The sequence below is a fragment of the Hetaerina americana genome, unplaced genomic scaffold, assembly GCF_022747635.1.
Source record: "Hetaerina americana unplaced genomic scaffold, ioHetAmer1.1.p SCAF_2, whole genome shotgun sequence".
NCBI lineage: Eukaryota > Metazoa > Arthropoda > Insecta > Odonata > Calopterygidae > Hetaerina > Hetaerina americana.
In genome coordinates, this window is record NW_027286763.1 from 29,634,526 (window position 1) to 29,706,614 (window position 72,089).

Sequence of the window (72,089 nt, forward strand, 5' to 3'; positions counted from 1 at the left end):
AAATTTTACTTGCTTCAATTCCCATCACTTGCTCGGCAACCAAGTCTCTATGGTTATCATGGCGAAAAATTTATCGTGCACACACATACGTACTATCCTATACATACGAGAAAGTAGCACCCTAAATTAGTGACTTTTTCTGGTTATCTATCATCGAGGGCTCATGGACCTCAGCTTACCACACTTTCCATACCCTGAGGAACGCAACTTTTTTAATTCAAGCAGTATCTCCTGCCTGCTGGGTGAACCCTCTCGCAAATACAAAGGCAGGAGACTGCGCCGCTTCAAAGTAATGTAAATTGCTCAAAGGAGTGGCTTAAGTGGCGGGTGCGATCCGAAGCATGGCAACGAGCAGTATATTATCCGAGATTCTGCTCGCAATCGCCAGAGAAACACTGTAGGTATGACAGTGGAGGAGGCTCCTTTGAGTTGCTACGCGCCAATATCCCAGTGGCAGTTGCCATTTAAGTATCGCCAAAACTGCAGCAATTTAGTGACCTTCCTCCACGTTGGGTTTTGTGTAGTGAATATGTATATATATATTTACTTGAAGAAGGCTTCTGAGAAGGCCGAAAGCTCGAAAAATTTACCATGTGGGTGTCCTTTTAAATGTTGCTATTCCATTTTTGTTCTATTGTGCCGTTATTTGCTGCTCTTGTGAGTGTTTCCGTATAATCGTGTATATATATATATATTCATGTATAACACTTTTTGAAAGTCTCACGGACGTGAATAATAATGTATAAAACTTAGCAAAAGTGGACACAGACAAAAACACAGAAACACACAAAAAAGAGACTCACTAATTTTCAAATTTTCGGTGGGATAGAAGAGTTCTATCCCTCTCTTCCATGATGAAGGTGGCTATTTTTTTTGTCTGAGTCCACTTGTGCCCTGTTTTATACATTATGTATATATATATATATATATATATATATATATATATATATATATATGTATATATATATATATAAAATAAATAAATATATATATATGTATAAGTGTGTGTGTGTGTGTGTATATATATATATATATATACACACACACACACACTTATACATATACACTTCACAACCACAACCACGTGGGCGGGGCAGGAAATGCACTGATGCTATTTCGGGATAAATTAATGCCCGAGTGATAGGGAGACTGATATTTAGTCATAGTACACACTTGGATAGAGACAGGTCCCCTCGGTGACAGTTTACTTGGGGAGGGGATTCTAATCAAAGCCGAATCCCTCGTAACACTTTAGTCCGTAAATCGGTGATAAGTGATAAATTGAATGAAATGAGAAAATTAATGGATAATAACCTTTAAAATACTAATTCACAATTAGTCTAAGATTTTCTTTTGTTTGACTCATTTGAACGTTTTGTTTCTTGTATCTAGTTGGTAGTACCTGAAAATGCCATCAATTTCATATTTCTCTTTGCACAGGCTGGCAAGTTGAAATAATAATGCCATCCAAATGTTACAAAATGGAAATATAAAAATTTGAATATCTCAAGGATAGAATGCGCTTTTCCAATCACTGATTCGTTCCCACTGTTAGAAATAATATGCGGTAGATGGATGGGAGTAACAAATATTTTCATTGCGTTCCATTTTAATTTCTGTGATTCTTTACCAGTAGATTCAATCCATCGGAGTAATACAACATAAATCTACTCAGTAAAAAAATCGGGAAAATAGTTTTAATCCAATACTAAAGCTTTTCATCAAATGGCCGGACAGAACTATGGCTTATGCGAGATGCCTATCTTCGAATAAAAACGGGGAACGTTCGTAGTAACATTATAAAAATGCCGGAAATCCACGGAGAAAAAATCCATTCTTTGGACCGGAAAGAAAATGATTTTTCAACTCTCCCGTTACGGTACAATTCTGTAGAGGTCACCGCTAATGCATCCTCATTGGCATTTCCCACAGTTCTTTGATTTCCTTATACGTTTTAAAATTTATATTTCCATTTTCTTGAGATCAATATGAAATACTTCGGCACGGTCGACTTTTTTATCTAAACATCTATACTTATTGAATTCAAATATTTTACATGAGGGTAAACGTCTCTTTCCATGTAATTTATCATCTGTTGAAGAAATTTCCAAACGAATAAGTTATCATTCATTATATTTGGTATTATTATCCTTTAAAAAGACACAAATTTTATCTTGCTCGGGGATTTCGTAATGAGGCAAGATATACAGAGAAAGTAAATATTTGACAAAGGATTCACTGATACCTCAAATGGGGCTGCATATTTTCCTTGCAAAGATTACAATAATTAGAATTACAATTAGTCTGCGTCCTGTGGCTAAATTAACACCGACAAAGTGAAAGCCAAATTGATTCACGTGCCTCCCTCTCTCTCTCTCCAAGGAAAATACAATTGAATTAACCGACTAAGTGTGTTAGATCTCAGAAAAGCATCACTGACAACAGCTACTCCAAATGTAGTGTATCCAGAAAAGTGTCACCCCCTTATTTTTCTGATCTCCGATGGGGAAGAGAACTAGCAGACCGAAGGGAAAGAGAAGGGTCTAACACGTGCGCCCGCCGGTAATTAATTCGCAGCTTTCTCCTCCCTTTAGAAATGCGCTTCCACTGTTCTGGCATCTAAAAAATCTCCGCCTCTCATTTACCTCCTACCTCGCTCAACCTTCTATTACCCTATCATTTGAAAGTGTTTTTGCACCAGTTTCAAAGCGTCTAATAAATACCTAAATGCCAGGTTTACGTATTTTCTCAGCATAAACAGCATTCTCAGAATCCCGAACATATACAAGGCAAATCATAGATATGTGTTTGTGTAAAAATATATGTATGTATATATGTACATACATACATACATATACTAACATATATATTTATGTATTATATATATAATACATACATATGTATGTGTATATTATGTGTATCTAAACTACAGCGTTTCGTCACGTCTGTTCCTCTTCCAAATTACATATTTTACAAATCTAAACCAACCCAAATTCGTCCATCGCTACACCTCCATCCTCAATCCACAATTCCATCCCACGGCCATTCTCCACCCGCTCGCCAAACCGTGGAGACGAACGCTTTCCGCCCCTGCCTGCTCTTCTCTCTCTACTCAACCACCATCACATTCACTCCGTCCCTCGGATTCATGACCCTGGAACTTCAATCTTGGATATATTCATGCCTCAGATCTCGTGTCCCTTTCTATAGTGTGTATCATATCGCGGGGGCCGGCATCGCAAGTGGGAGGGGTGATAAGGCAGGGAGGAATACCTACCGGGAAGATGTCTAAGAGGTTGCCTCCCGGCCTCTGTGGGGAAAGCGGGACGGGGATAGGGGGCATAGCTGGTGGCAAGGAAGGAATAAAGTTGAAAGGATGAGTCCCTCTCAACCTGAGGCAATGGAGGAAGTAAGGGTGGTGGGGCACCAAGTTATCCGGGTCGGTGCTGAGCGGTGGGGGGCGCGATTCAGAAGGGTAGGACAACAATGGTCCCCGCGCTTGAGAGGAAGGATTTCCTGCGGATATTGCGGATGGAGTGGGATAAGCTCGAAGCAAACAAGAGGAGGACTACGGTTTGCTCGGCCAGTGGCATTAGCTAAGACTTTATGGGTAAATATCATTCTTGTCGATTTTTGTTTTCTTATAGGCCGCAATCCGTTTTCCAAACGATTAATGCGGTTATGGCAAACAGATTTCCAGTAATACCTCAGAAAATACACACCATTTTGTGCGCCTTGTGTTAACTGTGACGTTCGTACCCAACGTTACTAAGTCGCAGCAGATTCTGCTTGGAGAGAGGTCGTTCGATGGTGCAACTATACAACCTTATTCAGAGTCATCTAGACATTCTCTTTTAATCTTTGGCCGCGGCAAAAGACTACATCTTAAATATTACACCAATTCCACGAATCAATATAACCTACTCTCTCTTTCCCACTGCGCGGGTATGTGCGTGTATATGCATAAATAAATAAATATGTAAATGTATAAATATATATATATATGTATATATATATATATATACATATTCAAATAGAAATAGAGGATAAGGAAAAGGAATATGAAAAAAATTTTAAGTATTAACACAGGAATGGCGGGTGCCCCACAATTCCTGTGTTCGTCTTTCATGTGTGTTCTTATCCCTTTTCTTTATGTTTATTTCCATGTAAATTAATGTGTTTTGCAAATGGCGGGTTTTCGTGTTTGAATATATATATATATATATATATATATATATATATATATATATATATATATATATATATATATATATGTATATGTATATGTATATGTATATATATATGTATATATATATATATATATATATATATATATGTATATGTATATATATATATATGTGTATATATATATATATATATATATATATATATATAAAATATAACACAAATAGAATAGAATAGCAACATTTAAAAGGACACTCACACGGTCCTATAGTTTCCAGTTACAATTCTCCCACCGAAAGAATCCCCGCATTCCTTGACTAGCACCTACAACCACTTGTGCTCTCCTTGCCCTCCTTCACGACAGACACATACCACTTCCTCAACCGTCTAAATTCTGTCTCTTGTCCCTCCACACCCAACCTACTTATGGCCACCATCGACGTTACCTCACTTTATACTTCTATTCCCCATGCATAAGGTTTATCCTCCCTCCGGCATTATTTTTCTCTACGCCCCCTACCCCAGCGCCCCTCGACAGAATTTATCCTCAATCTTGCCACTTACGTCCTAACTAAAAATGCATTCGCTTTCCATAATTGTTTTTACCTACAGACCAAAGGCACAGCGATGGAAACGAGGATGGCACCATCACACGCCAATTCTTCATGGGCCATCTCGAAGAGACTTTCCTGTCACAGCAACCCTTGCAACCTCTTTTCTGGGTCCGCTACATAACCGATATTTTTATTCTCTGGACACATGGCTCTTATTCTCTCAACAATCTCTTATCTGCCTTACATTTATCTTTCACTGTTAAAATCACCCCTTCCATTTCAGACTCCACCATCACCTTTCTTGAGACAGACATCTCACTTCAAAACAACAAATTCACTACTTCAGTACACATCAAAGCCACTAACCATCAGAAATAACACCGAAAAATGCCACACCACAGCCACTCTCAACAAATACCTTGACAATCTACATCTTGCACTCCTCAAACGCGGTTACCCAGAAAAGTTACTACAAAATAAAATCCACCGCTCCACCCGACCACACACACCACACAAAAACAAGTCCGCATCTGACGCAGGACTCAACCTTTGCACCACCTATTTCCCCGGATCACACAGACTGAAAATCCTCCTTAAAGAACTGTTTCCAATTTTACATGACAATGACGCGATCTCATCCTTACTACCCCAATGCCCATCTATCGCATACAGACGACCCGCCAATCTCAAAATCCTTCTGAGATCCACCAACCCTTTGGCGCCCCCCCGTGACAAATTTCCCAATATTTCCCCAACTTGCAACCGCCCCCGATGTAAAACCTGTCCTCTTATTATGCCTACTCCCCTCTCCCTACATCCCCTCATTGCCCCCTCACCTCGTTCCCACGCTAATTGCCTCTCAAAAAACATTATTTATCTTTTGTCATGCAAACATTGCACTTCCTTTTACATAGGCGAATGCATAACCCCCTTATCCATTCGAATGAATAATCACCGGTAGTCCTGCAATTCTGCCTCACTCTCTTCTCTTCCTATCCCTTCACACGCCATTTCCCACAACCTTTCATTCGACCAGTGTTTTGCTCTCAGCATCCTAGAATCCCTACATGATTCAGCCACCAATATAGAGGTGAGAACTCCTGAATCCGCCTACACATTAGCTTTCCGTTCTTTCAAAATTCCCACCCTTAACCGCCATCTTTAATTTCCCTCCCAGCATTTCCTCCACATCCCGACCCTGCCCATACCTCTTTCCCCTCTCCACAGCAACAGCATATTTTCAGTCTCACTTGAAGAAGGCCTCTGAGAGGGCCGAAAGCTCGAAAAATTTACCGTGTGAGTGTCCTTTTAAATGTTGCTATTCTATCCTATTTGTGTTATATTGTGTCAGCCCATTATTGTGCACCTCGTGTGAGTTTTTCCGTACAATCGTTATATATATATATATATATATATACATATATATATATATATATATATATATATATATATATATATATATATATAACACTTTTTGAAAGACTCACGGACGTGAATAATAATGTATAACACTTAGCACTAGTGGACACAGACAAAAACACAGAAACACACAAAAAAAGAGACTCACTATTTTTCGAATTTTCGGTGGTCGTTGCCACCTTTATCAAGGAGGAGGGGGACAGAACTGAAGGGAATACGAGGGCTGGAGCGATGGATGGAAGGGGAAGGTGGGGAGGGAATTCCGAAGGGACGGGTTTGGAGGGGCAGCGTTAGAAGGGTGGGGAAAATGTAGAAGGTGATGGGGGTGGAAGGGGGATGAAAATATAATTAGAACAGGGTAATTAGTGCCTAATATTGATTCCTGGCCAGTTCCAGGACTCCAAAAGCCAGATGAAGGATTGCTCTAGTGTTTTCAGTTTCAGAGGAGGATCAGAGGGTGGGAGGGATGCTATGATTGATACACTATAGCATTTATCAAAGGGAGTGTTGTTTTCGGAGGCGTGTTTGGGGATAGGGAGCATGTCAATGAAGGAAGAGTTTTTGCATGAGGCTCGGTGGTTGTTGATTCTGATATTGAGGGGTGTGGTGGTTTGCCCAATATAATAGGCAGGGCACAGTTGGCACTTCAGAAGGTACACTACATTGCTAGAAGTGCAAGTAGAGGAGGGAATTGGTGGGAGAGAGTTAAAAAGCGGGTGGGAGAGGGATGGGATTTTGGTTTTGAAAATAGGGCATGTTTTACATCTGGGTTTATTGCAAGGCGTTGGAGTGGTTTTAGGACGGGTTGGGGATTTAAGGAGTGGATTTGTTGATTTGAGGAGATCGGATAGGTTGGCGGGGCGTTTGAAAGTAACTGAGGGGCATTTGGGAAAAAGGTTGGCGGTGGCATTATGATTTTTTAGGATAGGGTAGAGGTCTTTCAGGATTGATCGTATAGATTCTAAGCCCGGGAAGTATGTAGTGCAAATTGAGAGAGGGTGGGGTTCTGCGGTGGAGGAAGGTTTGGGAGTGTACGCATGTTTTCGGATTCTTTTGTTCAGGAGGGATTCGGGATAACCTCTTTTGAGGAGGGAACAGTGTAGACTTGAAAGGAAATAATCAAGGGAATCAGGGTCACTACAAATTCTGTGTCCCCTTGTGGATAGGGAGTAAGGAATGGAGCGTTTTGTGTGATATGGGTGGCAACTATTGTAGTGTAAGTATTGCTGTTTGTTTGTGGGTTTAATATGTACAGAGGTGTGAAATGTTTGGTTTCTTAATGTAACATTTACATCTAGGAAGGTGATTTGGGAGGAGGATACTGTAGAACTGAAGGAAATAGAGGACGAAGCATTGAGGTCGGAAATGAAAGCTTTCAGGGAATCGGTACCATGTTGCCAGAGGAGGAAGATATCATCGATGTACCTAAGCCACAATAGAGGTTTCAGTGGTTGTTTTGACAGGAATTTCTTCTCTGCGAGACCAAAAAAGAGGTTTGCATAGGAAGGGCTGAACCTGCTACCCATGGCACAGCCCTTGATTTGTAAGAAGAATTTGTCGTTAAAGGAAAAGGAGTTGTGGGTGAGGATGAACTCGGAAAGACTAAGAAGAAAATCTGTTCTGGGTATGTGTGGCTCAGGGCGTTGGGAGAGGTAATGTTTGAGAGCGGAGAGACCTTCTGAGTGGGGAATCGATGTGTATAGGGATGTTGCATCTATGGTGGCCATAATGATCTCAGTATCTGGAGGGAGGGAGGTTGATTTTAGCCTTTCCAGGAAATGGTAAGAATCTTTGGTGTGTGACGGTAGGGAATGGACTATCGGTTGGAGATAGTGGTCTACAAATGCAGAGATTCTTTCAGTTGGGGAGTGACGGGAGGATAAAATCGGACGTATATATATATATATATATATATATATATATATATATATATATATATATATATATATATATATAATCAAGCGGTTGTCTTCTCGTTGCAAAAGGGGAAGGGGGCGATCTTCCGCAACCCCGACCTCAAAATGTTGTATTTTGAAATAATAAAGAATTTGTCACGGAATGTGACCTGGCAGTACATCTCCACCGCCGATAATCCAGCCGATCGTCCGTCTCGGACCGTCCTTCCTCCCTATGCCAGATCGGCCGCTTATTCGGCGGCCGGATGGATATATAGGAGGGACGAGGCCTGAGGCGGCAGTCGGTTGGAAATCGAGCAAGGCGGAGGTGTGCTGCCAGATCTCTCTTATTATTAGATTTATATAGATTATATATACTCTTATTTTGGTAAGGGTAAGAGAGATCTGGCAGCACACCTCCGCCTTGCTCGATTTCCAACCGACTGCCGCCTCAGGCCTCGTCCCTCCTATATATCCATCCGGCCGCCGAATAAGCGGCCGATCTGGCATAGGGAGGAAGGACGGTCCGAGACGGACGATCGGCTGGATTATCGGCGGTGGAGATGTACTGCCAGGTCACATTCCGTGACAAATTCTTTATTATTTCAAAATACAACATTTTGAGGTCGGGGTTGCGGAAGATCGCCCCCTTCCCCTTTTGCAACGAGAAGACAACCGCTTGATTATCAGAATGAATACATATCGCCCAATTGGGGCCAGAACAATTAAGTACATGGTTTGCCCCCATTAGGGCTGCATATGCTTCTGCCTCTAAAATAGGCATGTCATTATCGAATGTCCATATTTCACATATATCTAGAGCAGGGGCCACCCATGCCACCTGGAACGGGGTGGCATCCACGTAGACGTCCAATGTATAGGACCAATTACTAAATTGTCGTTTCTTGTGCCATATGCCTTGCTGCCATAGTTCTATTGCCCACTTGGTGTGTCGTCTGGCCAAATCCGACATTAAGAAATACGGTAGCTGGAGAATGTAAGCGCACCAGGAAATAAATCCTAGCGCCTTTGGGAAATCGGCTCTGCGCAGATTAGGAATAGTATCTATAATATATTTTGCCCGTGTGAGGCTCCCCAGGGTAAGAGAAAGCTCCTGTACTTCTGTGTTGATGTTTACGCCTAGATACTTGATTCGCTGTGTGGGCTGTATTACACTCTTGGCAAGGTTGATAGAGATTCCTAATTCTATCTGAATGAACTGAATTATTTCTTTAACGGGCTGGCTGGCGCCTGGAGGAAAATAGAGCAACCAATCGTCTAGGTAGGCGATCATCGGCACTTGAAATCTTATCGCTATTTCTTGTGCCACCGCCCTCGCCCAGCGTTGCATTATGGCAGGAGCTAAGGCGTGACCCATTGGCAGGCGAGTCCATTGAAAATACTCGCCGTTAGCGAATATGCCGTAGAAATGTCGGTGATTGAGGAGGATGGGAATTTGCCAGAAGGCATCGGTCAGATCTAGTTTGATGAGGAAGGATCCCTTTGGAATAGTTTCAAGTGCCTTGGCGGCGTCCTTGAGCGAAAACTTAGGTTTGTTATAGAATTTTGTCCAATCCGACAAATCTTGAATAATTCTGGTGCCCCCTGATGCCTTAGGAATCGCGATCAGGGGAAAAGCGCAGGAAGGCCTGGCCATTGCCAAAATACCTCTTTGGACCAATATGTCTATCCATTGTAAAATCTCCGGTGTTGCCCGGGTTGGTTTAAAAATGTATGGCGCCGCTGTGGGCTTAGGGAGGTTGGCTCCTTCTGTGAACAGAGTTCTGACCGATACATTTTGGTAAGGGAAGGGAAAGGCCGTAGGAAAGAAAGGTATTTCTACGTCTTCGTCTGTTTCCGGGCTTTGACGGATTGGCTGCTCTATCGCGGGCACGGGGGAGGCGACCCTGGATGCTAACCTGTTCGGGTTCGTGACTGCGTCTATTTGTGCTATTATGTTAGACATAGCGTCGTCCCCTGCGAAGGACTCGTCGTTCTCGCTGGCATTATCACTGTCACTATTTTCACTTATGTTTGTCTCATTGGCGTGGGCTTCTTCCCCTGCCGAGGCACTGATATCACTGTCACTATCACTCATACACAGAATTACCTCAGTAGTCGGATCTCCGGATCCCTCGATGATCAGGAGCTCCTCGAATAGTGCGTCGGTTATCGCGTCCTCCGGCTCCGTCTCCTTTGGTCCCGTCGCCGCCTCCTCATGGTACGCAGCTGTGTGTTGAGGAGCGCGTACCTCCGGAGATGTCCGTCCGGGTGACCTGGGGTTGGCTGGAGCAATGTCGCTAAGTTGAACCGGAGGCGGGCCGCCTCCCGCCTCGTCCGCGGCCGCGAAAGGGCCGTAAGTGTTGGTTTGAAAACTGGGTCTGTCGTGTCCGTGGTCCTCCGGCCGCCCTCGATGCTGGTTGAGCCGGTGGGGCTTGTACAATCACCGTGGGTGGCGGTGCCGTCACGATGTTCGGGGGCAGCCGGAGGAGCTCGTTTCCCGCGACCTCGGACATTCTGATTGCTGTTTCCCAGCCGTGTTGCTGGACTACTGCGAGGACGCGTAGTCTGTTGTACACGGTTGATCGCGCCGCGTTCGGGAGCAGGGGCCACTCAGCGGCTAGATTTAGGAGAGAATGGCACTCGTGCAAATCACGTCTAGACAACCTACCATTATCCTTTGTATTCTTGACGCCCCAAAATAGCTCTAGGCACTCCTGATCCGGGGGGACCTCGATGAAATGTCCTGGCTTAGACACGGCGAGGTCCTTGAAGGTCTTTTCTTCAGGAGGCGGCAACGGGGCGTGCTGTGGTTGAGACGACTGCTGGCTGCTGTTTATTCGTTGCGAGTTCTCGTCCACCTTGTTGGCCAATTGGGTTAGCATGGTCTTAATGGCGACAGCCCAGGTGGGTTCCTCGTCCCCCATGCTTAGGAGTGGAGAGGGGTTACGGACCGGTGGAGGTGACGGGGAAGACGTCCTACTAGATCCGGGGTTTCCGCGCGGTGGCGTTTGCTTTCTCTTTTGGCGGGTATGGCGTGGGGAGAAGACGGGCGATGTGCTCCTCTGTTGTGACATGGAGAGATCTGGCAGCACACCTCCGCCTTGCTCGATTTCCAACCGACTCTAAGAATATATATAATCAGTATTTCGATCCTAGAATTAGTTTACTGCATCCCTCCATTCTAGTCTATTTAATTTCAATTCCCTCAATCCTTGATACCTTTTCTGTTTTACGTCCTTCATAATTTTCCCTATGCATACTATATGTCTCTTGGTCTTCCTCGTGCCATCTTTCCTTCTATTATATTCTTAATTAATCCCTTGTGCCTTAAAGTGTATACAAACCATCTTTTCCTTCTTTGCCGTAGGGTTCATCATATTGTCCTGTCCTCTACTACTCCTCTATATACTTCACCGTTCCTTACTTTGTCTGTTCATTTAATCTTCAGGATTCTCCTCCGGAACTATATTTCATAGGCTTCGCTGGTCCACGTTTGCCCTGTTCCAAGCCTCGGAACCATGGAGCGCCATGCTGTTTGTTGGAGTACCGTTGCATAGTATTATAAAAACGCTACTTAATGCCTGGAAAAAAATTAATTAATATTATATATGGACTATATATATATTCCATACGTATGTATACATATATATATGTATATATATATGTATATATATATGTATATATATGCATATATATGTATATATATATATATATATATATATATATGTATATATATATATATATATATATATATATATATATATATATATATATATATATATATATATATATATATTTTTTTTTTTTTTTTTTTCATAAGTGACGTTTCATCAAGCGGCACAAGCATTTATAATGTTATAAATGCTTGTTTATTTACCATCCATATAGATAATACATCTATGCTCGCTTTATTGCTCTGAACTATTGCAATTTGGTCATTTTTGATGCAGACAAGACCATTTACAATACTCGCATGTGTACCAACTGGTTATCGTACCCTTGACTAATCAATATTTCCCAGGGGGAAGATTTATTACGAGTTTCATATGTATACTGCGTGTTAGGCTTGAGTTAGTCATAATATAGCTTGTCTCGTATATAAGGGAAGTTTTAATTTGTTTAAGAATGAGCCTTTAAGTAGTACATGACTCCTGAAATCAGATTTATTGGGACAGAGAAGACCTTAGACAATGTCTAACACTGAGAATTGATGAAGGTACTAAGGGAGACCGGTATAATATATAAGAAGAGGACAGTGGTTTAGAGAATGTATAAGAATAAAGTGGTAATGGTTATATGTCGGAAGCAAGAAAAGAGAACTGCTAAAAGTAAGGAATAGAGGGAGATAAGCATGCTATTTTTCCTGCCATCTGATTCAAAGTCTACATTCAGAAAGGGTTAGATGAACTGAGAGAAACTGACTGGGGAAATGAGAATTTATGGAGTGGAAGAGAATGTACTTAGAAATTCGGATGAAATCGAAGTGCTAGCGGAGAGTAAAGGAAATCTCGTAACCAAAGTCACACAGTGAAAGAGATGAAAACTGAGTACAATATGTAGCTTAATTAAATCCAAAACAAACTATTTATCACCAGCAAACAAGGCACCCTAGTTAAGAAAATTTTGCCCAGGAGCGAGCACATCGAGAGCGTATATGCAAGTATTTACTTGTTAAGTAATAAAACGCAAAACGAAAGAAGTAATTGAGATTTAACGAGCATAATAAATAAGGTGAAATAGCTTTTATTAAAAATAGAAAAAATTTTATTCAATTACAATTAGCTTAAGATTGAGAAAGAATGAAATGAAAACTTCCGAGTAGAGCGTCTCTTACGTGGAAATAGCATATGGGTAAAAATAGATTACTAGAGGAAATGAATTGAAGCTCTCAAGATTTAATTCTGGATGAAAATTATGAAGATTATTCTAAATGATTACATGACAAGTGAGATGCAATAGTTTGATAGAGAGGAATAAGATTTGAAGAACGATAGAGATAAATAGTATAAAATAGAAAGGGTATATTTTAAGACACAACGAACAGGTACATTTTATTAAATTTGCAGAAGTGTTGAAAGAAATGTGGAACCGTTAAGGCAGATCAAGGCAGCAATACATGAAGCTAATTGAAAATTATGTTTTGTTGGGGTAACTTTGGATATGAAGCAGCCGGCACAAAATAGATCAATGGAGATCTATTGCAAACAATGAATACGGATCGATTACCCACAGAAAATTTAAATGCTATTATAAATATCAAGTAATTGAAATGCTCATATTACTTAATATTTATTATTTTTGCCTACTTTTAGTACACTCTTTCATGATATGTAATAACCTAGAGTGATGAAGTTATTTTATTGATCCTCAGAAAATATTTGGCGTATATTAACGTTGCCAATCCAAATGTATCAATTTTCATAATTCATTGGGATTCTTTTACACGATTCAGTAAGTTAAATGGATACAGCTGGTTTCTATATGGCGGTCAGTTAGTCTACATAATCTTAAAAAACGTGGATGTAAATTTTTTTCGATGAACCTTACGTATCACTTTTTCCATTTTCAATAGCACCCAAAGGCTTACTATTTTCTCTCATTTTATTTCCGAGATCGACGTACTTTTAAACACTATGGCATATATATTATCTTTCATAGTCACATGAGATCCCTTTTACTGGGTTGACTCAGTAAAAAGACATTTACAACGATTAAATCTAATCATAAGTAATATATCTGACACTAAATTAGTTGATAACTCAAAATTTTAACTCAAAATAATAGTTAATATACACTTACAGGGCACATGTGATAGGGTATAGAATCTGCGTTAGGTACTCTACGATATAGCCTTGTAGATTTTCAACCATTTTTTAATGAACATTAAAAATGATGCGGAAAACAAAATATATGTTGATGTTTTTTAATTTTAAATTTGAAAATACTCGATTAAAATGAGCAAACAGTAAAGTGTTGTTAACATTAGTCTATTGACGTGAAATTTAATATACACTTTCCCAACATTCCATTATATAGTTTTAATTTTTTACATCACAGATATAACGTAATGTATAGGCCGTGGATTTTCATACATTACAAACATTACTTATCTTCATTGATGCTTACTGAAGTGTGTTGAAAAAATGCAAAATTTGGAAAACTTTAAAGTAAAGTGAAATGAAATATTATTGATTGCAGATGTCTAAAGAAAAATTAAAAAATATTTCTGCCAGATTGAAGAATAATTTACTCCTGTACATGTGCAGGTTTTGGTTTTAAATTAGAATAAACTCTAGCCATTTGTGATTAGTATTCTCGCAAATAAGGTTGTCACTAAGTAATGACTCAAAGTATAATTTAAGGCAAGGGAAAATGTTATCAACCTTTTATTATGTTCCAAGGTGGCATTAAAATTCGAAGGCAAAATGCTACATTTGCTCAAAAATGGCGTTCACGTATTTTGGAGAAATCCAATTCTCTGGATCTTTAAGCAATTTGGATTCCATGCATCCCTAATGAGTTCCTGTCCCTTTCCACTGCCCCCCTTTTATCCCTTATCACCAAAACCGAGGGCGAAATATCCATACTTTGTCATAAGGTATCTTTGTACTTACATTTTAAGCGATTATTAATGCTCATATTCAGAAGTTATATAACCGGTAAGTATTTGGAACTCAACGACGCTAAATCTTTCCATTCTATTAAATCACTTCCTATACTTCATAATGATGGAAGAATATAGCATAATTAACAGGTTTAAAACTCGCTAATGGCGTGAAATATAAATTATAATCCAATTATGAGCATTATAGGATACAGAAAATTATTTCAGCGGTTAAAAGAGAACATTTAAGGAAAGACTGAATACTAATTGGAGTATGTGGAGTGGGCGTATATGAAACGTATATGAAAGACGAAGTGTGTCTGGAAACATAATCTGAAAACATAGAAGATGTAAGTTGGAAAATATCATAATAATAACTCATTGAAATTAAAAAAATTCTAATAAACTAAATATAATGCAGCTGGTAGCAAATAATAAGGGTCTTCTGGTAAAAACATTTCGTTATAATAAACCAATAAATTGAGCTTTACATTCAAGCAGAAACAATTACTAAAACTAAGGAGAGAAGAATGTAGTAATGCAATGATGTAGAAAATAATGGGAAACTAACATATTTTTAGTTAAATTAATAAAAATGTACCAACAGTAGTCAGAGCTGAGAAGTTTCATGTGAAGTTCCGTAGGGTATTTCATTTGAAACTAAATTTAGAAAGTAATGTTGACTGGCTGCTATTGTAGTTACATTGTAGCAAATTATACAGTTTTTATTTTATGTGAGTGAATTGGCTCATTGATGCTGTTTGTTCCACAATTAATTTTATTTAAAAATCTTTAACTTATATTAGTATTCATTCATTCAAAGGCTCATGATTATTTTCTTGTCGGAGTGCGATCAAAATGCCGTCAAGAAGTATCTGTCAGAAGTTCTTCCAAACAAAAATCCTAAGAGATACACACCCAGCTAATGATTTTCAAAAAAATATATTTCTGCGTGCTCCTGTAAATATTTCAGATAAGATATTTTTCACCAATTAAATCGTTTGGTTCTCTCTATGGGATGAGTGTGGGTGATACGGTGACATTTGCTATCTCGGCTTTACCGTCATCGCCGTCGTCATTCACAGGTTTTTCATTACTTCATTCGTAATACTAGTTTCACACCAGTGCACATTCCTTCTTTCCAACAGTTTCATAGATCATCGTCATGAATGCGGTCTCGTTAAGGTGACTCTCAAATCGTTGCCTTCCTACTGCTCGACGTTTGCGGCGATAAAACCAAATTTAAGAGGCTTTTCTCCAATCTCGGTACCCATTCAGAAACAAATCCTAGTTTTTTATCACCGTCTTTTAACTTGATGTAATCTCCGTCTGTTGTCACTCACTCGCTATTAAAGTATGTGGCGATGTTTTGAATTCCTTTTAAGGTCGTTTATTTTATCAATGATCTGCACTTAATGTGCACTAATATTTTTCACATTACTGTAGTTCCAATTTCCAAATCAATTCCAAAGGAGCGGGTGCAATAAAAGTAATTCTTGTCACTATTATGATTTTAAATATATTAAAACCTGATTTAAAGAAGTAGTTACTACGATAACTCTATGTAACTAACTGGGATTGAAAATGGTATATCTGATATTATTCATTTAAAATTTCATTTTAGGGGTCTAAAGTGTAAATTTTTTATACTGAATATTACGGGAATTAAAACGGAAGATTAATGTATTTTAATGGACGTCACAATTATAATTACGTAAATATGAGCTCATTCCTCAGAATAGAGTGTGAGTCTCATTGTAAGAAAGCAATAAAATACGAACAAATATTCTTCAGAAAAATAACAAATGGATCATATAATTTACAACGTCTATTATTATTTATTTCATGGTTTTAAATTATGCAAAAAACTATTTCAATAAAAAATCTTACATGGTTTTCTCTTTTATAAGCAATTGTGGCTTGATTTTTTGGCAACATTCTGTAACATTAGATTACCTGACAGAGGATAATACTCCTATGCAATGAATCGACAATTGAGAAATTTTGTATCTTTATATTATCTCCATATTTAATCGCAAATACAATCATAAAATAAACCTTAGTGGAAAGGGTGACAATTTTACCATCTCCGAACTCATGTGCAGTTACCTTTTGGCAGGGATAATTTGTTTCCATTCAAATCATAATTAAATGGCATGAAACCAATGTAGATGGTAATGGACCGAACTTCTCTCGTAAAACTTTGGGAGGAGGCATATTAGAGGTATTAGAGGGACGCTAAATCACTAACCTTCCAATGACTGTCTGCGCTTGGACTTCCGTCGGTAAGGTCATTCTTAATTAACCAACTTCCTGCGTACACATTGGCGCCCCGACATCATCTGCAATGGTAAAACAATAATGCATCACGGAGAAATACTCTCGAGAGATTGAGATACACTGGAATTTACTGTTCCCAGTTCTTGGATCATACAGAGTATGTAGACCATCTTGGTAATAACAGTCAGCCTACCTCAAATTCAGCAATGATACAGCAAGGAACATTCATCTACTTAAACTTGGAGACCATCTGACTAAGCTACATGGGTCTCAAGGTCGGCACTGTTGGCAAAGAGTCACTACATATGCATATTTTTACATAAAATCGGACACATCTGATAGAGTATGAAAACAATATTAGAGAATCTATGTAAACAATCCAGATCTTCAATAATGATAATGAATAGCAGACTATGGAAAGTTAAGAGAGGCACAATAGTTTCTATGCTTGCGTTACAAATTAATAGTATTGAGAAGTTTTAATTGAAAACTAATTAATTGCACATTATAAATTTTTATTGAGTAACATTTAGGCATAGATTAAACTCTATTTTGGTGACTCAAACAAACACATCTTCTCCCTTGTACTTAAATATCTTTAAATCTCAAAAATTCCCCAATTTTTATTAATCACCCTCGCAGGACACGTCTACCGTGCCGAAATAGCCTGCTCCACATAATTCCATAACATCCTTGTTTTTCTGCAACCCTTATTACATATCTGTCTCGAAATTGCATAGCTTGCCCGGCGAAGAGGTAGCCAAGGAAATTGCGGTCGGTATTTCTGCCCCTTCATCTGTCGGCTCCCTCCTCATCCCTGTGCGTCGATAATTCCCTTCCATCCCAATTAAACTCCAATCGAATTGATTTTTATCCAAAGCTGTCTTACAATGATAATTGATCTTGATATTACAATGGAATGGTTTTCCGTGAATGTCTATAAAATTGTTTACAATATTAGATAGTTTGCAAAAGAAATATTTTTTGCAGTTTTATAGTTTTTATTTAATTGGAAAATCTTAGCCTTTCTGTAATGTCTTCTTAAAAAATGTGAAATTTGGTTTTACATAGTTCTAGATAATGACTGAAAAAAGATATCCATGGCATTAAAAATGGTAGATTTTCAGAATTTAGGTATATTTTTTGTTCTAATTTAAAAATAATACAAATATTGGCTATACTTATTGTATTGGATGAGCTTACTAAAATAAATTAAGCATAACATTCCACCGTAGATTGGCGAATCTCGAATCGATGACCTGGTGAAAACTTAAAAGAAAAAGAATACTTCTTATAATTTTGCTAAATTAGCGTTTACTCCCGATTCTTCCCAGAGAACAATATTGCATTCTAAATGTAGCCTTAATAAAGTGAATCAACCAACCTTTCTCCCTAATTTTCTCATAAGATTTTCCCACGTCTAATGAAAACTCTTAAGGGTAACCCGCTTATTCCACCAATGTGAGTACCCCATGAAATTTGTCATTATTAAACCCAAGTATTTATTCTATACTGAAATGCATAATTACATCCTATCAATACTTTAATTTACGTTATTCATTTAATTTCAGTAAAATTTTTAAAATTAAATGGAGGAACATAAAAAATTATATTATGGTACTTAATTGAAAACAAATTAGTTTTTTCCAACTTTAAACATTCAACTTTCAATAATGCCAATTGTCGTTAAACAAGGCTGAAATAGTTTCCCGACTCATAAAAAAAGTGAAAATAGTATGTAATAGTAACGAAATTGTTGTGTCATATAGGATGCAAACTCAATATTTCAATATTGTTGAGCTGCTTTGAGCAACTATACTAAGGAGCTTCAATGAGCTATATTCAGCATTCAATGTGTTTTTGCTCTACTTCTTGAGTGTTTTTCACTTCACAAAATGATGGCGGAGGAGGCAAACCAATAGGTAACATAAATACTGAGGTACTTTTAATTTTAACGGCTTTATTCATTTAATTCTAATAATTACTATAGCAATAAAAGTTTTATAAACCTAGAGGAAAATAATTTTAGTCGAAAACGAACTTGTTATAGACATTCTTGTTCAGCTCATTCGAGCGTGTATAAACTATATTCACAGTTTCGACATGAATTCATTTCGCAATGCCCATATTGACTCGGAAACGGTAAAGTAAGTTCCTTTCCTCCTACCATGCAGGACTTCAACAAATTATTCCCTGAGACAGTTTCGTAATTGACCATTCGCCAAATTCATCCATTCACATTCATTCGTCAGGTTATTTCACGAAAGTAGAAGAGTCCTCTAAAATTGATTATAGGCGGCCAGAAGTAGGCATTTCCATCGTAATAGAGAATATATTTCTTCATCTCCAACAACGCAAGTGATATGATGGCTTCAGAATTACTTACATCTCCATTTTCTAATCTGTTCTCGTTCCGGAGCACAAGTTAAAATACATGCTGTAATAAGACACCATGAAAGCTAATACGAGCACAATGCTTGCATTTTATGTCTTCAAATTTACTGACAGACACTCATACACCTAATTCCTGTTCCTAATTTGTTTATTTATGCCTTGGTTTTTTGACCTTGGTATTTCAACACAAACAACAAACCTGACCTTTATCTCGCCACTTCACTCTCATTGCTCTCTTATCCACATGGTTTAATCTTTCTTTAAATGCTCTAGGTTTTAATTGCACCTGCAGACGTTTTTCGTCTCGGCTTCTTTGTGAAACGCGCTGGGTAAATTTTCTTATACCGGTGAACAAGAGGGAGGGGCGTCGTCTACGCCACTATCATTGGATCAGTGAGATCGTCGTCTAGTCTCCGCGTGCATTATCAGCTCGGTGTGCTTTCCTTCAACATGAGCAGTAGGAGTGCAGGGAGAGGGGATTAAGAGCAGGGGTCTCAACCCGCTGGGAGCAAACTATCCCAGTGCAACTGTTCTGGGTTAAACGGATCTCCTCCAAAGTACTTGGTATTTTAAAAATAATTTGGTAAAATCGTTTTTTAACGTACAATATGTAATAATAATAATTTAAAACACCTACACTATATATATAATTGTATATATTATATATATATATATACATACGAGGGTCATCCGGAAAGTAGTACCCGTTCGTGAAATAAAGATACAAAAGTAAATATTAACAAACATAAAAAATTTTATTTGAAAGAGGATACTTTAAACTACTTCTCAACATAATCTCCAAGCAAATTAAGGCTTTTGTCATAACGTGTGACAAGTTTCTGTATTCCTGCTGCATAGTCCTTCGCCGCCAGCTCATTGAGATACGCGAGGGACCCATCTTGCACAAATTTTTGCATAATGCAGATGGTGTTTAACAATTTCATGAACAATTGTTCGAGAAACATTGGGAAAATGCTCACAGATGTCATCAATTGTGACGCGCCGATCGTTCCTCACGAATTCGTCAACTGAGCTCACCAGTTGGTCTGTAATGACAGACGGTCTCTCCGAACGCTCATCGTCGTGTGTGTTCCCCCTCCCCATGTTGAAGTTGCGACACCACCGCCGAACAGACGACTCGTCCATTACATTGTCTCCATACACCTCCTTTAATTGGCGATGAATATCACATGGGCGAACGTTTCTTGCATTGAGGAATTTAATCACTGCCCTCACTTCACAACTGGCGGCGTTCTCAATTTTTTTAAACATTGTAAACAATCACAGAAACAACACAGGCAATGCTAGCGTCACGCAACTTGGCTCAGAGAAGGCAGACAAGCCACTGAAGCTATCTGACCTCGTCCAGCGGCTACTCGCGTCGTCAGCACTTCATGCGGCACGAACGGGTACTACTTTCCGGATGACCCTCGTATGTATATATATATGTATATATATATATTTATATATATATATAAATAATTGTATATATATTATAAATACAAATAATTAAAAACAGATGTAGATTTTTAGAATATAGAGACACAAAGAAAGGACACTCACAATTTGTTATTTGACGTTCCGACAGCTTGGCTGTCGAAAGAAATTCTGAAGACGACAGCCAAGCTGTCGAAACGTCAAATAACAAATTTTGAGTGTCCTTTCCTTGTGTCTTTATATTCTAAAAATCTACATCTGTGATTATATATATATATATATATATATATATATATATATATATATATATATATATATATATATATATATATATATATATATATATATAAGTTGGTCATTAGTCTAACGCTTTATACACTAGATTACCACGTCTTTTTCTTCCTGAATAAACACTAATTTATTTAACAATTATTGAACCAACAAAAGCTTCAAAAATCCCTTTTGATTTCCAATTAAGGACCAAATGTTTAGCCTTTAATAAGTTAAAATATCATACGCAAGAATCATCTTATAAGTAGTCTGAAGGATTGAGTTTTTGCCTTCCTTTTTAATTTTCACCTGTTTTCTCCACGCTTTTCTCATTTTTAAATACGGATTATTTATTTTTAGGATTAAAACGTAAAATAACACGAAAAGCAGTATGCACATTTTAAAAAGCCTAGATGACAGTAGCTTATTTATTGCAAAAAGCGAAATTTAAAAATATTAATGATATCCCACTCAAAAAAAATTATTTCTAAAAACTTTCGATTCTAACAAAATCATTAAATTAAACTCACACTGAGATTTTGAGGACCACGTCGAAACTCGTTGGTTTGACATAATTTTTTCTGTAAATTTACAGAAACATTTCTTAATTATTACCAGTTTACTTCTATTTCCTATTTTATCGCAGCGTATCACCGTACCTCTATTTATAATGGAATGGATACATTTCAAATAGAGGAAATACAAGATCAAAAGCTAATGTGTCCCATGGGGCCTGGCAAAGTAAAAGCGACGAGAGATCAGCCGACAAGGTACGCTAATGGATATGTTTAGTGAGCCGCCGAGAGAGATTACCTCATCGAAGATAAGGATAAGGGTGTGATGAAGGGGAGTACCTGAGGGCTGTGGCATTAGCAAAAGGGTGAAAATGGAGGAGGGTTTAGAGATGAAGGAGGAGGAGGACGCTTGTTTAGCACGGGTTCTCCACAAGGTTTTTTCATTTAGCCGAGTAAAACTTCAAACCTTAGGGAGGCTAGAAACGCCCGAAGGACATGTGAGTGGGGAAGGAGATATGAGGAGAGCGAGGGCAACGGGGTGATGGGCTCCGACCTGGGACGAGATCTTCGACGCTACCGGAAAATTTAACTGCTATCTAAGTTAGATTTGCGCTACTCTCCGTAGTCTGGGAGCACATGGCCCCGACATTTATATTTCAATCAAACGAAAATTCTCTAGTATCGAATTATGCTGAGTGCCTTCTTATTTAACACAGCTACACATCTAATGAAAGACTTTCGAAATGTTTATACGACAGTTTATGTAAATTTCCATATATATGCCTCTCTGAACTTCGCCACACTGTAAGATGCCATAACAAGTTGTTATAGAAGTAGGATCCATTGTGTCAGCCGTATTTTGCCATCAGAAAATCGGTTTGGATAGTTAGCTTTAGTTTCAGCATAAAAGAAAGGAAATATATTTTAATTAGCATAAAATTAATTTCTCAAAAGAGTGAACTGTTTTCATTACATTGTCGTAGTCGTTTAGTAAAAGCGCCACATCTGTAAGGTGTGTATTCAGGGTTCGTCCGGAAAATAAGTGTACTGACTCCTGGGCTGGGCGCGCCTGGAGCGGTGCGCCCAGCACCGCTCTGACGGGCTGCGATTGGAGGGGGGTATGTTGGCAAGCGACGCTGAAAAAAGCAGTCGGCTCTGAGCTGTGGTGTAGTGAGGAGCTCTGTTAACGCGAACCTCCACGCTTGACCCACGTCACGGAACGCGATGCCGAAGTTTTTGGAGCAGCGTTATTCCGTCAAATTTGCGGTAAAGCTTGGGAAATCGTCTACCGAAACTGTCGGTATGATTAACCAGGCTTACGGTGAGTCAGCCATGTCCAGAAACATGATCTTTCGGTAGCACAATATGTTCGTGGAGGGCAGAGAGGAGGTCGACGACGAGTCTTCGAGAGGTTCCCAATGATGCCTTCGCGGGAGCGTTCCAGGAATGAGAACGCCGCTGGAACAAGTGTATCGACTCACAAGGGTCCTATTTTGAGGAATATTAGCTTAAGATATGTAGAAGTGTAATAAATTTTTTTTCCTGAGCTCAGTACACTTATTTTCCGGACGAACCCTGTATACGTAATCCATGCCGCACAATACCTACTAGGTTCAAAATGTAACTAACTCTCAAATATGGGTCACGTTGAATATACTGCGAAATCATTTTTAAATCGCGAGATAGTTTTAAAAATGTTAAGAAATAGTGTAAAATTAGAAGTGTTCTGCTTTCGGAATTTTATTCCACTGCATTAGCATTTTAGAAATGTAATCACTAAATAAAAATTCAACATTTGACGTTTTTAATCCCACCCAATATTTCAATTCAGTTTATTTTATTATCCTTAATTAAGGTATTTATATTTTTTAATAGCTATAACATTTAAGATAGCTAACTTTTTAGCTATAAGATAGCAAATTCCGTTTAAAACACCCCAATACACTCATTACATACTAACAATACCGTGCTTGCAACCCATTGTCTCCAAATTATGGAATTTAGTGTGCCATGAAGTAACGCTCTTGATGATTGGAATCGCTACAGAAGACCTGATGAATGAACATAGGCATCATTCAAATTTATTAACACTCAAGCGTTTTGCTTTAAATGTTCTCTGGCTCAATTTTAAATGATTTCACGTTTTTTTAAATGATTTCACGGTATTGGACTTAATACAAAAACATTTCAGAGGCAAATTGCGAGTAAATCTGCCTCGATTGATGGCTGGTAAAAAGGTTTCAGCATTCAAGAAAGAAAAGGGGAACGGAGAGGCAGTGAAAGTTAAAGAGGTATTTCTCGCGGGAGGAGGTCGTGACGAGCGTAATGAGGGAGAGTCGGATGGAGGAAGGCAGCCAGGTTCGGTGGAAATGGAGTGAGAGTCCTCCTACAAGGATGAATGGATACGTGTCTCCAGAGTGTCAGGGTTGGGCAGGGAGGGGACGACGCGGAGGAGTGTGCAGAAGGGAAGGAGGAGCTGCTTTTGAAAGGAAAGAGCAAGGATTTTAGTGTTGTGTGGCACATGGAAGTTGTAATTAGGTGTAATTGAGGAGAACAGTGAGTTGGGGAAATAGGAGGAATAGGACTCTGAGACGAAGAAGATGGATTCCCGGTACGGACTGATTGTAGATAACACATCGTCAACGACAGATTGCCATCGATTGAGCATCAAAGTTAATCGATTGCTTTTTTACTGTCACCATTGATTTTTTTATAGGTTGATGCAGTGCAAGGCACTATAGAAAACAAAATCGTAATAGAAAACACGTAAAAGGACTCTTTCATTTAAGAAAGTTTGAGCTTTGGCCTTCTCTCAGGCCTTCTTCGGGTCAGACTGGAAAATTTCAAACGAACAGAATGCGGTAGGTGGAGCAAGGGAAGGACAGGGAAGGGGGTGAGAAAGGCGTTAAGGATCTACTAGGGGTTTTTGCTCAGCCCAGGAAATTAAAACTATCATAATGGTAAAAAAATGCGGATTAGCGGGTTCTATGCAGCCACCTCTGTATTGGTAGCTGATTTAAGAGAAACACAGATCAAAGTAAAAATTGTGATATGAAAAAGCTATGTGATATTTCGGGTACCAGGCCTTCTTGGGAATCCACAACTGGCACAAGAAAAGGAACTGGCCCCCCTACCCTGATGTGTGAATTTTACGCGCCGTATAGGCTTAGTACTGGGTGAACTCTGCCATCACCTACCAAACCGACCTTCGGTTTGATTGCTGTGTTTATGGTTCATATAAATATAAATATATATATATGTATATATATATATATATACATAATATATATATCTTGGCTTAGTAAAATATAGATGCATTACAGACATTGATAGGGAAGTAGAACATGCATGTGTTGTGAAAATTTAATCTGTTCTTTGAATCTCGGTATTTTTTTTACTTCCTTCATTCACATCATCATCCCAGTCTCAAGATTACCTCGCTTTCTTCAGGTCCTTCCCTCTATCACAGTCTTCAGGATTCCATCAAAATTCAACATACACCGCTTATCCTACCTTCTTTGTATTTCTTTGATTAGCGTAGATACTAAGTCCTCTTTGCCAATGAGAGGAATATATATCCGCATGTTTAAAAATAAAGGGTTGGGCCTAACTTTTCAGTTTATAGGTGACACCGAGTTAAACTACGTCCACGAAGTGTGGGCCTTTTCGTAGGTATGGTAGCGCACCTATCAGCAACATGCGGAATCAATTCTAAAACTCCGAGATTATCTTCTCTTTAACCTCATACAGCCATATTGTATATATCAAAAAAGTTGGTTTAGGTGTGAAAACAATGCGGAATATTAAGGTTTCATTTTTTCACCCCTACTCCCAAATCTACTTTCACTTGAATATCGTGTTTGTTTTCATCTGTTTTTTTAGTCAACCAGTAGAAATACATCAATATATGTAGAAGCTGTGGAAATAATTTGGTATTTAGCTGTAAGTTGTTCAGTTCCTGATCACTCCTGTTTAAAAAAACATGAACTTTCGTGTGATTTATTTGAAGTGCGATGATACCACGGCAGTTTTTGGTCAATGTTTGATTCACGAAATGAGTACGACACCGTTTTTGGTAAATCTCTTTCGTTTTGATAAAAATGAGGTTCTCTCCAATCATGAGATCGTGGGCTTATAGCAACTGGATCAGTTGATTGGCCGAGTCATGTTTTGTCTCAACAATTTGAGTTGATACCTATTTAAATAAAAATAATATAATGTTATTATTATTTATTTCATGTTTTTGGTTTTCAGAGTGTAAACATAAATCATATACTGAAAAAATTTATTTGGTAGGCGATATAGATCAAATATCGCTCAGTTACCAAACAAAATACAACATTATGAAAGATAATATTCAACATTGTATGATAACAGCAAAACCAAACGTATGCAAATCTATTCCGAAATTTCGCTTAAAACATTTCCCACTAAGACTTAACGATAAAAGAATTAAAAATTATGTGACATTTTGGCTCCTGACACATCCTTTGCAAACAAAGAGTGATAAGTTCCACTACAGAGGTTTAGGACAAAGACCCAACCTTCGAAACAATGGAAGGGCCGAAGAAAGAGTTCTCAAAGAAGGATAAAGGAATAGGGGTCCGGATGGGGTCACGGAATGGGATTAATGCAGTAAGCTTTCTGTGAGAGAGGGATTTTGAGACCGCTGTTTTTAAAAGGGTTATTGTGGGTGGAAATTGGTGGAACGTACCTAGAGGCTTAGAAGAGGGAAGATTGGAGACTAATTATGAGCAAATTGAGCGAGGAAGAGCGAATGAGCGTAGGTAGGACCGAGAACAGGGCAAAAGGGGCAAGGAAAGGGGGTCAGTCCATTAATGTAATCGAAAACAATTGGAATAATTCCAAGGATGACAGGAAACTGGAAGCCTAGAGTCAGTTGGCAGCTTTGAAACTTTTTCCTTTTCATTGGCCAGGAGATTGAATGAAATCAGAAAATTTAGAATGGCTTAGAATTCGAATTCGCTAACGATGACGATAAAGTGAGACTAGCTAGCGTCAACACACTAAATTTTATCCAATCTGATTTAGGCAAGGTTAACGGAATTCATTTAAATGATTTAACAATTAGCTTATAGATATTCCCATCATGACTTCCAATACCTCCCCTAATATTTTGGTAAAGTATGGGGAATGCAATCCCAGTCAATGGTATTTTCCATTAGAGACCACATTGTTACGCAACTTCAGCAAACATCCATATTTGCAATTGAAAACCACGGTAATGACCGAGAAAATATTATTTTACTTACATTAACAAAGCATAAACACTCAACGTTATTATTTTTCGTTAGCGAACATTCCAAAATTTGACTTATTTCTTTATTTTACAATTCCTTTGTTCCACAATTCCGTTATTCCTTTCTTCACCGCAGATGTTAACTTTTGACGAATATTTAGGGGAGAACCAGAGCAAGGGTAAGAAAATGAAAATTAAAATTCAGAGCCTTCGAATGTCGATTTGAATGAAAGAAAATACTCCCCATTGTTATAGTTTGATTTCAGGAGAATTAAGGAGAGGAAATGTCTCCTCAGGTTGAATAAGAGAGGTGTGGAAAGAAAAAGGAAATTAAGTTTTTGGCAGGGTTGGACTTGAGATGCGTTTAGAACTGGATGGGTATTTTTTTGGAGAGGGGTGCATCTGAGTGACAAGAAGAAAAAGGGTGAATAAGCTGGCGGAGACAGAAGATCAGGTAGAATAGGAACTTTTGAAGAAGTACAATCCTATTTTTAAGTGATATAAACATGACATAGCAAACGAAAACCTTGTGTCGGCAGAAAAGAAAACCGTCATTTTCATCTGAAGTGATTCTCATCTCAGAGCTAGTTGTTATTTATCTTCAAATCTCAGACAGGAGAAAGTAGAAGGGTTTTAAAAAAAATACAATGCATATAATGTATATATAATATAAGTGCATATATATAGTAACAAACAATATAGAAACACAAAAAAAGATATCACCCACACGTTATTTCTTGATAATTTCGACGGAATTCTACTCCGTCTTCATCGAAAGATTGAGAAGCCCTATCACTTCTCTATCTTTCGATGAAGACGGAGTAGAATTCTGTCGAAATTATCAAGATATAACGTGGGAGTGGTATCTTTTTTTGGGTTTCCATATTTTTTGTTCCTGTGTAATGTACTATTCGGCACTCCCATGTTACGTCTACGAAATCATATATATATATATATATATATATATATATATATATATATATATATATATATATATATATATATATATATATATATATATGTATATATATATATATATATATATATAAAACATATATATAATTTTTATCTAATTATCAAATCAAATGTCGACAATTGCAATAACTAACTGGCTAAATTTAGAGGAATAAACCTATCAAACGGATACATCCATATATAAGTTTTAATATATAAGCAGCTTTCCATATCATTTTTTAATATTTGTTAAATAGAAACAAGTAATTATATTATCTTAAAATTGCATACAATATTTAGTTTTTGTTAACTTAATTCATCGTTTGGTATCAACTTTATAATTACTCCTTTTTATAGATACAGGTACCTGTATTTCCATATTTGTAACGCATTCCAAGAAACTGCGGGAGATGCTGTCAAAGTAATTTTCAAGAGGGTCATCCGCTAAATGGGCATTACAATTCTATAATTTTGGGGTGTAAAAATTATTCTACTTGACCGGTAGGCTATTTTTTGACCGTTTTTTTATGTCAAGCCGTCTTATGGCTATGGTTATGTGCATAGTTGACGCTTATAAAAGTAATATCTAAGTGAACGATTCATGGTATGTTTGAAATTAATGACATAACTTGCCGATATACTTGTATAATATCGACAAGTAAGTATCCCTTTGTATGCATTTAAAATAATTTATATATTACTTTTTCCGTAGTTAATCTTACAATCTTCTAAAATAAATGATCATAAATAAGCAGCATATGTAGAAACCTGCTCTCCCATAAACATAATTATTTTAAAAACATTTAGCCAAAATGATGGATAACAGTGTTGAGTTTAAACTTTTACAAGCTAATTCCTTAACTAAAAACACGACACACTTTTTCTGTAGTTTACTTATAGTTTTTTATAATTCCAGTTATGTCCTAGGACGTTTTATTTTGATATATCCTGTGAAAATTTCAAAAATATTGCCTCAGAGTTCTTTGTTCTATAGTAAGGAATACATTCATATCTTCTGTATTTTTTATGATATTTAATAAGTGTATTGATGTGAAGAGTATATGGCGAGTTGAAAGGTTTTGACCTATAGACACAGGAATGCATTGTATTAAAATAGTTTCACTGAAGTTCCTTGATGCTCTGCTGTAAAAATTATAATGTAAATACTTTACAGAAACTTGTTCCATCGTTCATGGATCATGTATATGAGAGACTGAGAGAATCCAATACCCCACCTAAAAATAATACAAAAGCATTACATTTAATGTATTTTGCAATGTTTTCCAGTGTTATAGCAAATGTATTGAAAATTGTAAAACGGGGAAATTAGGCCAATCAAATGTTTCAGAAAAAGGAAACACATATGTATGTTATAATATCGAATAATGGGAGAAATTTAAGTTAACATATTAATTTTTACTAAACGTTTCTCATCTATCCAAAAAGCACTCAATAGCCGAGCCTTAAGTTTCGCTTTTAGTTGATGCTGGTCACGTCACTACTTTAAGCTGAGAACACAAGATTGTTTCATTGTTAAAATGAGAATCATTAGAGAAAAGTCCAATGCGGTAAATACTGTGCAATACGTGTAAACATTCTAAAATCGCTTTTACTTGGAAACCTCAGTTAAACATTTAAAAATCCGTGCCACTTCACGTCAGACAAAATGCAGCATAAATTATCGTCATTATGATTTCGATTCATCGTTTACAGTAATATATATTTCGAAAGCCATATTTTCCAAACTTGTATAAATATTAATATCATTTCAATGTCTCTGCGATAAATCAAATCCACCATGAAAATCTTCCAAGCTGGCTGATTATCGCTGGCTCATCATTTGATTTTCGCGTTAATGTTAAAATTACACTTAGTAATGTTTACCCTTACGCGTAGGCAAGTCACAACTACCCCCCAGTATGTCCAGCATAAAATGATATCTGTCCTCAAAATATCAACAAAATCAATGTCAAGTTCTATCTTCCTTAATTAAAAATAGCAATTTTCCACAAAAATAAAATTTAATGCGACCGGTTTCAATGTTACTACATCATCATCACCTGATGATGATGTAGTAACATTGAAACCGGTCGCATTAATTTTTTTTGTGGAAAATTGCTTTTTTTAATTAATCATGATATTCCACCATATCACGCCTGAAACGTCTCTTTTTATTCTATCTTCCTGATACTCACACAGAAATTTACATGTTGAAAGCATAATCCATCAATCTCGCTATATATATATTTTAACTTCTTTTACGGGGATGGGGGAATTTTAGTTCTGTATACGCGAATGGCTATGGATATTGGTAGAGTGTTTCTAATATCAGATAAATCCCTACATTTTCTAAATGATTTTTGGGCGTAAGCTTTGACTAAAGACCTTTATGAGTTCTTTAATGGGATCGGGGGTTAACTTACCCTAAGCTTAAGATAATTCTATTATATACGTTCATCTAAGTGAGATAACATGTATTATGTCCATAACCTCTACTTGACACTGCATTAATTTTGCTAGTTGAAAAAACCGACATATTTACCCTTTCTATGTGTAACGTGCAAACATATTTCTGCTCGAGTTTTTAACCTCACAATGCATACTCCCTCTAGACAGGTATGCGATATGTAACGCTTAATAAAAAAGGGTATTTTCAAATATCCTGTTTTTCCTTGGTCTCGAGGATATTCTGGATTTATGATATTCTACCTTATTTTGAAATGGCAATTCGGATAATTTGTGAAAACTGGCCTATTTATCATTGGATTCGGCATAGCAGGAAAATATTAAATTTATTTTGGTTCAAGCATTTTCTCTTTCAAACTATGAGAGTATTGAGATGGATTCAGGTTTGAACTTAGTGAAGAAGCATACATTTTGGTAACCTCTCGCAAAATCTTTTCCGAGATTTCAAAAAAACATTTCACCATTCGGGGAAAATATAAAATCCAGGCGCATACGTGCGTTAAAGAACGTGCATGAACCTTTAACGAATTCAAACACTTATTAGGTAGGCACTTCAAATAGATCCAGCTATTAAACCTAAGTGAGAAAGCGCAGAAGGACTAAAACTCTCCTTACTCTCCGATATCCCTAAGGTCTCTGTTCGGGTCGTGACCAGAGTTCCTTCGTGGGAAAGTAGGGAAGAGAAACGGAAGGATTGGCGAGGGGGTGGTGGAGAGGATGGCAGATGGAATTGACGTCGTTCCAGGGCGGCTGGGGGTCGCGTGAAGGGGAAGCGGGCCAAGTGACGTGAGAGAGTGGGCGAGATATTGGAGGAAGGGAATCGTGCGCTGCGGACCGCGAGGAGCAAAAAGCCCCGAAGTGTGTTTTGCGGTGTGGAGGGGCTTTGGGGAAGGGTGCGGGTGGAAAATAGGGAGCGGACGAGATGGGATAGTCAAGGAGGAGGAGACTGACACACGGGAGGGATGACATGAACTGTCGCTATAGAAATGTTTCCGACCTGCCTGAGGAGGAGATTGCGTGGAAGAACGAGCGTCTTATTACGAGGGGACGGATGAATATGAGGATAGTTGGATCAGGGGAGTAGAACGGGGAACGTCGCGGGTGGAGGAAGCGTGAGAAGCTAGGCTCCGCCCCATCAAGAAGGCGATGGTGTGCGGTAAATATTGAGGGTGTGGAGTCAGCGGTAAGGGGAAGAAGAGGACGATGTGATAGAATTAATTTGCGTCAAGGTTCACGCCAAGTTCCCCTATGGTAAGCGGGCAGTCAATATTCTACGCCAAATTTATCCCCTGGTTGAAGAGAGGACCGGATTGGAGCGAGATGTTTTCGCCAGAGGGTAAACAGAATTTCCAGGAAATTCCTGCTCGTTACCATGGCGAGTGTGTCTACAATCAAATATAACTTGTTAAATGTTCCATAAGCTTTCTTTGTAAACAAAATAACTCAGTGAATTATTTCAACAATTTTGATGAAAATATAATGAATAAGGGGGTCCTGAAAAACCCTTAGTTTTCATCGATTTGCACTGATCGACCGAAGTTTACCAGTTAAATGTATGTATATAATCTATAATCGTTCTAACTTGACTTTGAAATGCGTTTTTGCAGGGAGTGGAGGAAAACAATTTAAAAATGGCATTCAGCATTCTTCGGCTGCACCAAAGAAATCACAGAGTATTGAATCCCAGTTTTTGTGTAATATTTTTTTAAAGTTAATGATTATCATTGCTGGCATAATTAATAATTACTGAAGCCTGATATTACAATGCGAAATTTTAATTTCTAACCAATAGAAATGTACCAAATATTTTTATCATAGTTTTTATTTAAAGAAAACTAACCTTTGACCCTAGGCTCTTTGCAGATCATATTAGAGATAAGGATATAGCACATGAAAATATTAAGAGGACTTTTCATTCGCGATACCCTCATGGCTTAAAGCAGTGCCTTCGGAATATCAGAAATTTTCAGGATAAAAGGAAAAGAAGACATTTCAAATCTAGGATAAAAATAATGATTACAATAATTTTGATTGAATATAATTATTTAACTAGCAGTTGTATCAGATTCCAAACTGCGAGAAATATTTTGAAAAACAACTCCTTATTGAATGAAAAACACACAATTGAAATGTTGTGTCCCAGAAGACATATATAGAGAGGACTACAATTACATGTGAACAAAACGAGGTAAGAAGCAGTCAATGCTTCACCACCCATAGCCAAATCTGTTTCACCCACTTATTATTCCCCACTTCTTTATATTTTTCTTTTATTTAATTTCTTTTATCATTCAGGATTTAATGATCCATTTGCAAAAATAATGAAGGAAAGAGGTTTTTTTTTAAATAATAAAATTAATTTCGATAGTTTTACACGCAGTTCTTTTCATAATCGAAGACTTCCGTGATTATGATCGTATTTAGCGAAAAAATCTAAAATTTATGCATGAAACAAACACTGAAAGACATAATATATATCTTTATTTAATAAAGTGGTGCATATCTACGCGCATACGAGCGTCTAAGAATGCATATGAATCTTTTACAAATTCAAACACTTATTAGGTAGCCACTCAAAATCACTCCAAAAAAAGTAATTCGATGGAAGAGATTGAGCATTCCAACACCTGGGCAGCAGTGGAGTAAAGTTACCTTCGGTATATAACCTTTCTGGGGGCATGTTTGGATAAGAAAGGAGGAACATTTGGTTAATCATATGGAGGAGGATTTAACAACCAAAGCCAGACAGCACAGACACAGCCAATGAAAATATACTGTAATTCCACTGCTGTTTATCGTTTAAAATGTCCTTTAACACACCTGGCTTAGTCTTTCTGTAAAGTAATCCTTTAACTACCTTAAAGTTTCATAAATAAATCGATCGAGAGTTGTGAAACAGGAACTGGTGTGTCTGGATACTAATTATGGGAAAAGAGTGATTAATATCGGCATCCATTAACGTAATGGCCTTTTTATTAGCTCACAAAACACAGCGCAGGCATAAAAATATATTAAATAGAGTCACTGTTAATAATTGGGTGATAGATATAATATCAGGTCTACAAATTCTAGGAGTTTAACCTTAGGGTTTTGGAGATCATAAATGGCAGCGAAACCGCATATCATGTGTTTAATTTTACCCTCTGGAGAAAAACGTGCCATTTCTATGTATGACTGAGTCAGAGAGTCATTCGTTAACTTAAACTGCAGAAGAGCATGTCCCAAAAGATTGTGGATTTATTTCTCTGCCTCCCATCTAATGCATTGTTAAGCCTAGCTAAAAATTGTAGTATTAAGTATGCAGAATTAAGATTATGAAATTAAACTAAAGATGTAACGAGTTTTAAGCAGGCGGTACGGAGGAATATTTCGATGAATGGGAAGTCAAAGATATTGCTAAAATTGAACTAAAGGATTCGTTCATATTTAAAATATAGTACAGTTAGGAAGATACAGTCGATGGAGTTAAATAAAATTAGGCAAATGGATCACGTTGGATAATTTAAATCAACCCCAAGTAAAAAAACTAAATTTTGTGCAGTTCATCGAATGGAAAGGCTCCCCTAAATTTTTATTAACAAGTTTTCGTTAAATGTACTTAATTGTGAGAATATGAATAGAAATTGGATAATGGAAGCTTAAGGGAATCAGTAAACTTCTAAGATCCAGTAATGCATATCCAGAGCTTAATCTCGCGACCATTCTTTGACAAACTCAAGGTTAATAAATCACAAGAAATAAATATTGATTTTTCACTTAAAAACTTGTAAGAGCAACATTTTTTAACTAATTCAAAAGTAGTGCATTCAATACGTTTTATAATAATTCGGTACAAAGAGCAGAAACATTTTTACAGAATTAAATAGAAACAATCACAGAAATAGGAAACACAATTACGATCTACTGCATTTTATGGAATTAGAACAATATTGTGCGATGTTATCAGAGTAACATGAAAAATATTTATCTCCAGATGACAGAAGTGGACAAAAAAGTAACAAAAATAAAGTTTTAACGTGTGAATGTGCTTAAATTCTAGATTGTAAGTTTATCCAATATGAAGTGAATATTCCCACAATTTACTCTGCTTTCATCATTAAATTACTATAATTTATGATTATATGCTTGTATATGATTATATGTTTGTGAAATTGAACAATAACAAGGTTGTTTAGGCGTACTATGAAAATTAAAATCAGTTCTTTCATAAGATAAAAACATATTAAAAACACATTTAGTTAGCAGCACGTAGGAGGTGACATCATGGGGAAAAAATTACCAGACCAGAGGAATTTGGCAGGGGCCTGTATTCTGAGGTGATAAAGGAAGAATTAAGCACTGTAGCGAATGGAATTTGCATGTTTGTTGCTTCTAGGAAAGTTTAATTCGTGGCGGAAGTGAGCCCAGGGAAGAAGAAAACCGGGCGTGGGTTGAAGAGAGAAGAAGAGGGGGCCGTCAGATAGGCTCTCTCTGACCGAGGGAAGTGACTGTTGCGTGGAGGGTGGGCAAGAGGAGGAAATCACATTCCGGAATTAACCGGCACTTGGGAGACACATTAAGTGGGAGGGCTCCGAGGGACAGAAATAGAGGGAAGGAGGGAGAGCGGATTGCGACCGCTCCCTCCTATAGTCGGGGATAGGCGTCCATTCAGTCCCTTCTCCGTCCCTCCTAAAAAACCAGACCACGGTGTTCCGGTCCCCCAACATGAGGAGATCTCCTTGGAAACGTTCTCCAACGTTCGAAACTCCGTCCACATAGCGTCGTGTATGTGGATTTTGGACCGTCTGTACAAATAACTGTGCGCTAAAAAAATAATTAAGATTCTTCCGACGTCAGAACAAAAGGGGATAAGGGAGGTGGGAAGTTTCTCTTCACTTTCCTAGAAGGGCCTTCTCGGCCTCTTAATAATAAAATTTGATTCGGAAAGGCAGGAGTGCTCATGTTCTCATGAACCATACAAATGGACCTTGAGCATATTTCTAACAAATACGTAGTCTAAAGAAGGTAATTATCAGATTAGAATACAATTTTTAAGAAATGGGTCGTGAAGCACAATTGTATATTTCAAAAGGATACCAATATTCTAACAGCAAAATGACTGCAGTTCCCATCCATTAAATATACCAATGAAATCCTGGTTTTAGAATCATCGATGGAATAATCAGTGTTTTGGCGTCATCCTAGAGCCATTAATATGCGTTTATTTATCTTGTGAATTTTCATACCAACCGTTATTTTACTATTTGATACGTTTGTATGATTTATTAATTTGTAACAAATTTATTTCTTTGGCATAACCAGGTGAAAAATTGAAAGCGCAAAACCTAATTCACAGAAATATTTTTCTTCCTTACAAGAGAAAGCGTTAGTTAAGTGATACTTTTGTCCATTAATCACGTTTTGTACAATTTTCTTGTTATTCATTCCATTTGACATAAACATTTGTCAAAATATGAGGATAGAATATGCAAAGATTCGTAAATTTTTAATACCTTTTCCTAAGAAGAAAACAGACGTGAATAAAGAGCAAGTATCATATTTTGTACATAAGGGATTATTAATTGCTGGAAAATAATAATAATCTATCTACTTGTTATAAATAATGGATGATTTCATAATAAATTATCTGAAAATAACAATCAGGTGCCTGTTACGATAATTTTTATTCACATATATACTATATTAAAGTGGTAGTGTTTGGAATCCACTTAAATGTTTACAATGACATAAACTTTCGGAACAAAATTATTTAAATAATTAGATGAGAAATGACAAAGATAATATTCATCTATGAAATAGGTAAATTTTACGCCTTCGATGAAAGTTCTGGTCTTTAAAATATATAGGTAAGTACCCGTATGCTTCGACTGCACAGTTGTGACTTAATTATCATCGAGAGAAATGGCTCATTTTTGTGAAGTGTTATTTCTTAGCGTAATACGTGGCGCAGAATCAACGGAAACAGAGTGATAGGACTAACTCTTATTTATTTCTTGCAATAACAACGCGCATTTTAACGCCGAATATTGTTCTAGTGAAACATTGATGTACATTATCGTAGCACACCGGAGTATCAAATATGACGGGTATTCGAAAGAATAATTAAAACAATTTGTGCCACAATTAATTTTGAGTCACATTGTATTAATACAATACACCAAAATACTGTTGACTTAAGTATCAAGGAATAATTTTAAATACTTGTAATAAAAGTTCAAAAATAAAAAACATTTATCGAGACAACAGCGATAATTCCACAATACTTTTTTCCATTTCATATGATATCCCCTCATGCTTAAATCAAAACTTTGGAAAGCACTGTTTTGCGTATCTTACGTAAAATGCCTCGTAACCACAGATCAAGTTATGTTTTCATTTAAAGCTAATTATCGGTGTTCTCATTTAGTTAAGAAAATTCAGATAATTTCTCAGTTTGGGCAGCATTTCAAATGGATAGGAAGTAAAAATATCAAATTGTATTAAAATTGTAGAAATATTACCGGTCCTTACTTACTGAAGCAACTTTCTAAAAAAGTATGAAAAATACTACTGAAAAATAGAAAGAAAATATATTTGCAGATTTATCGAACAAGAAACTATATATATCTTGAAAACATAAAAGGAAATGTTTTAGTTTCTTAAAGTAGAGTCTCTTAAGTAGAAATTATAGAGAAAAGTAAGATGCTAAACTCGAATTACTAAGACATATAAATACATTTTAATCACGGTGTAAAAGAAATGAAAATGCTGGTCCCGAAAACAGATTGCGGCCTTGAACGCATCATTTGTACCAACGATAAAAATACTGAAGTTTTATATGCTTGATATGCCAAGTGGAAATTTCAGGAGAAGGCAATGAGCACGAGTTGAACAATCACGTCAAAAGAAAGAGGCAAATGGGAAGGTATCTTTTTGGCTAAACGTTTCAGGAGGAACATACCATATATATATATATGCATGGAAAAAAATACAAATTCCCATGTGATATGACTGAAAGATGATTGGACCCGTCCAAAGTTTGGGTGAAAAAATACCGTGATGTTGATTTATTATTCCTGGACGCTCCTTTTCGGTGAACACGTAGTGGCACCCATCACTGGTTGAAATATCAGAAAATGGAAAAGAGTCACTCACTTCGGGAGCACGAGTTGAGTTTTTCAAGAGACAGGGTGAGGGCTAGAATATGGCTTGATATATTATCGCCCGCTTTACGGTCAGGTTGAGCCTTTGAAGTTGGCCCTATGGGATTTGAGGAGGGGCGGAATAAACGCGGAAGAAGGGGAGTGTGGAGCTTGCCATCATGCTGAGGCCCCTATTTCAAAGGTAAAATCCATTGGATAGAGGGTGAGGGACCAAAGAGTGCGCGGAGGGGGGGGCACTGGGGGCAATGGCAATGTGTAGCCTCCAGTTGGCACATTTGCAAGTTGAAACGCGAAGGAAGAGAGGGAAAAAAGGCGGGGGACAAAGTGAGCCCAAGTTAAAGAGAGATATGACGGTATGCTCCGAGAGAGAGAATCGTACTTAAAGCTACGTTTTTGAAAGCAACTGGACAGGGTACTTCGACCGCTGTTTTTAACTGAGATGAGATAGATTTGTAAATTTCCAGCTGCATGGCGAGCTATCTAACCACAATGTCACCATTAGTTATGACTTCAATGAGATCTTATTGTGTTGACATTTTACTCTACGCGCAACATTATATTTAATTTCAATTCATATTCCATACGATATATAGCTTAATATTCAAAAGCAGCATTTATGAAGAGATTCGAAAAATATAAATTGTAGTGTTGCACACGACGACAATGAAGTGACTGAATGGATTAATTTATAAATAGTCAAACATAATACATTGAATGACTCGTAATGGTAATTTGTTTAAATTTATCATACGCTGCACCGTAAATTATTCCCTAAACACTCCCCTATCGAGTTGTGTGCCATAAAAGAAGAACTTTCTATCTCGGTGCTATTTTGCGTAAACGACTCAGTTCTCTACCATTGCCATTAAAAAGTAGTGGCTTTTAAAGAAAAAGAAGTTTTTGAAAAGTAATTTGGAAATAATAAAGCCTGCGCATAAATAGGCTTTCCTATGCACCCATCCAATCTCTTCTGGAGCCTCATATTTTTTTAAATTATCTTTAAATAATAGGTACAACTTTCGAGATATGTGTCCAAGTCTCAGGTGCGGCGTGTCTGCATACTTCAATCCAGCATTAATGCGATCTTTTAATGTGGATTTTTTCTCTACCAAAATTATCTAAGAGAGGAAGTCCTAACGCATTTATGCGTCTTAAAACTTAAAGCAATAAAAATTTATATTTAGGTATCACAATACCTCAATATTTACATAAAGGGCATTTTGAAACATTTTTACACCGTAGGTATGTTTTTCTAAACAGAGGATATATGAATATATATACTATTAATATTATTTAAATTAACTTTGTAGGATTTTTGAGTCACTTGAAAGCGTGTCCACAGAAATGCAATTCAATTTTTCAAATAATAAATATAATTTTTGCTTTAAAGATTTCCGAGTTTCCTTAATTTATAATCCAAACTCAAGTTCTTATGCCGTGACAATATATTAGCGTAAGAATTGTTCTAATTAATTTAGCAAATACTGTGAAAGTCTTTATGCAAAACACATTTATTATTTGAAACTAAGGCGACAACGGGCATTAAATGTTAATTTTTTCTCTATCTCAATCAAGACGAGTATACAGATTCAATGAAATTACTACAATATTCTTCGAGTAATTTAGAAAAAGTTAAATTAAAATTTCTTCAGGTTAATACTCCAACATTCATAACCTTGTGTCTTAGTCCGCAAATTTGCACGCAGCTTGCGAGGAACACTCCAAGGTTTTGTTTCACAACAGTGTAAGTCAATGAATTCCACTGGTCATTTGAGGTCATTTGGAGCGAATATTCTCTCAAATGTTTCCATAACTAAATCACAAAAACAAAATGTTCTCGACTAATTATGAGGTATAACGCCGCGATTCCTTTCATAGCGATTCAGCTGCTCAATTTTCATTCAGCGGTTAATATGATAACCTTATTTTAAAAGTATCGTAATCGGATTATCATCGTTAATTAATGGAAAATCACGCATTAACTCAGTCTCTTTATTACATTATAATATTAAAGAAGCATTATAAAGATTAAGTTATAAATATAACTACCTAAAAATGTTGATGAGGAATACACTCGCGGGCATGTCAAAATTGGCATAAAGGTAAAACGCCTTCAGCTGCTAAGTGATGTTTGCCAAATTGTAGCTATGGTTAACAGTAAATGTTTGCCTTATACATATATATATATATAAATATATATATAATATGTATATATTTATATACATGCATATATATATATATATATATATATATATATATATATATATATATATATATATATATATATATATATATATATATGATTAATGACCGGAGGGTCCCGGGTTCGATTCCCGGGCAAGATCCCCTATTCCTGCAGTCAGTACTATTGTTCCTTCTGAGGTAGTCGGAGCTAAATCCCGTCGAAATTATTAAGAAATAACGTGTGAGTGTACTTTTTATGTTCTTGTAGTGCTTTTCCTGTCCAAGTTATATGTATATATATATATGGTAGAGCGTTGGACTGCTGACCCTAGGGAACCGGGTTCGATTCCCGGGCTAGGCACTCTGGGCACTTGCAGCTCCACCCAAGCTATGTGATTTTTCGGGTACCAGATCTTCCTGGGAAACCATAATTGGCACAGGGAAAGGAACTGGCCCCCCTACCCTGATGTGTGAATTTCACACTCCGTCGGACTTAGTTCTGGGTGAACTCTGCCATCACCTACGAAATTGATACGGGTTGATTATTGTGTTTTATGGTTTATACTGTTGATGTTTTTAGTTTTATATGTCGAAGCAAATATTTTGTTTATTTGAACTACAAATTCAGAGCAATAGAACATTATATTAAATAAATAAATATATATATACACACACACACACACACACACACACATATATATATATATATATATATATATATATATATATATATATATATATATATATATATATATATATGTATAGATATTTATTTATTTCTTTATTTATTTACTGTGGTGTTCTATTGTTTTGAATTTGTAGTTGAAATAAACAAAATATTTGCTTCAACTTATATAAAACTAAGTTACTTTTACAGAGTAAAAAATTGAATGATTTGACAGCTATATAATTTAACACGATAAAGTTACTTAATTTTTAAATTGCTAGCAAAGGTACAAGCATTAGGGCATAATGCAACAATTTCAGAGTGTAAAAATCATTCGCCTTGACTGGAATACGAACCCAGATCCCTCAATGCCCGGTCGAGTGCTTTAGCCAGTTAAGCTATGGCTCAATTTAATTTTATTTGGTCTATTATGTTACACTGCTATTGTTTACATTGTACATATTATCACCTTACAGATTGTTGCTGCATAATTTTTTTCTTTATAAATATATGTATGCATATACATACACATAAACATAAGTATGCATATACACACATATATAGACATACATTCATATACATTGTATAAAAATTTGTGACCATGAACAATACTGTGTAAGGAAATAATGAAGGCAGGGTTTACAAGATATAGAAGAAAATATTTGGATTAGCAGCGGTACATTCCATTTGGTTGGAATTATTGATAGCTTTGAAGCACAGTTATTCAGAAAAACAACTCTTTTACCACGGACGAAGTGTGTCCGGCGCCGGGAGTAGCCACATCCGTTCCACCAATGCTTGTATACCTTTAGCGGAATGTTTATTCGAAGTTCTCAACTGAGTGAATTCCACGATTAGGGTGGTCATTATAAAGGATTTGAAGCTCGGAAAGAGCCGAAAGTGTAAGGTGATCAGATTTATGTCGGTAATGGCCCCACCACCGAACACGTCCCAGGTTTTATAGATCTTTTTCAGAGCTTCCCGTTCTCTGAGTATATCGTTGCAGCCAAGGATCAGATGCGCGACGTTGTCTAATCGACCGCCTGACGGACAAAGGGGAGAATTGGCTAGCTGTAGGTGGTGCCTCACTTCCCTCGTGATGACTATGTTCGCGATTAGGTTATAATACATTCCACTACGTGCCTCATCTTTCGCCCCGCTGGTCGTTCGGTTTTTCCAAGAAACCGCCCTTTTTGATGTCTTTTGTCGCTGCTCGGTAAGCGCTCTGACATACAGGGTCTTGACCCTAATTGCTTCTCCATCTCGGAGTATGTTCCGGTGTACACCGTTGAGACGGCACGAATGAAATACTCGGGGAATGCCATCGTCTTGAGCACTGTTAGAATCCATTCGATCCGGACCAGATCAAATGCTTTCTCAAGATCAATAGCTTGCAGTGATAAAAAACGATCGCCAGACAAGGTTGCGGAAAAATAAATGTCAAGAATTAGAAGTGCGGCATCGAAGATGTTTCGCCTTTTTGACACGGCGTACTGGGATGGAAAGAGGACGATGTCGGCAGCAGCCGTCATTCTATATCGTAAAACGTACGCCAATATTTTATAAGGGGTTAACCCTCTGTTTAAAAGGGTGTTTGGCCGGAATTCGTTGAACGACTTGAGTCGCATCTTCTTTCGTATAAGTGTTATCACGATGGTCCGCTGACTTGCAGTCAGAGAGCCGCTAGTTAAAATGCAATTAAAAAGGTGAGTTAAAATGGCTTTTAAGACATCCCAGTTCGCGAAATAGTTCAAAGTAATTCAAAGTGTAGACCAACCAAGCCGGGTGCTTTCCCCTTTGGGAACATGGGGAGACGCAATCCAGTTCGTTTGAACGCATGTCTCGACCTAAATCGTCTTTTTGATCTGAGGACAGCGTAAGGAGAGGGGGAGAGGGTGTGTATCGCCCTCCTTCCACGGAGGATACCTGTTAAAAATGTTTTGAAAGTGCCGGGCCACTTCCCTAAGGAGGTCGGTGTCACCGGAGGCAGATTTTCTGACAGGTGTTCTGTCAATAGCGGAGCCGGAGTTGGATTTCATCAAGCGCCGCATCACGGATAGCGTTATGGGGCCCCCTATATCCTTGTCCAGTTCTTTTTGCCACTTTTAGGGAGCGAATTTTTGGAGCCGTCCTAAACTCTGAAATTAAGAGGACGCCTCGATAGCTTAACTGGCTTAAGCACTCGACCGGACATTGAGGGGTCTGTGTTCGAATCCCAGTCAAGGCTAATGATTTTTACACTCTGAAATTGTTGCATTGAAATGCCCATTAGTGGATGCATCCGTTAAAAGTTACTGTTGCGGTATCTCCCGCAGTTTATTTGGAATTAAGCATAATATTGTGTTCCACTCAAAAGGGATTTAAATATTTCTTCAAAACACATCGAATAGAATATTTGATTTATGGAAAATTTTTCATTCAACGTACTATACCAACATATTTAACGTATTAAGGAAATAACGAAAAAAATTCGAAAAGGAAATTGATTAGTGTTTCAAAAAAGTTGTATTTACAGCTCCCCAAAGGAATGAATGAAATTCAACTCAATAAACACTGAAGAACATTGAAAAAAAAACAAGAATGCATGTATTCACCTGGCTTTTAATACTAGAAAGGAAACTGCAAGACTTGTAAGGTTATTCCAGAAAACTTAAGAAGACATGCCTAACCATGCAAAATAATGACAGGTGACTGCACTGGGGTCCATACAGCTTCAATTATTTCACGACGCAAGTGAGAGGTCCTGCGACTAGGGAGAGCGTATAAAATCCGGCGAGGGTGCTGTCAGATACAACAAAGGCGCGAGCAATAGATGAATGCTAATTCCTACTACTAAACACATCCCGGAAGGGGCCTCAAGTAGTTCTTCCGTTTAGTAGAGGAAACACGCATTATTTTCACACGGCTTAACATATAATAATAAGAATGTCTGGAGGCAAACTTATAGCTACATATTAATTGAAAAAACTTAACACAGATTCTATCCTATATAAATGTATTTACTTCCGCTAAAAGAAGAGGCCACCTTCTTTTGCGCATTAATAATAACATTTATAATAATGCCCTGTATGATATTTTCACTCTCCAGTATACCGTGTTGTGTGTAATGAATGAAAGTCTTGTTCAATCTACCAATATTAATTAGATTCTCTTTATTATTGAGGTTAACGAGATTAATCCTAAAATCAACTATTGGTTCTTTTCCTGAATCAACTCCCGCCTATGTAATAGCAATGCAAAAACTTAAATGTGCAACAAATAATATTAATTTATCACTTATACTGACTTCCATTCTATATGAAACATTAAATTATTGGTCTAATTGTAGGGTTCTAAACAGACAAGGCAGAGTAAAAATTAAAGAAAAAATTAAAAGTTAAATTAATCATACATTAGTCGACATGAATGATTGAAAATGCAGACAATGTTCTGGAATCTTACTCTTGTATGATAAAAGGTCAAACTCTTTAAATAATAAGTGCCTAAACTTGAACGTTAATTATCTTAGATCCATGATGCTCACATTTATCTTCAGCATTGATATATCCCCAAATTTTCTTTCTTATATGAATTATTTTTTGATCCGAGAATTTGAACGATTACGAAATATTTTTATGTATATTTTCGATTTTCTTTTCATACTATGTTAATGTATCATCCGTATCTGAATATATATTCTCTATTGAGTAGGATCAACCTTTCTCTTCCACGACCTTTCTCTCTTGCAATATACGGTGTACTTTCTTGATTTACGAGATTTACTCGTATATGCTACTATTTTTCTCGATTATAATAGTTTGTCTACATTGGTGATTTAAAGCAAACGTTTTTAACCTAATCTCCAACACATTTAGTCCACCAGGTATACGATTCAATTTTTGCCTCCTTAATGCAAATGCTCTCTTGATTTTCAATTATTATGGACCGATTTACCCTGAAATTCCTCTAAAAGTGGGATTTTTAGTTAGTTTGAGGTTTGCCCAAATCCTTCCGTTCAGTCAAATGCATTAACTTTACGAAAAATTTTTCATTTGTTCTAACTTTTACCCACGAGTTACTACGTTTACTTTAACAAGGAAAATGTACTTGAGTATCAAGTATGCCACCATTTAACACAGAATTTGGGCGTATATGCCCGAATGGAGTCGAGGGCGCAGAATTACATTTGCTGTTTTGATACGAATAATGTTGTTGGCTCAGCCACCTCAAAGGAGTTAGGAGAATGAGATGAAAAGCCGCTTAAATGAAAACATTAATCGAATTTCGAGGGGTCCGAAATTTATCCCATTCCACGGTGCTGGCCACCTCGAAGGCCAAACAAAACGGTGTCGTGAAAAGGAGAATTTATGATCTGCCCTCGGAATACATATTTGCATTTGTGTATGCACGGAATTCGAGAGGTAGCAAAATCCACGTCGTAATCCAGCCATTGAGATAAACTCCATACTGAAAAGGCCAACTTTTATGAAAAATAATACTAATCTATTGGTCCCTCCCGTTAAAGATTGATTTCACGAAATTCGGAGCGTGGCAGCTCAAATTTCGATTAACTGCCCAAGAATCTTTGGTTCATGGCATTGCTTGGTTGAATTTTATTTCCGCTACTATCATTTATATTTAGAAAAAACTCCTACTTTTTAAATGCGCATAATTCAAATTGCGAATGTCCTTGCGAAGTTCTTTGTGACGACACTTTTAAATAAGTACTACTACATTCTCCGCCAGTATTTTTTGTAAGGATCCATAATTGTTCAATACTGGTTACGATATATTCAAATGATAATAATTCCAATAATTTTTAAATTAACATGTTTTCAATTAATAACTGGTATTTAAAGTTACGGTCATGCTTTAATAACTATAATATTTTAGAACAAATTAGATTGATTAATTTAGTGTTCTAAATATTTTATATTTATTAAACCTTTATAGTCCTTAACGAATGTTACCTTCGGCTAATGGCTAATTTCCTTTTTTAACATAATTTCTGTCTCTATTTCTTCGTAATTTATACCTGCCTTCGTGATGTCTAAAAACACTTGCTTAGATTACAGTGCTCATTTAAAATTCTCCCTTCCATCTCGGCCCTAAATATCTCACAATGATTCAATATTTCTTCTGTCCATTTTTCTACCTTGCTGGTATTTCCCCACGTACTTTTTATCTTCGCTCTCTATATTAAAAGTTCGTCCCTAGGCTACCCCGCCAATAAATATTTTATCCATTCTTTTTCGTACTCATATTTTAAGCCTCTGAACTAGACCCATTCTCTTTTCTTATAGACCAGGTTTCAGATCCAAGTACTAAGATACCAATACAATTACTCCGAAGTGTGAAATTCCACTTTAGAAATATGCTAATTATTTCTATTCAAACCAGGAATTAAAGTTAAACTTTTCATGAATGCATGGCGATTGCTCATTTTTTTGTATTTAAAGAAGTGTTAGCGTCATCCAAATGACATAAAAGACATGTTTTAGCAATGAAAAGTTTATTTTCAAAGTGGTCTTACCTGATTAACAGTGCGCGCACATGGATTCAACGCAAAAACTGTGTTATTAATTTCCTAATCGGAATGTAACTAGTATTTTGAACGACTATTTTAATCTATTCTTGAAAAATATTTACATAGGTGCTGCTGTGTGAATAAATATTAATAAAATCACTTTCTTTGACATAAATCATAAGACTGGAAGAAAAAATCACCCGGAATACCCAACGGGGCTTATTAATTATGCCCAACTGATTGGACCACCCGAATCTGAAATGGTTTTATTGGGAAGTAACGACCACGTTTAGATCGAGATTAAGCCAGGAATTTAACCTTGATTGATTCAATGAAGAGGGGACATTGATTGGGAAACGGTTTCTTAATCAAGGGTGACAAGGTGGGTATGCGTCCAGAGACTGGGATCTTTTAAAGGAAAGCTAAGTCTTAGGAAAATTTTACCTCCTGGGAACTATATCCTGGCTCCAGCTCCTCCAAATCACCCCATCTGGACACTCTCAAAGGTCCCTTTAAAATACTTGATGATTATGGCGAAAGTGGCAGTCAATAAACAGTCTTTAAAGTCTGGCACCTTCTATTCGGTGAATGCACCAATTAATCTCCAATTAAGCACCTAGTTGTCGTCTAAGAAGTCGATTTCTTTTGGTGTAAATCAGTAAGGGTCCTCAACGTAACGGGGATCACGGAGGGGGCATATTACCGATGCTAGATATAGTTTCTGTTGGAATGATCGGTATTTTAGCATTTACGAGCATCTAGAAGATAATGGTCGCCGATATCATTAAAAATATATGGCTAATTGAAAAGCAGCGGTGTATAGACAATTCAGGATTCTTGAATCGGAAGTTTGGTGGAGCAATTTCTTTATTTTGCTAAAGATCATTAGAGATATCTCGTTAATGATAATAAGTTAATCCAATTAATTACGAGGCTTACTTTCACACGACGCAATTTTCACATATTTTGTTCCCTTTTTTAAGTAAAGCCTTCATAATAAAAATGCAAAGTAAAAAATTTAATTCACGTTATAAAATACTCTATCTCAAATTAAGTTTTTTGGCACTCGCCAAATTTCATTTCATAACACCAGATATCTCGCTCATAATTTTAGAAAATGCTCGCGGTAAAAGCATTAACAAATCAAATGGAGCAACGAAAATAACCAGTTCTACGAAACATGTAATTAATCTAAGACGACTCTTCCTTCTTTTTTCAGATATATTCTCCCCCAAAGTGCTCTGTTCTCATTTGTGACTTCGCAAAAATATTGCAAAATCTGATTATTTTAAGGTCAAAACTTTGTTTCATTCTTTCCAATTCAAGTTCTGCAAACTCTTCAAAATCAATCGTTAAAGGTCGCCATTACGAATATCCTTTTAAAGGTGACGTGTATCATAGAACTATACTTCTACACGCCATCTCTTGCTGATCTCAAGTTGTTTTCTTTTAGTTCCTTGCTAGACTTAACATTTATCCTCTTACGTATACAAATGAAATGATCCGATTAAACTGTTTGTTATAGAATAAATTTAATCTCCACCTCATTAATATCCAATTATCTGAAAGGATATACTCCATATATCTCTTTATTCGTGAGAAACGAGTTTTGTCAAGAGTTTTCCTCCACTAATAAAGGTTTTTTTAGTGAATCATTGTAATCCCCTTGGCATGTGGGCAAACGAAAGCGCTAATTTGCTATTTGATTAAATGAAAATGAATAATTACTCTCGAGAAAACTACATTTTAACGGCCATATTCAGATAAAGACATTGAAATGGTTGTGGTTGGTTGCAGTAAAACGGAGGTATCATTTTATCGTTGGAACCGAGAACTGAACATAAATACGAGAGAAAATATTTCATTTTATTTGAGCATGTGTACAGCCGATTCGGCTCATTCACATGCTGTACCCACATGTATCCTTACTATTCATTATCCGTTTCGCAACACACGTTCAAAAATATAATTCCCAATCGATTAAACATGCCAACTCTGCGAACCTACGAGACTTTTCCTTTGGATTAAAATTGACTTTTAAATGAGAAAGTGGAAACAAACGTCTGGCACTACTCCACGTGACAGATGTTGATTCCCAGTCTAAGTTGTCTTTTATTTTTCTCGACACGTGTGGGAATACAGCGTCATACAAGCTAGCAGTTTGACTTAGCGACACGGAATTTTTGAAATTATTATTACGTCTATCATTATACTCAATTTGGAAAAAGAGCATATTTTATTTGAAAATATTTTGATGTGGCAGTGTTTTCTAGTCATTTAACGCAATTAATGAAAGGGAAGGGCAAAATAATCATTAAAACCTTTAACCAATAATCTGGTAATTTTCAATGCAACAGCAAAATAATACCATGACATTATGTGAAATACCCTTTAATTCATTTTTAATAATAAACAAGACTACAGAAGTAATTGTTCAAATAATTCATCAATAGACATTTTACAATACACCTACTCTACAATGAAAAGTAAGAATGTTAAGTTGTTTGAATTATGCAGGAAAAAGAAATGTAAATTCCTATCCACTCTTTCACTTTTCAGTTCTCCCAGGTCAATCATATCAATATTCCTCGTAAAATATCCAAAGTCCAAGTGAATTACGTAAATTTAAATTGTAATATGAAATGTTATCAATTTCATACGCGAAATAAATGAATTAAGGGTTACCTAATAATTGGTTAGTCACCATATTTAAACCATAACGGCGTTTTTGTTTTTTCACTTATCACTTCGCATCTCGAATGAAGGTAGGCTATGAAGAATCAAACAACAAATGTAAAATAATACTTTGAAAAATTGCAGAGGAAGTTAGAAATGGACCTTTGATGCTCACGAAACTGAAGCAAAGGGATAGTCTTATGTCCCTACCGCTTTGCTGATTTTCAAGCTGATCATCCCTTAAGTAACTACTAGCTCCCCTCTCCATCATCAATAAGATAATGGAGACCACCTTAACTGAGTGTGAAGTCAAACTTGATGCTCAGTGGTCCCGGTAAAATGTGAATACGAGATGGGAACGTTTGACATTTTAATTGAGGGAAATGGTATGATCAAATCATCCGGTCAAATCCCTTCCTTATAAATTATACGACTCAGTCCATAAAAACTCATCCAACTACGTTCTCCTAAAGCCTTAAGTAGTCCGGTGGTAATGTGGTCCACCAGTGCTGTATGCGAATTTTAGGCCTAATAATGCCGCAAGTCGGCAAAAAGTTTATGGAAAAGTATTAAATATTTTAATGCGGGTACTAAATACTTCCACGAAGTGAAGCCTGAAGCCGAAAATTGCATACAGACACAACACCATTACTGAAATTGATCAGAATATGCAGTTTGTAGGAAACAATCATAATGGTTGGATTGGTATTTAATTATCTAAAGAGAATGTGCAAAAACAGTGGTAGTAATTTTTCTTAATGCTATACTGTCATATATGCTTTAAATAGTATACCAGTATCAAAGGAAATATTAGACTGTAAAAATACTTGATAAATTCATTACGTCGTGATATCCCTTTTTAGTCTTATTATAGTCTTAGACTTATCAAGTTCCTTTTATCAGGCGGGCATAAAAAATTACAATTTCCTCCCAATTGTTCATATAGAGCCAATTTAATAATCTGGATATCTCCTTTAACCAAGACAACTGTAACGCAAAATTTCAAATCAATCATGCCCGTGAATGGACATTGAAACAGCTTTCATTCGCAAAGTGAAAGAAAAATGCAGAATTCAACTATATTCTAAACAGCTGCCCGAAGACGATTGTTAATTCCTCCCCTTTATTCATCAATGAGTCAATGAAAAAATTTAATGGTCAGTCAACATTTACCCTTGACTTTATGTTGTCTGTCCTCTTTACCCTGGAACAATGAATTCGTAAAAAAAGTACAATTTTTAAAATTGGTCAAAATTAGTCTTCCGTGTGTTCACCTCCTGCCACACACCCTATTGGTGACTTGCAGGGTATATTAATAAATTAAAAAATAAAATTACAATAAATAATGATCAAAACGTTGAGAGAGGTGATGGAAATAAGAGAGCATTCAGCGATTGTTTAATACTAACCAAAACAACCTGAAAATGAGGGATGAAAATGAGGTTGTCATGATGCACCTTCCAGCGTCGTGGCCTCCAAGTGTCCTTTACACAGCCCTACTGGAATTGGAAACGATATTTCATGCATCATATATATCCCTGTGAAGTGAAAATGCTTGTCAATCAATTTGGGATGGTTAAAAGAAAATAAGCATATACGCTCTAGCTGGCAGAACGCAATCAAAAGTGACCATTACGCACGGCGGACTTTCCAGTCACGAATTTAAAGTCATTTATTTTATGGGCTTGGTGACCTAACGACAGATAACTTTTATAGATGCTAGATGCATCGCTCGATTGACGTCTCCGCGCGCTCACAAAAAATATCTTTGTTTCTGGTGCTTGAATATATTGCGGAATCTTTTGCGCAGCATGATAGTGAACCTCAAGTTCAGGAAAGTTGTTGTTGGTAGTTGAAATATACTAATACAACAATGCCACAACACAAATATTCCTTCTAAGAACTCGAATAATTATGCTCACAAAATAAATTGTACAGTTTTAACACTAAAGGGTAACGCTAACAAAACAAATTGAAATCATGTCTCAACGTGGGCATTCATTAATGAAAATTCAAATGATACTGAGGCTATTTTTTTACGAACTGGCACCGTGTTGTTCATGATGTGACCTTTTAAATTTATCATTAAATTGGCTTTTTTTTGGAATTATTGGCCTGGCTCCCTTTCTCTTTTAATTGATTTTTGTGCCTTTTAATAGACTAATGACCGTGGAGTTTAGTTACCGAAAGGTCACAGGCTTTAACTCATGACACTAAGGAGGCGCTACAAACTCTAGACTACGTAAAAGCAGGTATCAACGATAACGCGAGGTATTCACGTTTTGAGAGTGGTATTTCTCAGGGTAATTGAACGCATATTGTATTAATGGTTAACTCATATTACATACTGTGTGGGACAGTCTATTAATTGAGATATTAGAATAATTGTTTCGATCGTTTTAATTAATGGTAGTTGACTGATATCTTCTCGGATTAAAAGGAAAATTTTTAGCATATTTTTTGGGAAAATAGTAAGCCTTAGGGTAAAATATTTGAAAAATAAATCTTAAATCGTAAAAAAAAGTCAATACATAAATAAACCTCTAAACTATTTTGTCTGTTATGCTATTTGTTAAATGGATTTAACAGAAAGTGAGTAATGTAAAGATAACAATAGACTTGGATGACAGCACGTGAAATATTTTTAATGCCGCATGGAATAATGTTCATTTTATTACCAAAAAACACCAAATAATGTCAAAATTGTGTATCATGTCTATTTATTTAATTTGATGATCACTACAGGTCCATTTTGTGCCCTCATGACCTGATCATAGACGTGACCTAATGAGTCATCTTCAGACCGAAAAGCAGTAGGATCCAGCTGTGCGTCCTCCCGTGTAAAAGAATTGTTTGATATTTGGCCCTCTTTTCTGGAATATTCGAATCAAGTCAACATTCAGCTAACATTATTTTGCCTTTTTTTTCTTTTTCAGCAAACCATGGATACTTTCGACCCTGCGACCGTGGCGGTTTACAGCATGATCGCCGGTCTCGCTATGGATGAGGACGGCGGAGGCCTGGAGGGATTGGAGGGCGACGGAGCGGGCGTGGCGGCCGCCGCTTCCGCGCCCGGGCGACCCGCCCACTCCGTCTCCGGCCCACAGCCCCCCATGCCCCCGCCCTCCCTCCCACCCTCCCTTTGGCACAACTTTGACCACGCCAACCTCTCTGAGTTGCTCCTTCGTAACCTATCCTGGATCCTGAACGCGTCACGGGGCATAGACCCCTCCCTCCTCTCTCGATACGCCAACAACCGCAACGTGGACGGTCCGGCCTTCATTGCCCTCATCCTTGCCTACGCATTGCTCATCTGCGTCGGCGCCGCGGGCAACAGCCTCGTCGTAGCCGCTGTCGTCCGGAAGCCCGCCATGAGAACCGCCCGAAACATGTTCATCGTAAACTTAGCCGTCTCCGACCTCCTCCTGTGCCTCGTCACAATGCCGCTGACTCTCATGGAGATTCTGACCAAGTACTGGCCCCTAGGGAAGCATGATTTGCTTTGCAAAACCCTGGCAACTCTGCAAGCCACGAGCATCTTTGTGTCAACAATTAGCATCACGGCCATTGCCCTGGACAGACATCGTGTCATCGTTTACCCCACGAGAGAATCCCTTCAGAGGGTGGGTGCGGTGGCCATACTCGGTGGCATATGGGTCATCTCCGCACTACTAGCCACACCACTCTTCATCTGGAAGACTCTAAGGCACCATGAGATCAACTTACCCGCCTTCGGACTGACCGTCATCGCCTATTGCCTTGAGGACTGGCCGGTCGTCCACGGCAGGGCGTACTACTCCCTATTCTCCCTGCTCTTCCAGTATCTCCTCCCTATCATCACGGTCTCCGTTGCTTACTCCCGCATATGCAAGAAGCTCCGGTACCGATACAACCACTCGCCAGGCACCGTTGGTTCCGTGTGCATCGGCTCGTCCTCAGGGGCGTCGGCAACGGGCACTAAAGGGGCAGCCGTGAACACCGCCGCCGCGGCCCTGGCAAAAGGTTCGCAGAGGCGGAAGAAGGAGGAAGAGAAGCGGAGGCGGAGGACCAACTCCCTGCTCGTGTCCATTGCGCTCATATTTTGCGTCTCCTGGCTCCCTCTCAACATATACAATCTCGTGGTCGATCTGTGGAACCCCTTCGGAGAGGACAGGCAGACCATGATGGTCACCTACGCCGTTTGTCACATGGCCGGAATGTCCTCGGCATGCTCCAACCCGCTTCTATATGGTTGGCTAAACGACAACTTCCGGAAGGAGTTCAAGGAGATCCTATCGTGCATCTGTCCTTGCAACATTGACCGCCTGTGCCCCACGGAGGAGATCCGCCTGCGGATGCATACCATCCAGTCCAGCATGCGAAGGAGGAAGCACGGCGGGAGCGCTGAGGGGGTCGCCGGGGGTGGGACCGTGGCTGGGGCCGGGACGAGAGCCGAAGGGGGCACCGGGGACGGGGAGGAGAACAGCGGGTGCGGAGGCGACGGGGTCGGTGCCACGAGTGCCCTCCTGGGGCCCCAAACGGGAGAGGATGGGGAAGCCGGAGGCAGCGGTGGCGTGAAGGACACATTCTTCGGGGGCAGCGAAGGTTCAAAGGGAAGCGGGAGGAAGAGCAGTGGGGGCCGCAAGTCAGGGGGCTCCGGGTCGGGGCACGCTTACCGCAGACCCCCAGAAACAATGACGACCACGGAGAATGGAATCGGGGGACAAGGAGAAACCGAGGTCACCTTCATCACTAGTGTGGCCCCGCCGCCCATTAACGTATTCGCGCCACAGTGAGACACTGAAAGGTAGGTTGAGAATCCTGGACAACATTATTGTGCAGATGGTTTTAATATCGGTTGATACATGATTAGTTTAACGACGACTAGGGAGTAGTGAAATATGCTTTGCATGTCATAAAAAAAATGGAGAGTTATTCGCTTGATCTGAAAATTATTACCTTCTTGTAATAACAGAAATCTATAATACATGCATCATATTTATGTATTTTGTAACTCAATTTTAAGCTTAAAAACAACTCATCCATAATGTTTATGCTGAATACTAACATTACGTATTTCCACTGCATTCCCTCATCCCTACCCTCTTTCATCTCATCCTCAAATGAAACCTTTAAAAAGAAATAAAAATAGCTAGCCATGGCTCGAGGTGGCCTTTACCAATAATCTATCATTACCATACATAAGTTACTCCTTACTTGCTACCTTATCTTTTTCAATGGGTCTAATATTTGAAGATAGACAAAGGTCACCTTGGAGATATCAGGAAAGCAAATATACTTTTGGTAGATATCGATTGAGAAGTAGAACATAAATTATATTTATGTAAGATATTCATTTTGTCGAGATTCCGTTGTGCATTATATTTGTGCATAGAAAATTTAATTTATTTATATATTATATTTATATATTAATATTATATTATTACGATCTGAACCAGCAAATAAGAGAACAATTATATATATATATATATATATATATATATATATATCTATATATATATATATATATGTATATATATATATATATATATATATATATATATATATATATATATATATATATATATATATATATATATATATATACACACATATAGCCATAATATTATTTGTTAGGGCGAAATCCAGAAAAAATGGTAGTACTAATATTACTTGTTCAAAAGTTATCTCCTTAAAATTTGTGGAAAAGCGATCATCATAAATCATTGTTATCATCGTTGGTAATAATCCATTCGGTGATTGGAGGATAGGAGATTACAGCCTGATATGGTATCATGTATAATATTTTAAATATTAACAGATTTAAATGCTTACATTTATTGCCGTAAAGAAAACGCATTCAATCATACGTGTATAATTCAAAAGAGGATATTTCTGGGAATCAAACTCCGTTAACGATATGAGTTCCCGAATAATCATGTAACGTACAACTTTCCTTTCGTAATTTAAAATAATTTTTGAATAGGTAAAATAATTTAATGGTAGTATTTAGAGAAAATTAAGACATTTTAAGTAATTTTTAATCTATCAAACATACATACAATAAAATTACAGTCAAATTGAATTCAGAAGGTACGAGTAAAAGCTGCAATGTTACTTCTCATTGTCTCATTTTTTTCTCACTCTATTATTATCATTTTCAAATTTCCAAAATTTTATTCTTGGCATCAAGTTATTGTCCGATTATTGACCGTTCAACATTCACCGTAAGATACCTTTCCCGGAGCTCCAGTTCCCTTTCTAAAAGAGCATCGCGTGGTGGACGCTCGGGGGATTTTTTTCGCATCAGAACTCAATCAAAGCCAAGTCTTTTTCAACAGAGCGCTTTTCATATCATATGACGACCGCTCTTACCCCCACCTCCGACCTCCCCCTGTCAATATCGGCCCACAGCGCCGATTTCTTCCCTCAGACCGTGCACGTGCCTGATAGCTTCCGCTATCAATATCCAACTCAAGCTACCACGAGTCCTCCTCTCCAAGGCGTCTCATACACGACCATCCCCTCCTGCTTACCTCCTTAGCGAGTCAAACGAAATGGAAGACCACAGATAGGGAAATGATAGTCATTCCAACTCTTTCCCTTTCCGTCCGAATCGGCCGCCATCTCATCCACCGGCAAACTATCGCCTTTATTCGTCGGCACCTGCGCCTCCCTCTTCCCTCCATGTCATCCTCCTAAAACCCATTTGTCCTTAACCACCCCTTCACTCCTACTCGGCTTTCTCACAATCTAATGTTCCTCACGATCCTCAAACTCCCGTCGTCTTCCCGGCCTTCACACATCCCTGGGGGGGGGAGGACGCTAAGCTTTGCCGCGAAACCAGTCTCAGTGCTCTCTAAGTTGTGGAAGCGGCAGCACGTCAGTTATTGTAAACCTCTCCGCACCGACCGTTCCACAAAAGACCAATCAAACGGAAATTTCAAGTACTGTACTCCCCTCGTCTTCTCCTTAACTGGTCACTCTCCCCATTTCTCTTTTCTTAATCTCTCTGTGTTCTTCCAAACCCTCGATCACATAGCCCTCACACTATCTTTTTATCTTCCCTCTCCTCCCTCCACTATTAATCCCACCTCTTCACTTTCTTCCCTCGAACCTTCATCCTCACTATCCGCTCGTTCTCCTTTTAAAGCTTATTCTTCTTGCTCAATCCTACCATTATCCTACCTCTTCCGCCTACCAACTCTTCTCCAAATAAACCACCCTTTCCATCTCTCCAGAGCCTATATTCCCATTTCATTCCTTTCCCTCACAGCCGATCATCTCTTCACCAATCACATCTTCATTTCAATCCTATTCCTCTTCTGTTTGCAACTTCTGGCCGAAGGACGGGTATCCACACCTGGCCGATTCTCACCTTCTCTGACTACTTCTCACCATTTACTTCCTTCATTCTCCTTTTCTGTTTACTCTGTGGCATGATGGGTATACCCCAGGTGGAGTTAAATGTTAAAATAAGGTTTGAAATATTTGTTGATGAAGAGTGGGCTAACGAACCATCATCAGTTCATAATAGGTATCTGATGAATTCTTCTTGAAAAACTTATGGAAAATTTTATTTTGTGTGATGAAGATAAGTAACGTACTGACTGTTCTAAGTACAAATCTCAGTCCTTATCTTTTATGAATATAATTTTGTGGGAGAGAAAAAAGCGATGACACCCGGCAACGAAAGACGAATTCGCTGAATCTAGTCAAACTTTTGAATTCCACCTTCAAGCGGCACTATTCTGCAGACCATTTTAAGTGTTTCATCGACCTTATAAAATATTAAGTGATTGCATTAAAAGTAAAAATAAATAAACGACGTCGACGCGGCATACGCAGCTCTCTGGTTTTACGTTAAGCGTTTCCAACCTATTAATAATTGAAAATAATCGGGGAACAGTAGAATTTTTTTATCTTTAAAGGCATAAATAATGAATTGGCATGGTGTTAATGATTCAACATTAATAATATCTGTATAAATTTCTCATGAAAAAACGGCAATATTCTTAGTTCTCAATATAAATAAAAATAATAATTCTTGATTATACTTTTTTCTCTAAAGAAAGCGTAGCACATTATTTTCCCTCAGAAATGATATAAGGCAAGTTACTATTGTTAATACTATCATCTGCATCATAATGATATATTTTTATCTTTTCTTTTACGGAACTAGACATTTCAAAGTTCAGGAATTATGATGTTTATCGATTGTCATTGATTAAAATGCATTACTTCTAACTTGGGGTATGTATGTATCCAGTTTATGAAGAAAATATCAATTGAAAATCATTGACAATTTTATTTTGAATAAAGCCATTATTATTCACAGAGAATTATAATAAAATAATAAAGAATTATATTTAAATGAATTATAATATATGGGAATCGAAAGGCCTAAGAAACTTATAAAGCATACTTGGATTTTTGTTTTTCCCTCATGAAACAAATAACAAAAAGGTATCATCATGAAGAGAGCATATTCTGCGCAACATTAGAAGTGCTTTGGCATGAATTAACAGATCATTTATATCACCTAAGTCCGACCTATAGCTTTAGAATAGCTACTGAAACAGATCCTGATGAGTCTGACCTGGCTCAAGTAAGATTTAGAGAAATTGTTCTTCGGCTGAAAAATATATTAACGATAGCTACCTTACGGCACCTTATGAGCACGGAGCTTAGGGAGCACGGCATTGTGCTCCCTATTGTTTAAATTTTAATTCATAATGTAGACATATACTCCCATTTATTGTATTGGAGAATGGTGACGCTGATAATGAATGTTTGAAGTCTCTTTGTTTTTTATTCATATTCAATGCCATATTAGGTGTGCACGTATTGCATGTTATAACATTATTAGAATATATTATGCATAGTGTAAAAAAATAAAATAATATTTACATAACAGTCGTTAGCACTGCATATCAATCTACGTCTCAGACACACGGAGACTCATTTATCGATAACCATTGATACAACTCTGAAAGTATAGATTTGATCAAGACTTATTGTACTGTTTTTTCCTCTTCCAATAATAATATTGCCTATTAAATGCTTTCCTCAATTATATTCATTAAATATTAAAATATCATTAATTATATCAAACTTTTATTGCATACACTTAGCCGGTAATTTATGCTATCATATTATGTAGCTCATTTTATGTCACTTTATTTTAAAAAGTAAAATAAAATATATTTATTACTTTGTAAATGTCTCCTTTACATTCGCTGAAAATTAACCAGGCTCATGAAAGATCTCTGCGTATCCAGGGATGAACATGTTAAGTCTCTTAACATGAAATTCACTTATTCTGGAAAAAGTGCTCAGTGCCTTGATGATGATGGTCAAAAAAGAAAGAGGCGGAGGTGTAATCTGCTTTCAGGATTTCCTTTGGCGGAGGGAGGAAAAAAGTGGGTGATATGAAAATGTAGACAAATTGCCTCCAAGGAGAATATTTTTCTTTCACTCTCCTAAATGAGTGAAGCGATGGAACAAATGCGAATGAGAGCGTGGGAGAGCTGTTACACTGAATCTATGTGGGCGTTGGGGAAATTGGAGAAGAATTTATTTTATAAGAGGCGTAGGAAATGATGGGGGTTGAGGGGTTGACTTCCCCATCATGATCGAATCCCGCAGAATTTCACTCCTCCTCGACGGTACAGGTCTGAGTGCAAAACTGGAAGGATTATGGGGGCTGCGGGCCCATTCCATTTCAGATGCAAGTTGTAAACAAATTAATAATGCAAACCAACAATTTTAGTGTGTGGAAATCATTCACCGTGACCGGGATTCGAACTCAGGTCACTCGATATCCAGTCAAGTCCTATAGCAAGTTAAGGCAGTTAGCCGGTGAAGGCGAATGATTTTTATGCTCAGATATTGTTTAATTGTTATGTACATTTAGCGAATGAATCCGTTAAAAGTTGCTTTCACGGAATTTTCCGCAGCTTCTTGGAAATTAGTTTTGCTGTGATCTAACTGGATCACTAATGTAAGATAATTACTCCTAAAGGCACGGATCCTGAAGGAAAAGTTCTCTAATTACTTGAAAAGCAGCATGATTCCAAATATCAAAAGTAACAATAGTAAATAAAAACTAAAGTTTAAATCATCTAAATCATAGGGTGCAACAAGGCATGAATAAGTCGTGTGATGCTTTATGACAGTGAACACTGATCATTAACTTGAATAACTAGAATAAATGATTTAAAGTAGCGAATATGTCCTCTTATCAAAATGAAATACACTATGTTATCCCACAGAAGAGCTTTATTGTACGACCCGGGTTTCGTCGAAGATCGACATCATCAGGTACAGAATACTATATTCCCAGTCTAGGTTTAAATACATTTTTCAAACTGTGAGAGGGGGGCTGGAGTTTGAAATCTCACAGTTTGAAAAATGTATTTAAACCTAGACTGGGAATATTCTGTACCTGATGATGTCGATCTTCGACGAAACCCGGGTCGTACAATGTAGCTCTTCTCTGGGATAACAGTGTATTTCATTTTGATATGAAGCAATTCCACAAAGTTACTATGGATACAATTAACCAAATGTCCTCTTACATTAACTGTAATATTAAGGACGTATTATCGAAGGATATATAGTATAGGAATACTGAATGAATGAATTTCTTAGGGAATAATGAATGAAGTCCCCTGAGGCCTGCAAATATATCTCTTCGGAAAAAAACAAGTAATGATAGCATGCTGATTGCATTTGTGAACAGCTGAATAAAATGAAAGTAAAAATCTTATATAAGACGCTCTAACTTGACGCTAGTTATAAACCATATATTGAACTGAACAATTTTTTTAAAATGTCAGATTTTTCGGTCTGGCATATTTCCATCTAGTTTCCAACTACGTATTATTCTTTTCGTCCCTATCTTGCACAGGCAACTTGTTTCCCGTATTATATTTTCATTTATTTTCCCCAAATTCACATTATCCACTTTCTCATAATTTCTCCTAACAATATTCTCTCCTCCTCAAATTGGTTAGTACCTATTCGTTCACTTTATGTTTGCAAAATAACTTCCCTTCTATTTTTGAACCATACATTGCGAAAAGTTTCCCTTCCTGTAACCATTTACGTATAGTATGGTATAAAACAAGCTACCGCTATTACCATAAAACCTATGTAGACATCCTATAAGGACACGAAGATCAATGCACGACGCTTCAAATTGACATGTGACGTGAGGTCCTATTAACCCGTTGTGGTCACATCTCCCAGAAACCTCCCTTAACAACTTGCGTTAGGGAGTTTATGTCTTATTTATGCTGTTCCCTTTCATTTTATACAGTTATTCACAAATGTAATCAGCATTGCTTAATATCACAGCAATAAATGGCAACCCCGGGATCAATATAAATTCTATCTTGGTATATTACCTTGAATAATGCTTAAAAATTCCGTAAAAGCTTACTTAAATATTACCGATTCCTAAAGAAAAGTGCCTGACATCTTCGAATATTGTTACTATAGTTTAAACTATCAAGTTGAAAATATTTATTTCAAAGATGTCATAAGAAAATTTTTTCCAAAAGTTATATGGTTTTTCTCCAATCCTTAGAAGGGCAATCAACCCTTATGGGTTTATTTTACATGGTCTCATACACCTCGACTTTTGGTAGTCACCCACCATTCATCAAAATTAGGGGACATTATTTGTGGAGGATAATACACCAACGTCCTCTCAACGACCTAAGTATCCAGCTTTACACTCTGGAGGTCTCAACGTACCGACCTGTTGTTCTGTGGCACATCAAGAGACCTTACGCCACCAACTTAAAGGCAAACTCGAGGTTTAACTAATATCCTCAGTAAACATCAGGAAGCCTCTTTTGATTTCATTTTACTTCTTAGTAAATTATTGGTTAAAGTAAGTTTTGGATTGACACAGGCTACACAACGGTACAACGATAATTCCTTTATTTTCACACGGAAGACAGCCCAGCATCCAACCTTGCAATAGGTATATTTATTATTCTGCACATACATACTTTCTCCCTTGTATCCGTCCAACAGCTCTATCCTCTTCTTACCCTTTCCTCGCTTTCCTAGCATACTTGCCTCCCTCTATCACAGCCATCAACATACTATTGCCAATCAAATCTCTTTATACCCATCTTTCTCGAACCTTTTGGATTTCTTATAAGATTCCCCTCTTTTCCCTCGCCATGCCTAGGACTCCTTTCGGGCTATTTCACCTTATTCATACTTCTCCTCACCCGTGTTTCAAAAGCCTCCAATCTACACCAATCGTTCGACTGCAATGACCAAGTTTCAGCGCCGCAAAAAACCACGCTGCATGCCAAATTTTGACGAGCCATGTCTTGACATCCTCACTCTTTGTCCTTGTCATCACTTTCCTCCTTTTCGTGAAACCTTTTTTGGCAAATGAAATTATCCTATTTTGACCATGACCTATCCTACTTTGACCATGAAGACGAGATAATACCAGTGATTCAAAGCTGACTGGAGATTAGAAGTGTGGATGAAGAGACGAGTTGAACAATTAAAGTTTTCACGAAAAGTAGGTTTCAATACCATTTATTAAAGATTCAATATCACTAGCCATGTCATAGACAGAGGGAAGAAGAAGAGAAAACTAAAGCACTTACCGCCGTTTCAGAGACCTTGCAAGGTTGGAATGTGTCAGCAAGTCCAACGTGTTGATGGGTCAAATAAAATGTCCTTAAGGGAGTAAACGATAAAGAATCAATAAAGGTGCGTATCTTTGCAAAGAATAAAGAAACATAATAATATAAAACAAATTAAATAATGAACAATGTTAAAGTAGAAATATCATTATGTCACTAATTGCTATTAAAATTATAAATGCAAAATTTTATTTTGAAGTATGCTAAAATTTATATTTTCGTGAGGTATTTTTTATACATATGCAATATATATTTACTTTATTATAGTACGAGAACATAAAATGAGATTGAGTGTTTATAGGTGATGGATTCATTTGATAAGCAGCCTCTGCAAGAGCCCAATATCATGTTTAATATTTCAGTAGGTAGTTATAAGGCATGACTTTATTTACGTTAATATCTCAATATAATTTTTTCTGGGTGTATCATTCCACTGATATCCTATATTTTAATTTTATAGGAATAATAATGCAGATGAAACATCACTCGTGACAGACTAATCTTACTTAAAAATGAGGGGTAATAACTTTTAATGCCTTGCAATGAATTTTCGAACGCTGGTACCCCGTGGTTTACCATGAACTATTTTTTACAGCGCTGTTTAACAGATCCAATTGCTTTTATTAGGATTAACACGGTTGTCAGAATCTTGAATTTTACTCTTTAGTATGACCGTTCTGCGTTATGGGCGTATGGAAATGAAATTTATTGGAACAAACGCGTAAATTTTTGATTGTGGGTTCATAAATTTTGGTACTTTTAATATTAGCTTACTTTTTGTTTACATGAAAACGTTTCTCATTTGGGATTTTTACTTATTATAACATGTGAAGATAACGTATCATAAAATAAATTTTACATAAATTGTATAAACATTTCAACCCTGTAAACTAAACAAAGTAAACATTTGAATTTTATTTCTACCGAGTCAGTTGTGGATGAGTACCAAACACTGAACTTTGAAAGAGAATATCAGTTTTTTACTCTCATTATTATTGTGCTAATGGCGACCAGCGTAGTATAAATTGAAGTAGAAGACTAGATTCAAATGAGATAGAAGGGAATTCACCTAAAAAATGCCACATTGGTATTAACTCGATGCCAACACGATAAGTAATGAGGTAAAAGGCCACTATTATGTTATCGTCTCATTGTTACGATTATATTTCTTAGCTGGTGATGAAGTGAGTAATTCATGATTAACTTTAGGAATGTACTTAATAAAAATATAAATTACCGTCCCGTATTCAATGGAAGTGATAAAGAAATATACCCCTAATTTACCTATTGCTGGTGTTTGAAATGAAGAGGTTTTTGATAAATAATTTGAAATTAGAATACGCCACCAGGGTTTTCTTTGTTATATATTTCCTCTGGGGTGATGGCTCAGGATAAAATAAAATAGAGCGATGATTATTTCTTATCCATGTTGCACTTTTTGAGTTAAGGCTTTTGAAAAATTAATTGACAAAGAGCTTATGAATATGGTAGCAGTAAGGAGCTAAGTTATTTACTTCATACGTAACTTAAAAATACGAACATAATATTAATGAGTAAATCATCCCTTGCTTGAAACAATTGCAAAGAATTGGTCTTGGCAGAATTAAGAGTGACTACGAGTAATAACAAAAGTCAGTCCTGACTTGATTTCTTCGTCACCATTTTCAAAAAATGGAAAGGATGTTGTCAGTGGTTTGGTGAAAAATGGTTTCATTTTGGCAATATCTTTCAAAATTATGACTTAGTGCTTTGTGTGTTATCCATGTTGCAAGGTAAAATTTGGGAATTGGTGAATACGTGAAATCTGGTTGCTTTTGAAGGATTTTTTGGTTTTCATAAATTACATTTCCACAGTACGGTACCTATTTGGATAGGGGAAGAAAAAGCGAGAGAAACTGATGCGTTAACATGGCACTTTGAGAAAGAGAAACCGTCTCAGGGAAAGAAATGTGAGTGAAGAGCGGTTTGGGTAGAGTTTCGGAAAGTATTCTTTTTTACAGCACACCATTTGGAGCAAAGAGACAGGAGACGACGGGATAGCCATCTCCGGCTCATTAATTCGTTGCAAAAGTAGCGTGATACCATTTTTGTCCCGACTTGACGTCGCAATTCATTTCTCCAGAAATCCCCTACTGGAATTGGGGTTAAGATATAAGGGTGAAGCAACCCAGTACTCTCTCTCTCTCAGCCCTGTTCCACTCCGCCAACATCCCCCACTCCTCTAGATCCTGTTGCCCTCCGGCGAAGGCCGCCAAAGACGCCCACGTCGGCATAACGTAAACGAAACGCCCATGTTTTTTATAAGCCATCCCGCCCGCATCCATCACTCTTACTCTCATCTCAGTGCCTCAAGCGGCGGAGGCTTATCCACGAATTTTTTAATGCCAATTTTTTACATTTATTATCTCCTCTCCTCAATCCTCTTCAGCAACCTAAAACTTTTTTGAGCACTGTACTTCTGATCTTCAGTTTCACCTTTTTCTCCGTCAATTTTCACATTCTACAGCCCCTTCTTTAGTCTCTTTACACGATACCGCGTCTAAGAATGATTCATGAAACTGGAAATGAATATTTAAAATACTCCTTCCAGTAATATAAAGCCATCCACTTTGCTTATTCAATTTTTGCTATGCTCAAAAAATATTTTTAATGTTGTAAAATGTTTCAAGCAAAATGACAATAATTACCACGTATTTATTCAAGTTAAAATACTTTATTGTTACATATTTATTTTTAGTGGTAAATGGTTTAGTGTCTATCTAAGTTAATGGTATATTTTAAGAAAACTCATTTCTTTCAGTCATTTCCATGACAGACATACGCGTGTACATAGGCCTAATAAAGTAAACTCCTTTATTAGTAAGCCTATGTTATAAATCATTCGCCATTTGTGTAGGACATACTAAGTGAGAAAAAGGAAAGGGGATAATTTTAAAAGGTTCGCATATTTAGTTCATACGGACAGTGAAAGAAACCATGCATCTCTTTGGCATCAATTGATTCCTTAAGCAATGAGGCGATGATTCTCGATAGATGTCTATATTTAGAGGGTATATTAAGTTCTAGGCATAAACCTAATCTACTACCACTCATTCTACTTATATGCTTCAACCTATGTTACCTTATTCTTCCTCGGAAGTCGATTTTTCTGGGAACTGAAATAGATCTACATACAATTACAAAAGCCTTCGCTACAAAAGTATGTATCCGCGCATAGTCTTAACCATTTTGCCAAGACAAAAACACATTTACTTCCCGAAAGAGAAGAAAATATAATCTCGGAATATGCCATTGCTGGTTCAGTGAATCTGAGGATATATTAACAATAATAATGGAATATTTATACCTCTTTAAGGAACAAAATTGACTTTATAATTACCGCTGACAGCAATCCAGGAAACCACAGGACAGTTGGAAAAGAAACATGCCCAGAGGAAAACATCAACAAAAGCATTCCATGCTGCTGAAAAAATGCGGTTTCAGTTTCAAAGACGAAACATTTATCAAACATAAGATATTAATTTATTTCCGCTTGCTAGCGAAAGTTCTTTTTTCTCCTCTGCCTACAAGAGATTTCCTTGAAATTCCTCTTCTTAATAAACTGGAATTTCTTGCTTGCTTCCTGACGAGGCTTGCGCTGATGGGGCTTCTGCCAAAGGACGCTCCCTTCCGCAGCGTCTTCCCTACCCGCCCTCATTCCGCCCAATTAAACCGTTCTCCCCCATACACTCGCCCTTCACCAGCAACCAACACCACAATGCCTCCCTCACCTCTCCCACCGATCTCACTCATTCATTTTGTTTTCCGACAGCGTCTTCTTCCCTCCCTTTGTCCTTGTCCTCCGAGGAGCGTCCATTTGCGAGCCTAGGTGATCCCAACGAGCAGACTATTTATTTCGGTTAATGTGTCACTCTATCCATGGATGTTTCAATGTCGATGAATATAATTATATATGTATATAATTACATAAGTATATACACACACACACGCATATATATATATTGTATGTGTATGTATATATATCTTCTCGAACTGAAGGTACGAGAAGGTGTTACGGGACGGGTGTTAAGGTACGGGAAGGCTAACAAAATATAGAAAATCACATAAAAAAAGACACGTACGTGCTCCAAAATTTCGCAAGACCACTTTCCTCTACGGTCCGAAGGAACGGGCATCTGGTTGGGCAAAAACGTTTTCTTTTCGCTCGCAATCTCACAGAAGTGCAGCCAGCTAAGCACTTAAACAAATGTGTCCAATTTTCAGCACCCTAAATTAGCCTAGTGCAGCCCCTCCCACTCTCGAGGAAACTTCGACCCTAAATACAAGGATTCTTTTTCTTCGCAATTCCGCTACTTACTTCCGTATTCAATTTAAGTTCACCTCCTCGCAATTGCACCATTGGACTGACTGTGTCTTGATGCATAGCCATCGGCAACGCTCGGTGACAGAGCACAAACCTAAAGGATTAGACCTAAATATCTCAATGAAAGCTCTTTGAAAATATACTCCTCGTTCGAAAATATATGACTTTCGGTTAAAACACCCGAGAGGTGTCTAGGTTTAGAGTGTTTTAAAATATATATTAGAATACGTACGTAATTCCAATAAAACTACTTTGACAACTCAATGCAACAATTTCAGAGCGTAAAAATAATTCACCTTGACCGGTAATCGAACCAGGATCCCTGGCAGATTTGCCAACTGCTTTAGCCAGTCGAGGCGTCCGCTGAAAACCTGAAATCACCCATAGTTACTTGGTACTTTGACAAACTATTATCATAATGATTTTATCTCAATTGAAGTAGGTTTTTCGGGAGTTTGGTCTTGGTGATTTTTATGAGTTACTCCTTCAACTCAAGGCGTGGAATAAATAAGATGTGGAGGATGGCCCCCGTCGAATATAGTGATGTCACCAAGATCTCATAAAAGATGTGAACGGCGAACGAGAGGTCAATAAATTCACCAATGCTGGGATATGTTATGTATGGATGACCCCTTAATTTCTTTTTTTCTCGCTCGCTCAAAAGCGTTGTTTGATAGGGGCACCGAAAGATCAAAGGACTATTTTGGAAAATTAACCACGTGCATACCAAATGCAAAAGCATTGGCGAGAAACCTCGCCGGAAAAAAACATAGGAAAATAGCCCACAATTTAGCGCATTAAAGATTTTCTGAGAAGGTTTCCGAAAATTAGATTTACTCTCCATAATTTTATAAAACGAATTACAGTTGTGAAAGCAAAATAATACTGTTCGAATCCTCATTTCTTCAAAGTTGGAAAAGGGCAAACGATCGATAATGTATGAGTAGCCTGACGCCTTAAAGCAATTTATATGCAGTCGGTTATTATTCATCGAACTGAAAATGGTTTTCTAAAATGAAACCGAGGGATATGGGGGTCTTTCGAAAAGCATTTGATGGCCGGAGCTTAGATACCAGATGGCGTGGATTGCATGAGTGAAGTAAGAGCGGCGGGGTGGAAAAGAAGAATGGATGCAGTGGAGGAGAAAAATGGATATACGATTATGGAAGCAATGTGTATGGAATAAGACCTTAAACTCAGAGCAATAGAGGATGTATGGAATTTAACAGCCATCCTTGGAGGCATCTGAGAGTTTTATTCAAGTATAGTATTGCTGTATCAAGGCTTGTCGTTAAAAATGTTGAAACGGAGATTCAGTCGCAGTTTACACATTAATCAAATATAAATAATATCCATGTAATTGCGTCGCCATAAAAGCTTATGCACTACTGATTATATTATTTCAAATACAGGGTTGGGTGGAATCTGAGAATATTATTATCAAAAACTAATTTTATACGCAGATAACCACCCAACAAATAAATATCTGTCATTGAGATTAGATATAATTTTTTAACTGCATCTATAGTCTTCAATCATAAGCAGTTTATGAGTGTGGCATGTACTCAAATATTATCATTATCTCCATTAATTGTGCTTTTTGGTACGTTACTTATTTTTAAATTTTATTTGCATAGTTTCCTAATGTTTTAATCGCCTCCCGCAAAAGATACAAGCCTGTAAGATTTCCGGGAGACCCTGCTCTCACTAAGAACATACATAAATGTAGACAGTTTAATAATTCTAATACCTGTTAATTCTAATCCAATTTAATTGTTCTAAATACTAATGATCTTATGAATGCACTTTCTTAGTGTTTATATAGAATTTGAATTTAAAATAATTTTTATCAGGACTAATGCTACGAGTATTATTACTTGAATGAATTTTTTATAGTCCCAAGAAATATTTTTGCGGTTAAAATTGCGATAAATAAATTAATAGTTTAACATCATACTAATACATACAATGCTTAATCCAAGCAAGTTCTTTAGTGAAGAACTCACCTTCAAGTAAACCGGGAGGTGAAACAAACACATTTAAGAAATGAACTCGCAGTCAATTCATCGGGTTGGTCTTTTGTTCTCTCCCAACGTTTAGAGTACACTCCAGAATGCATCTCCTCCCCTTCGCTTACCAAGCAAAAATCCATATTTTTCACAAAATTTCGCCATTCACCTGACAAGTTCTCCCTTCTCACTCATAATAGGAGGAATAAATAATTCATCCGTAGCATGAAAAAACTAGGCATAATGAAATATGGATGCAATTTCATGTCTATTTTGTTTTCAAAAAGAGAATAACTAATGGTATCAGAATATCGTAGACACTTGTTAAATTCAATTATAGTATGGTAAGTTTGAAATAAGTTGAGACATGTTTTCTATCTATTTTGTCGTCCTATTATATCATTTCAAAATTGTCAATGCATATATATTTAATAGCTTTCAATATAATGGATTAGTATTGAAATAAAATGGACACATTTGTTATAAAAGTAAAACAATACCGAGATTTTATCTAGAAAACTGAGTAAAATGTAGTATTTTACGAATTATTTGACCTATTCCGGAATTATACGGAGAGGAACATTATACGTCTAATACTATCGATAGAGAATCAATTGATTTCTAGATAATTACAATTAGACTTAAAATATTTTAATGTTAACTAATTGAGCCAAATTTTATTGAAACACAGTAAAATCATTAGACCGCTGTTTCCGTTAAATTTTTATTACAGTATTTGTCAGTTGTTGTGGCAAATGTTATTCCTTTAACTAGAGGAATATATGATTGGTATTGTGAACATTTCTGTTGCAGTGTAATTAAGCAAGCTGAATGAATTGCAATATAAGAGCAACACATGAAGTTATTACATGTTTAAATAAAGTTTTCATGTAAATGTTTCAGGGCATTACATACTGAAAGTGTATGAAAGGAAACATTGCATGGATGAATGCATATATATATATATATATATATATATATATATATATATATATATATATATATATATATATATAAATATATTTATATATATATATGTAAATATATTTTTATATTATATATATATATATTTATATATATATGTAAATATATATATATATATATATATATATATATATATTTATATATATATGTAAATATATATATATATATATATATATATATATATATATATATATATATATATATATATATATATATATATATATATAGAGTAGGATGATGGATTTTGTGTTTTGTTAGGAGTAATAAAATTTTGTTTGGTAGTTGTGTCCATCCAAAAACGTACCTTAACCGGTGGATTACCTTAAAAAAAAAATATATATATATATATCGTATATATATATCGTATATATATATACACACATATATATAACACTTTTTGAAAGTCTCACGGACGTGAAAAATAATGTATTACACTTAGCACTAGTGGACACAGGCAAAAACACACAGAAACACACAAAAGAGAGACTCACTATTTTTCGAATTAGGAGAGGGACCGAACTTTCAGAGGGTTCTCGCCCTCTCTTCCTTGATAAAGGTGGTCACGACCACCGAAAATTCGAAAAATAGTGTCTCTTTTTTGTGTGTTTCTGAGTGTTTTTTTCTGTGTCCACTAGTACTAAGTGTTATATATATATATATATATATATATATATATATATATATATATATGTATATATATATGTAAAATAGTAACACTTAAAATGACACTCACATTGTGAACTGTTTAAGCTTTCGGCCCTCTCCGAGGCCTTCCTCAAGCAAGACTGAAAAAATTTTGCTGACTAGGAGACAAACAAACTGGCAGGAAACACAGGAGAAATTTCGTGAAGGAAAAGAAATGAAATTGAGGTTAAATGAGTTGAGATGAAAAGTAGCCATATTAGATAGTATGGATGATTTCGTACTCAATACCGTATAGAAAACTGTATAAGTTTATAATTTTGAAAAATTAAGAAGATAATTTTAGAATTGCAGAATTAGTTATTTATAGTCATGTATGCTTGGATCTAAAACAGCCATCAATATCTTTAATTACACAATGATTATGGAAATCACTTTTTTTAACTTTCAGTCAGTAAAACTATGCAAAATATCATGATAATACATTTAATACAATCTCATGAAGGTTAAAAAAAATACTTTTTACGCAAATTGGGTGGTATTTGGATATCCTTCCACCTTAAGTTTAGTAGGTTCCTAAAATGTGAACCTTGGTTGATGGCCACAGTATAATTTGGCATGCATACGTTGACATCCTATGCAAAATAATTTGTTTTTATCAATGAAAATTTTAAATGTATCTGATTTAATATAATGGGAAGCCCTGAGTCAAGAAACAATAATCGTTTATAATTGTGTACAACAAATATACAGTGTCATCAAGATATTCTTAAACTCTAGGATAAAAAAGGAAATTTACTAGAAAAACAAAATTAAACATTATTATGTTACTAATCTGTAAATATATATCTCAAATGAATACCAATTTTTGATATTAATACATATATCCCTGTATTATTTTATTCATATTTGCTGATATCACATTCAAGAATGTATATCCTTTGTCGGGTTTGTAATATTATAGATTCAAACTAGATACCCAATGAAAATGTATCCGCTAGATCAAAATGTGGTGTTCTTACGAATCCTATTATTATCTCAGTGAAGCGCAAATGGGAATTCTCAAAGACATACATTGCTTCCACATGTGTCTGATTTCATAAGCAAACTTCGCCTGTATTCACATTACATCAGATTTTCTCAAGTAAAGAAATAAAACTACCAGTCTGCGAAAGATTTAATTATTACCTTGGGGAGACAGAAAAGAAAGTTTACACAAAACCGCAACTAGTAAAGCAGGCAAATGAATCACACGTGATATTACAAAAAAGCATGCACGTTATACTATGTATATAACCGCAAAGTTCCACTTTTGCGAGGGAGAAATGTTAGAACAAAAAATTCATAAAGGGACAAAAGGTACAAAATGAGCGCAAGAGCCTCGTCATACACACTCTACTCCGGCCTTCCGAGTTTCAGGGGTCGCTGCGTTGGGCCACGAACAAAGGGAAGCAGCAGAGGAGGGATACAAAAGAAGGTAAAGAAGTGGAAAGCATGAGTTGAGTCGTAAAAACAGTGAAAATTAGAACAATGGCAAGAAGAAGAAGAGAAGGGGATTTTACTAAAGGAAGGACGAGAAGCAAGAGAAGCAGAAGGCGACCGAAAGAGGAGAAGAGCAAAAAGAGAGAGGGAGAGAGTGAAGGATTTGCATGGATGGAAGGTGGAAATATGGATGAGTGTATCATGAACGGAGATAGAAGAATGGGAGACGTGATTGACGAAAAATGAAGGAATTTATGGCGAGGTAGTGAAAAGGTGAAGGAATAGGGGAGACGAGAGGGAGATTTTCTGGAGCGGGCAATGAAGCGGGCCGTGGCACATGGGTGAAAATCGTTGAAATGGTAAAAAAAAACTTCGGTAAAAAATAGAATTATACCAACGGTACAAGTAAGTACGGAGGTTAGGAAATCAGCTATGTGAAACTAATATCTGCTCCTCGCGCAATATGCTAGTAGTTTCCATTCGTTCCCGATTTTTTACCATATTAACTTAAATTATTATTATTAATATTCATAAAATTCGAGGCAGCAATCTATGGCATCGTTGAATAAAACATATCCAAAATCTATTCAATTAATAATACTGTTACAATTTTATTAGTTTGCAATCTAGTTAGATAATTTGAATTTGTTAAATATGCAATAGTTTAGATCATAAAGTATCAGTCCTTTGTTACGGCGTGATGGATTTCATTTTATACCACCCAAACAACAAGTCTGCAACATATCATTCCCACTAAAACAGTTTGACGAACCACAAAACGGTTTTATTGCAGTCGCATACTAAAATTATACCCTTTATCCTCCAGACTGGAGTATTCTAGAAGAATAATTAAAACTCATACATTCGCCCTTCAATTAAGAATGATAAAGGCAAACTGCTGCAGATTGTTTATTAAGATAGTAAACCAGAGTAATGAAAGATAATATAGAGTTATGTATAGAGGACCAGTATCATAAATGATCGAATAATCATAATCAATAGAAAATTCAGCCACTAATATTGGAATTTATTTACTAGAGTTTCCCAGCTGAAACCCACCATGGGTATTCATACAATTAGGTAACATACAACATATTCTATGTATATCAAATTTTCAAATGGTGAATTGAGAGATTTTCCGAAATTTACAAGTACATTTAAAACTAAAATAAAAAGTAAATGAATTTGGATTAAAAGTACAACGGGGAAATTCCATTTAGAAAGTTATCCGTGAATCACGACTAAAAGAACAAATGAACTGAAGAGAGAAACAAACTTCATGGTACCATCACAGGTTCTCTCGCTCGAAACATGAAAAAGGGGGAACAGGGTATTTGTAGATAGATACATAAAAGAATAACACGCCTTTTAATCGAGAATGAGGAAAAGTGGGAGCAGGTGTGAATAAAATGTGGAAGAGGCGGATAATGGCGTTTTAAAAGAAAAATGGGATAGCTGAGGGGTGGGTGATAAGGTGGAGAAGGAGGAGGAAAGTGAGAGTCCGGGGAAATAGGATTAGGACGGGGAGACCAAAGG

The 72,089-nt window shown here is 36.9% G+C and overlaps 1 protein-coding gene across 1 annotated transcript; it reads left to right on the plus strand.

Annotated features, from left to right (window-relative positions):
• Positions 1–23,954: 23,954 nt before the first annotated feature.
• On the plus strand, positions 23,955–52,968 carry LOC139687662 (neuropeptide F receptor-like). The gene is made up of 3 exons (XM_071584901.1): positions 23,955–24,086; positions 51,348–52,879; positions 52,938–52,968. Exons 1-3 carry the CDS (start codon positions 23,955–23,957, stop codon positions 52,966–52,968), a joined length of 1,695 nt encoding a protein of 564 aa, XP_071441002.1.
• Positions 52,969–72,089: the final 19,121 nt, after the last annotated feature.

Bases quoted from the DNA above. Each gene is read 5' to 3' on its own strand.
- LOC139687662 (XM_071584901.1), top strand. From the start codon at position 23,955: ATGGATACGTGTCTCCAGAGTGTCAGGGTTGGGCAGGGAGGGGACGAC. The intron at 24,087-51,347 runs GTAATTAGGTGT...TTTCTTTTTCAG, and splicing joins TTGTGTGGCACATGGAAGTT to CAAACCATGGATACTTTCGA. The intron at 52,880-52,937 runs GTGCGGAGGCGA...CAAACGGGAGAG, and splicing joins GACGGGGAGGAGAACAGCGG to GATGGGGAAGCCGGAGGCAG.